Source organism: Ischnura elegans, chromosome 9 (assembly GCF_921293095.1).
Source record: "Ischnura elegans chromosome 9, ioIscEleg1.1, whole genome shotgun sequence".
In the NCBI taxonomy this organism is placed as follows: domain Eukaryota; kingdom Metazoa; phylum Arthropoda; class Insecta; order Odonata; family Coenagrionidae; genus Ischnura; species Ischnura elegans.
The window spans coordinates 37,570,645-37,642,733 of record NC_060254.1 but is presented as its reverse complement, the minus strand read 5'-3'; the positions used below and the strand labels follow the sequence as shown (position 1 = coordinate 37,642,733).

The 72,089-nt window shown below is 37.5% G+C and overlaps 2 protein-coding genes across 2 annotated transcripts; both read right to left on the bottom strand.

The window, feature by feature from the left end:
- Positions 1 to 14,820: 14,820 nt before the first annotated feature.
- Positions 14,821 to 29,761, bottom strand: LOC124165946 (chitinase 4-like). The gene is made up of 2 exons (XM_046543490.1): positions 29,676 to 29,761; positions 14,821 to 15,584 (listed from the first exon to the last, which is right to left on the bottom strand). Exon 2 carries the CDS (start codon positions 15,545 to 15,547, stop codon positions 14,975 to 14,977), a length of 573 nt encoding a protein of 190 aa, XP_046399446.1. The 5' UTR covers positions 15,548 to 15,584; positions 29,676 to 29,761; the 3' UTR covers positions 14,821 to 14,974.
- Positions 29,762 to 39,092: 9,331 nt separating this feature from the next.
- LOC124165825 (endochitinase At2g43610-like) lies at positions 39,093 to 45,068 on the bottom strand. Its single transcript, XM_046543352.1, has 2 exons — positions 45,004 to 45,068; positions 39,093 to 39,862 (listed from the first exon to the last, which is right to left on the bottom strand). Exon 2 carries the CDS (start codon positions 39,832 to 39,834, stop codon positions 39,250 to 39,252), a length of 585 nt encoding a protein of 194 aa, XP_046399308.1. The 5' UTR covers positions 39,835 to 39,862; positions 45,004 to 45,068; the 3' UTR covers positions 39,093 to 39,249.
- Between the last annotated feature and the right edge of the window lie 27,021 nt (positions 45,069 to 72,089).

Sequence of the window (72,089 nt, the reverse complement as noted above, 5' to 3'; positions counted from 1 at the left end):
ACGTTAAATGACCACAGCATTATTTCCATTTACTTCACACTGAAAATAGATATCCTTATTATAGGAATACAGATGGTGCGAAGGTACGAAGTACCCTCTACGGTTTTTCCTGGAGATTCCAAATTTTCATATGGCACATGTTTCAAGGCCGAAATCCGATTTGGAAAATTCGCCCATCACGACAATCTAAAATCGGAATCGTTTATTACTCGGAATTGTTTCGACATATGAAAATTCCAAGATAGCCAAAAAATTGACCGAAAAATCCACCACCAAATAAATCAAGGAATTTGTCGTACGATTATTGCAAGTTGGTCAAAAAAATTCCTAAAGTTAGCCCATAAGAAGAGCATTGGAAAAGTTAAAAAATAACAAAAAATACTAAATATCAATTGGTCGCTATGACAACCGTACCAAAAAATCAACCAAAAAATCTAGTTTATGTCCATTGAATATCATGTTCCTAAGGCGTTTAAAAGTACAAAATAAAAGCGAAAAATTTTTAGTCCCATAAGGCTCCCATGTTAATTCAAGTCGATATATCTCGAAAACTAATCGATTTTTTCAAGTTTTCAGATTTTTCCTCCCGATGAATTTTTTTTAAATTTTACCTCCCATAACCCAAATATCCACACCTATCACAGTTTGGGCTGTGAATTTTAATGAAAATGTGGTTTTGCAGCTTTATATATGCGCAGCATAGCTAACGAGTCGATTGGGTGCTTGAATTCTTCAAGCGGGTAATTAGGAGGGTGGGAACATTGTTGTGTCACGTGTTGTCGAGTATTGTGTCCATAAGTGTTTAAAATATTCAAAAATTTCCCTGCCGGTTTTTGAAAGGGTAAGACTTTTAATTGTTTATTTTTTAAATTATTTGTTATTTTCAATATGATTTCATTTGACGGATAGTTCATTATTTGAATAGGCTAAGTTTAGCACTGAGACATAATTGGAATAAGGTTTTTAAAATTTCAAGACAGTGATGATTTTGTGGTTATTTTTCAACTCTTTAAAGTCCAAAAGCGTTGTGATAAGCGAAACTTGAAAATGAAACGCAGATTCCTTAGATAAATATATAAAGATGTACCACTCGCAAAACATATGTCCATAATGCAGTGTGTAAAATACTAAATTGTAACGATTCCCCAAATTTCTCTGGTACTAAAAAATAGTTATTCTCAAGATATTCCAATTTGAAAAAAATAGCTTTGGTATATTTGCTATCATTATCGTATCGAATTATCAAGTATACTGACACGTGTATTGAAAATTCGCAATCCTGTTCCAGGCTTCGATCATCAACCCTAAAATTCCTGGTCAACTATGTACGTGGATAGAAAATCCTGTATGTAATAACGATTCGATATATTTTAAGAAAAAGATATTCAATATATATAGATCGTGAGACTACACGCAAAGCATATTTCCATTGGGCATTGTGAGGAAGACCAAGATGTACCCATTCACCAAATTTCATTGGTCCAACGTAAATACTAATCATGTTATGCCAATTCGCGTATTTGCTACAATTATCGAATCGATCTTTCGATAAAACTGCTATCTGCACTGTAATATCCGCAATGCCGTAGATTTTAATTCCAGTTAATAAAAATCTTCTCTATATTTCCTGGTCAACTATGTCCTTGGATGTAAAATCCTATATGTTATAGCAATTCGACATATTTTAAGAAAAAGTAGATTCGATATATATCGAACGTGAGACTAAACGCAAACAATATTTCAATTGGGCATTGTGAGGAATCCCAAGATGTACCCATTCATAAAATGTCATTGGTGCAACGTATATACTAATCAAAATATGCTAATTTCAGCATTTGCTATAACTATCGAATCGAAGTTTCGATTATACAGACATCTGCACTGTAAAATCCGCAACGATATTGATTTTATTTCCACGCTATGGTCATCTTCTATATAATTGCTGGTCAACAATGCCCGTGGGTGTTAGATCCTAAATGTTATAATTATTCGATATAATTTGTGAAAAAGCAGATTCGATATGTATCGAAGGTGAGACTACATGCAAAACATATTTCCATTGGGCAATGTGAGGAATACCAAGATGTACCCATTCACCAATTTTCATTGGTCCAACGTATATACTAATCCAGTTATGCCAATTTGCGTATTTGCTACAATAATCGATTCGATCTTTCGATTATACTGACATCTGCAATGTAAAATCCGCAATGACATTTTTTAAATATCCAGTCTATGGTCATCTACTATATAATTCCTGGTCAAGAATGCCCATGGGTGTAAAATCCTAAATGTCATAGCTATTCGATATAATTTGTGAAAAAGCAGATTCGATATGTATCGAATGTGAGACTACATGCAAAACATATTTCCATTGGGCAATGTGAGGAATACCAAGATGTATCCATTCACCAATTTTCATTGGTCCAACGTATATACTAATCCAGTTATGCCAATTTGCGTATTTGCTAAAATAATCGATTCGATCTTTCGATTATACTGACATCTGTAATGTAAAATCCGCAATGACATTTTTTTTATATCCAGTCTATGGTCATCTACTATATAATTCCTGGTCAAGAATGCCCATGGGTGTAAAATCCTATATGTTATAGCTATTCGATATAAATTGTGAAAAAGCAGATTCGATATATATCGAATGTGAGACTACATGCAAAACATATTTTCATTGGGAATTGTGAGGAATAAAAAGATGTACCCATTCACCAAATTTCATTGGTCAAACGGAAACACTATTGAAGTTATGCCAATTAACGTATTTGCTAGAATAATCGAATCGATTCTTCGATCATACTGACATCTGTACTTTAAAAATCCGCATTGCTTTTGGTTTAACTTACAGTCTATGGGTATCTACTATATAATTCCTGGTCACCTATGTCCTTGGATGTAAAATCCTATGTGTTATAGCAATTCGATATATTTTAATAAAAATTATATTCGATATATATCGAGCGTGAGACTACATAATAAACAAATTTCCATTGGGCATTGTGAGGAATACAAAGATGTACCCATTCACAAAATTTCATTGGTCAAACGGAAATACTATTGAAGTTATGCCAATTAACATATTTGCTATAATAATCGAATCGATTTTTCGATCATACTGACATCTGTACTGTAAAATCCGCAATGCTATTGGTTTAATTTCTGGTCTATGGGTATCTACTATATATTTCCTGGTCTACTATGTCCTTAGATGTAAAATCCTATATGCTATAGCATTCGATATATTTTAAGAAAAAGTAGATTCGATATATATCGAGCGTGAGACTATATACAAAACATGTTTCCATTGCACATTGTGAGGAATTCCATGATGTACCAATTCACTAAATGTCATTGGTCCAACGTATACACTTATCATCTTATGCCAATTTGCGCATTTGCTATAAAAATCGAATCGTACATTCGACTATACTGCCACCTGTATTGAAAAATTCGCATCCTATTGATAACCCCTCCATTCTATGGCCATTCCCTTATCCCTCTCTTCTCTACTATCCCCGCTTTCAAAATTTCGCCTATGTTCTTATATTGGTGACGTATATAGGGCGATGCGTGTATTTCTTATGGGGACCTAATACAAAAAGATATAAATTCATATTGATATATCTTCGTTAGGAAACAATACTAATCTAAATAATTTATGTGTACGCATAATTCATTTCTTCCCTTACATATTTTTATAATTTTTATCCCCGTAACTATGTAAATAGGTCTGAAAAATGGCTCAATCGAATGCAACCTTTTATCGATCATAACTTCGACTGTAATCGCTCGATTCGCTTGATTTAACTTTTGTCGAAGAAAAGACATTAACAGTAGTATTATATATGACTTTCACATTCATGCCTTGATTTACAAAAAAGTTATTAGCGTTTAAAGCGTAACCAAGGAGATTGGTAACGATATAACTCGCACATGAATCGATCGATCGGAATGGTCATCATTGCAAAAGTTGACCATTTTATTAATATTATTACTCTGAAAATTTCATTTCTCTAGCTTAAACGGTTGCTAAGATATTCAAGATTGCATGCTCCGCAAAAAAATGGCGACAATGATTTTTCGCGTGCAGGACATTTTTCGGAATTTAATTATGAATTAACCAAGAGGGTTACGGCGAAAGTAAGCTCAAACGTGAGGGTACGGAGTACCCTCTAACGGTTTTTCCAGAAGAGTCCAAATATTCACATGGCACATGTCTCAAGGCTGAAATCCGAGTTTGAAAATTCGCCCATCACGACAATGTTAAATCGAAATCGTTTATTCCTCGGAATTGTTTCGACGTACGAAAATTTTATGATAGCCAAAAAATTAACCAAAGAATTCTCTAACTTTTTGGCAAAGGAATTTGTCGTGCGATTATTGCAAGTTGGTCAAAAAAATTCCCAAAGTTTTCCCATAAGAAAAGCATTGAGAGCATTCAAACAGTAATAAAAAATACTAAATATCAATTCGTCGCTATGGCAACCACACCAAAAAATCGACCAAAAAATCTTATCCATGTCCATTGAATATCATGTTCCTCGGACGTTTAAAAGTACAAAATCAAAGCGAAAAAGTCGTAGTCCCATAAGGCTCCCATGTTAATCCAAGTCGATATATCTCGAAAACTAATCGACTTTTTCAAGTTTTCAGATTTTTCCTTCCGATGAATATTTTTTTACTTTTACGTCCAATATTCCATATACCCATAAATATCACAGTTTGGGCTACTAATTTGTGTCAATCACACAATCAATGAATTACTTTCCCACTTTATATATGCGCAGCATACGCAATATGCGCAGCATACGCAATATGCGCAGCATACGCAACTAGCCGGACATTCTAGAAAATAGATAGCGAGAAGTCCAATAGTTGTGAACGTCGCGCTTATTTAGGTCGTTGTTATGGGGGAAGGTTACTAGCTTTCCGCGGTGCCTTGGTACAATAATTCTCAGCAAATTTTTGTTTCGTAACTAAATATTGTTTTCCTTCAGAACGACGGGGTTCTTAGTTCAAATTCCGGCTGAAAATTTTGAATACCACCATGTTAAATCCCCGAATACTTCAGAGGTCTGATTTGAATGAATGTTTATTATGCTCTAGAATAACCTAAAAGAGCAAAAAAAGGAAATTGCATATCATGTTCTGCTCGGAAAACAAATATAATTTTCACAAAATACTCCAAATGATTTATACAAAATATATTTCTTTCAGTTTTAAAGAAATCATAGCGAGACTTCACAATAAAAAATGTTTTGACGACAGCACAACAAAATATTCACTATCTATAATAAAAAATATAAGTTTTATGAAATCGCAACGAACACTAATATGAATTGAAAGTGTTGATAACAACAAAAAAGAAAAATAGTCAACAAAATTAAATACATATCTTCAAATAACAGTGCAGTATTTCTTCAAAGTGTTGAAGGGATTGTATGATTTGATATTTAGCAGTAGCAAATTGCAGATTCCGGGAGCAGTAAGTTGAAAACAGATCAATATATATTCGAACAAGGCTATTCGGGCTTCCAGCCGGGTGGTCTGCCTCTATTCTGCTAACGATATTCTACAATTATAATAAATACTAGCTGACCCGGCGAACTTCGTACCGCCTAACAATCAATGAACTTACAGTTTACTTACACCATTTATAAATCAAGAGCGGCTGTATCGTTTTTAATCATGTTTAATTTATTATAATAAAATAAGGATACAAATTCAATAAAACTACGTAAATGAGTACCAAAATTGCTTGTCAGAAAGACATTTTCTTTATTGAATCTACATAGGGTGAATCGGAGCACGTTTACGCGAATTTTTTTCAACAAATTTTCTTACGTTTTAGCTTAAGAAATTTTGGGCATTGTGGTTTAATAAAGCAGTTCATGAAATAAAAATTATACGCATTCAGTTGTTAGCTATTTGCGTTATTAGCTGTAAAAAAATGTTTTTAGGTCCAAGTCTGTTGCATACACTTGCCCCATTCAGGGGTGAGGTTGACACAACCCCAGACCGACGCTTGACTGATGCTCAAAATCGTGCAAGAAAAGCCCCTATGAAGCAGCATTCGCATTAAATGACTTAAGGCGCGCCAGTTTTAGTATCTCTGTTTGGAAAAAATGCACTGCGTAAACGTACTGCATGCGTAAACGCACCACGGTGAGCCCTACACATTCGGGTTTAATGTCTTGCGTCAAGCACCTTCTGAGAAACAACAGTTTTTGTTTTGTTATCAGGCGCAAGATGAAGCTAAATAAATATAGCGAAGCAAAGCAGTGACGCAGCGAGGGGAGGTTTTGGGGGATAAACCTCCCCCCCCCCCAAGAGCTTAGAGAATTTTTTTATGAAAGATTTTGTTATTAATATTAGGGGGACGGATGACTAACAAACAAAACATATTTAACTATTCACACAGCCACAAAACCCACTATTTTGAACCATTTATCTTAAAAAATGTCTGGGGGAAGTGCCCCCACACTTCCCGCTTACCTTATCGAGTTTTCTATACCCTACAGACCCGTGGTATTAGCTGCGCCCAAAACCCCCTATCCTAGCTACGCACTTGAAGCGAAGGAAGAAATACTGAGGATGGTTTATCGACTCGTGAACATAGCACGCTAAATTGACCATGAGAAAATCATGGGTTTTCATTAGCACATGAGCGCAAACAACACAAAAACTGAAAGAATGACCATGCGATTTTTTAATCGTTATAACGAATGCAACACGAATTGTAAATTGAATACGTTTAAGCTCAAAAGGGCATATGAGTTGAGATCATGGAATCTACGGAATGAGGACTTCCTAACCTTTGAATTTTCTTTTGAGTAAAGTTGCGTGAATCACATTCATCACCAATTTTTTTAATGATCAAACACGTTCCGTTGGATAGTTATGGTTGGTTTAGGCTTCGAAAGATCATGAGCACAGGAACTACATTTTTCTGTAAATCGTGCCTTGGTAAGCCAGGTACGTCCAAGGACTTAAAAGTTGGTGATTTCGTCTTCGTTTGTTACACATTTAAAAGATTCGAATCCATGCAGAGTACGAACTATTTGAATTTACCTCGTTTTAGTCATCCACATCTTCGTTCTTCCTCGCTAAATCAACAATCTGATTCTTTTGGTGATCAATCATATTCTGGAACTCTTTGTTGATTAGCTCACCTTCCGCTACTCGATTCCTCGACAGGAACACGTACATTACCGTTTGTCAACAATTGCTTGGAGATTTGTTTACAAACACGGTAGTGAAGTGTCAACTCGAGCTGGGCCACGGCTGGGCTTACAATCAGATCGAATTAAATTTAAAAAATGTAATTTCAATTTAATTAATATTTTGAATATATTTAGTAATTAAAATGTTATATTGTTACTAAATTCAGTTATTAAAGTGGTAAAAACAAAACAAATTATTTAATTTGTAGTTTTGACCGACTTATCAATGGTCACAATTCAACCCTTGAGCCAAATTTGAATCGGCTGGTCAACAATGGGCCTCAACCGTCCGTTGGCTAGCTCGCTATAAATATCCGGCGTAGACCAAGCTCGGCATTCAGTCTAGTGATGGGGAAAAACTTTCCGTAATCGATTAATCGTATCATATGATAAAATTCAAGCATAATCGATTCAGGGAAAAAATCGGGCCGAAATAATCGATTACGCAGAGAATCGGTGAATAATCGAATGCTTAGCCAGCGCACGATTCTTGAGACGATTATGCACCGATTATTATCATACGATGATGGGGCGATTCTTTGGGCAAAATAATCGTGTGCTGAAGGTTAGGCGCACCCGATTCTTTTGTCCATTATCGTCAACAATGACGCTGCGATTCTGTGGGTGAAGAGAACCCACCCACCCACAGAATCGCAATAATGGACAAAAGAATCGGGAGCGCCTAATCTGCAGCACACGATTATTTTGCCCAAAGAATCGCCCCATAATCGTATGATGATAATCGGTGCATAATCGTCTCAAGAATCGTGCGCTGGCTAAGTATTCGATTATTCACCGATTCTCTGCGTAAGCTAGGAAGATTGTTATTCTGTCCTGAATCGCTACCGTGCGCTACCGATTATTTGAGTGTGAAGCGATTCTTTTTGTGGCGTGGTAGAATAATCGTCTCGTAGGAACGCTAAAGACCTAAAGATATCGGCGCGCACCGTCTCATTTGTATTGAGTGAAAAATAAAATGCAAAGAATCGGCTTTATTGTCGTATTTTGAGATTGTGCGGATGCTGTAATGGTGGTATTTTGAAGGTGGGTGTCATGATGCGTGTCAAATAATTTAGTTGGTTTTTTAACTTGTAATATTAAGTTATTTTATCCCTGACATTCTTAGATCCGGATGATGAGTGGTAGCAATGCCTTCTTAAGCTTACGAAGGCATTAAGCTTAAGAACTTCTTAAACTTAAGAAGGCATTGGCGGTAGTAATAAAGTAGCTAAGTTTTTGTCTTGTTCTTGACGGTGATATCGTCAATAGGTTTTTCGTGCCATTATAGTACATGACTAGGAGATTGTTTTTCTTTACTCTCACTCAAATTTTTGTGGAAGTACTTCCACAAGTGACTCTTTACTGATGCCATATCACTTTCGTTTCTGAGCTTACACCGAACAAAGGATTTTAGTGACTTATGGGTGAATCGGCTTCAGATGAGGTGTCTGGGCTCTTCCACTTACGAGGTGTTATACATTTATTTACGATTGATTATTAGGTAAGAGTTGCCCAATTAGCTTTATTACTTATTGGCGGTGAAAAAAATTGTTCGCCCTTGACCAATTAGGCCCTATATTCCATATGATCATGTAGTTACTCAACGCGGCCATATTTTTTTTTCGCTAATTTTTCATGATTTCTTCCTTCAACAATAGATATTTTCTCCCATCAAAAATTTAGAATTTGTTTTATTGCTTATGATTGTTTTCAAATTTTTCAATCACCAATTACGATATAAGGATAGATTGTCATCAAAAGTATATGCTCGCTCTCGTTTCTCGCGAGTGAGAACGCTTCTTATTCCCGCCGATTATATTCAAATAATCGATTATGCAAAATAATCGGATGTCCATAATCGATTCAATAATCGCAATAATCGAAAGCAAATAATCGATTATTACGTATAATCGATTATTTTTGCCCATCTCTAATTCAGTCTCAGCCCTGAAGACGATGAGTGAGGTACTCATTGAAACGTTGGCCTCAAAAAGCCTGACCCGGTGCTTAACCCGAGAAGATTTTATTCATTTATCAATTGTTGTGTTACTATAACTCCTAAAAGCATGTCCATAGGAAAGAGATGAATTTTTTTTGTGAAATTATCCTTTTTTTAATAGCCTATATGTTAACCCCGCCTAAGACGAATCCAAAGAACCAAATCTCATTGAAATCGGTCCAGCCGTTCTCGAGTTATAAGTGTTCTAACTAACACGATTTTCGACTTTCTGTTATATATATATAGATAATAAGCTGGCAAACTTCATTCACTCACCATAAGCCCTGAGGATGAAACCCGACTCGTGTTCCGAAGCGTCGGCAGAATGGAGAGAGCAGGGGCGCAGCTAGGACTGGGGGAGGTTTAGGTGCATAGGCGGATCCAGGGGGGCACGTGCCCCCCCCAGACCCTCAAAAATATGCAAGATTTTTAATACGGTCCCATTATCATTGCGTTCGTTTTGTATTACGAGGTATCCTTGTGCCCCACCCAGAACAAAATCCTGGATACGGCCTTGCTTGTGCCCCTCCCAGAAAAAAATCCTGGATCCGCCCCTGTTTAGGTGCAACTAGTACCGGGGTGTGTGGGAGTATGGTATACTCACCAGGATAAACGGTAGGTGCGAGATAAATAAATTGCGGAATTTTAAGATAAATGGTTCAAAATGGTGAGTTTTACGGCTTTCTGATGAGTATTTTATTAATCATTACACCAATCTATTAGTAATATCAATCCAATTGAATTAAATGGATTAAACTGTAAAAAATCTCTTAGCTCTGTGGGGTGTTTTATCCCCCAAAAACCTCCCTTCGCTGCGTCACTGGGAGAGAGATCACCCGGCTGGAAGCCCGAATAGCCTTTTTTGAGTTCATGAACTACCTATTGTACAACTCATAAACACTCTACACGCTATAGTAATATATACTCCACAGTACACAGTACCAAATAACTTTGTGAAATTCCCGGTTTCACGCCCACTAGCGGGTGACTCCGTAAAGTCGTGTCTAGTTCGCGCCTATTTCCTGAAATAGAGTCTATAGTTAACGCCATAGCGTTGGACATTTTATTTTGCTGCTTGAGTGTGTTTCTTAGAGCACAAAAATGCTGCCTGTGCCAATGTGTGTCCAGCAGAATCAGTGGCGCCGACTCCATGGGGCCTGAGGGGGCCCGAGCCCCCTCAAAGATTCGTTTGGGGGGGCGGAGCCCCCTCAATAATTCAAGAAAATAATTAAGTAATATAATGCTTTGTGAAATCACAAAAATATATTGGTGATTTTTATTTCCCATGTTTGACAATAGTTACCTCTTAAAATAAATTCAACAACGTGTGCTGAAACAAATAATTATAAGGTTAAGCAGGTTAACCCATTATAACCCAATGTTGCTTCAAAGCAACGTCAAAAATGTATAAATTTTCAGCTCTATTTAGGAAATATCTAAACTACGTATTATTTTGGGGTGTAAATTTTGATGACGAAATATTTATCTGCCTCGACAATTATGATCGAGTGCAAAATTTTCATCTATTCCGAATAAAAAATCTTGAAATTTAATTTCTACCTTAAGCAGCTCTGGGTTATAAACGGTTAACTGAATCAAGTGGTGTGAATCATGGTAGTGTTTCGGTGCTGCGACACACTTTGAATTTAACCTCTTCTCGGGGCAAGACATCCGATATGGGCCCCCCAATATTTTTTATAAGTCGGCGCCCCTGAGCAGAATACACCATTTTTGTGCTCAGGCGTACTCACGCCCGCGCTACGTATTCTGTTTGGGTTAGATCCGTCACTCGCAGACGCTTGACTTGAGATGGTGCAGTGCGTCTATGTGTGTGTGCCTTGTGCCATCAGATAGTAGCAAAAGAAAAAGTGGCGGCTCCCTTTCTGGATCCATTTATGCAAATTCTTATACTCGCCCATTGTCCTCCTCTTCTGATAAATTGGGTTCACCATACAGGACCTTTTCCTACCAGCTGCTATCTCACTTTACTTACTTTTTCCGCATTCGCCATGAAATACCAAAAAAAAGTTAAAAGGCAAGCAAATTTGTAACCAAATTAGTATTTTAATAGGGTGGTTTCCTATTATTTTTTTATTGCCTAAATCGAAAGATTATTACTCCTGAAGTAGGTACGTATTTCACGCTTTTAGATTTTTAAATGACGATATCTATTTTTCGCGATTAAATGAAAAGTGAAAATTTTCAAGCGCGCGAAAACGCGACGCTTAAGTATGAATGTCGGGAAGTCTCTCCGCGTGAAGTATTTCTGGTTCCCCCTCCCGCCCTGCGAGGTGACCTTGAGGCGAGGCTTAGCGCTGATACGACGCAGGCTGCTAGCGGCTAGCCTAGTACCCTGCTGGCTGGTAGCGCTTGGCTTAAATAAGGATTATTAATAACTTATCAAACGAGGAAAACTTACCGACCTTAGACAGTTTTAATAAGTGATTATTAAGACATGTTTCCCTGAGCTCTGCGCCTCATGCATGCAATGGTAACCTCAGACGACGTATAACTCCTATCTTCTCGTATAGAAACTAGGTCCCTGTGACGTCACGTGGAGTGGCATCGCATGGGCGCCAATCTGGCCCTTTTCAAATGAGGATAAAAATGGACCATTGCCATTCGTCTAAACCGGTTTTTCTAAAACAAAATAATTTGTATATTATGAATACACTAGTGGTGGGTAACGAATCGCAATCAATGCCTTTCGTTTTCTTTGATGAAGGAAACCACCCTATTGCGCCAAACTCGTTTAATAATCACTTAAATTTCTGGTTCCATTGATCCAATAATTCCGTAAAAATGTAGAATTGGACGTTGAAATGTAATGGAGAATATTTTCAGAATTTTATTTTGTCATATGTCTGCCATCTATTATTTTAATGAAATCTTTTAAAATATATGAATTATTTTGTATTTTCGAAGAGTAAGTTAAAAAATATGCATGATTCGCTCAGGAACCAAGGTTGGATTCATGTTTATAGACCTATCAGCAGTATTATGAGGTAAGTATTGTCAAAAAGGTATCCTCGAAATCCATATTTACTGATAACATTGTTTTTCAATCATTAGCAAACTCACGTTGGTCCGTAACGAATACACGTCCACTGGGACTACCAGTTTTCTTGCAACGGACTAGCCCTACGCTTGTAGCTGGTCATCGTGTGTGCCGCTTCTTGCCTCTCGAGTACGCGTGAACGCAAAGGCGCTAGGAAACACTTCCAATCAGCCTAATAGCAAATAAAGTACATTGTGACGCAGGTGTACCCTAAGGAAGATGGCTGCAAGTCATCGATCGGGTATAATACAGGCCGAAGAGTATTTGAAATTCAAAATATCGCTCTAAATGTAATTGAAATGCAAAATACAAAATACCATCGAGAAGGACATTTGAAAAGCAAACTACAAAATAGTATTTTAAATATCTTTGAAAATAATAAATACATTTTCATGGAAACTATGAGATCTTAAAAAAGTATAACCTGCATTTGCACGTAATAGATAGTTGAAAACATGAAGAAAACGATTTTAACGAAAACGAAATTACCTCTGAAGCATAATGTTACGGAAGTGTTATCAGAGCTACTCCATAAGTATTTTACGAATGTATTTTTTATTTTAGAACGGAAAAATACAAAAAAATAGACGGAGTGTTGCGCTTGAAGTTTTCTCCACGCAGCAGAGATTCAAGTTGGGATCGGGCAGTCTGTGAATATTCTGTACCACCGCTGGGATTTGAACCCGAGCCCACGAGTAGCCAACACTCTAGCCAACACACTTACTCGGTCCCCCAAATCCATTGGCTCTAGAGTATTACTTATTAGTAAGTCTCCATGAAATATTTCATTTGGTGATTGTCACCCTTCGTAAGATTCCCGTGATGGAATATTTTTCCAATCTTCTAGTGAAAAAAGCTCTGTGAATAGAAGTGATTCCATCGTTTCATTTATTAATTCTCTATGAATATGATTACTAATGGGTTTGAAGAGTGGAACAATTCCTTTCGTAAAGAAATTCGAAGTCATTAAAGCCAAGGCCATACATGTGAAAGGTTCTGACAACCATCGTTGGGCCCTCTGCCGACAACGACAATTTTCGAGGAGGCTCGGGCCCCCTCAGGCCTCATGGAGTCGGCGCCACTGCGGACTATCATTGCTCCATACTTTTTAATCAGTTTTCTATGTAAAGAGGAGGCCACAAATGAGAGATGAATTGCCTCATTTTATAATAACCAATGCGGAGATTTTCAAAACATTTTAGTGTCCTACACCTTAGCTATTTTCTTCAGAAGTACATTCTATGCTAGTAGACGATACATTGCGTGAATAGGTGTACAATCGAAAGCATAAAGTCATTCGTTCTAACGCTAAAAGAAATTAGACCGTATCCTTGGCGAGTAATATGCGTTCACGCACATGCAAGCATCTTCCGCTTCAGGAATCAATATGGCCGCCGGATGAGGTGGTCAGAAATTTACACATATATGGCCTTGATTAAAGCCTCTCATTAGCTCCATAATTCAACAAAGTAGAGCCTCTTATTGTAGAAGTTGAAGCCGCGTAAATGTTCGCGTAAAAGCATCGTTAAGATACTTCGGTCTCAGCGTGGCGTTGCGGACTCCCTCTCCCTGTTAATGTTGCTCTGATTGTGAGTCCACGAGGAGTCAGCCGCTGCCGGACTGCCTTGGAGCCCTCGGAACGGCAGTTGTGACGTCAGACCCACCCGAATTGACCACGCCCCATTTGAAACAGTGTTTCGCGCTTTTGGAATTTCGACTATTTCGAGAATTATTATCTCGGGAACGTCTAGTTATCTAGCCCTTGGGTTTTTTTTGCGTTGTGCAAGATTCGTCGTCCTCTATCTTCTCTATTTAAAAAATGTGCAGGTTCTCCATTCAAGTAAAATAAATAGAAGTCGTTTGTGATATAGGAATCGTCATTCTTGAAATGAAAATATACAACCCTGGTAACTTTTCACTGGAAAATTATTTATTGGCACGGCGCGTTTCGACGCTGAGGCGTCAATCTGAAGTACAAGTACCAATAAATAATTTTCCAGTGAAAAGTTACCAGGGTTGTGTATTTTCATTTCAACATGGATTTTCACAGAGTAAAAGCCGAATCGCCTGATTTAATCAGAAACGCTAGCATATCGATTAAGTTTAAAGTATAGCAGACTGTCTGCAGCAAATATGGGATAGCCTCGCTTAACATCTTCCTTATCAGCATTTGTCTCGAGCTTGGAATCATACCGTCCTACGTCAAAATTACAACCAAGAGCACGTCGGCAGCGGGAAAACTTGCCATCCAGTCGGCGAAAAGACTGTGGGTGAAGAGGGAACTGCAATTATAGTATTCCAAGAGAGATAGCATCGCACAATACAAATTCCAGCTACAATCAGAACTATGCCATGTACTACATTGGATTGAATGGACTTGCTTCGACGACCTCTGTGTACTTTAGAATGACGCCTCAGCGTCGAAGCGCGTCGTATCAATACATATTTTTCCAGTGAAAAGTTACCAGGGTTGTGTACATATTTTCACTTCAACGTGGTTTTTCACAAAGTAAAAGCCGAATCGATTGATTTCATTGTCATTCTTATTTATTAAGTGGTTACATGGGATGGGTAGGTAAGGCAGATGTTGATGAGTGCTGTGGTTCATTTTAGAATACAATTGGGTCATCTGGTACATTATTCAATACATGGCAATAAATTATATCAGTTGTAACAGCCTCACTCCCTTGCCTTGTTTTGGACTCCCAAGACGTCTGCCACCTTGAGATAATATTGATATCTTGAATTGTAACCAGCACTGCTCTCAAGTGCCCCATTTATGGCCTTAGTTGTCTTTCCAAAGCAGTCAATCATATTAGTCACAGACCCCACTTCACGTCTGACCCGCTCAGTCCAATACCAAACGCTGACCCTCATGGCCAAATATGTCTCATTGGCTACTCGTTCCGGATTCCTCAGGAGTTCATCTCCCATACCGAGGTCCCTCGAGGCATCCCTGTAGTTTGCAGCCCAGGTTAACTGTATGTAGCCTCGGCCGTGGTAGACTTTTCCAGGTTGTGAACAGTCCCCGCGTACAGAGTATTCTCGGTGATCGCGTATACCAGCGAACTTTTCTTCCTCCGTATGTTGGAATCCGCCGCTCTCGTGGATTAGATGAGCCAGGAACATCGCCAGTTCGTCGAGGGAAAAGGAACTCGTTTGACTGTTAAAATAATCGTACACCTCAGAACTGGGAGCTGTGAAACCGCAACTTTCAATTGCATTGTTGAACTGTCCTCTAGTGATACCCATTTTGATGTCAGCTCTAATGTTTTGATAGCAGTAGTACCTATTAGGAGAGATAAAGAAAGGTAATCAAGAAGAGAGTTATGACAAGTAATAATACAAAAAATAAACGCAAAATGGTGGTTTCCTATTATTTTTTTATTGCCTAAATCGAAGGATTATTACTCTTGGAGTACGTATTTCACGCTTTTAGATTTTTAAATGACGATATCTATTTTTCGCGATTAAATGAAAAGTGAAAATTTTCAAGAGCGCGAAAACGCGACGGCTAAGTATAAATGCTGGCAAAACATTCATTTGTGACGTCATTCTGGTTCTGGCTGCCGCCTTGTGAGGCCACCTTCGTGCGAGGTCATGTGTGCCGCTGCGATGCAGGCTGCTAGCAGGTAGCGCTTGGCTAAATTAAGGATTATTGATACCCTATCAAACGAAGGAAACTTTCCGACCATAGGTAATTTTAATACGTGATTATTAAGAGAAGTTTCCCTGATCTCTGTGCCTCATGCATGCATTGGTAATCTCAGACGATATAAAACTCCTGACTGAGAATTACCTTCCTTTATACCAATGAACTCAACTGGGAATAATTTTAGAGCACCTAGAAACGTTGATACTGGGTTCTAAAAGCTCGTGTTCAGCATTCTTTCGGGCTGCATCCGCGTCCGTTGTCGAAGAACCACAGCAGTTTCGCCAGCTCTCCTGCCAGCGTCCTCAGGTGAAGGATGAAGTGAAGCTTTTAGTCCTCTCTTATATAGTCAATTTTTGGCGCCAAATCGGTGGATTTCTTTCGGCCAATCAGGGAACGTCCTCGTATTTGCGTCGAATATACCTTTTCCACGCGCTGTGCAAAGGATAGCTATCCTCCCTGTTAAAGTTCGCTGGTCTTTTGACTATCTCAATGGCCTCTCTTTTATTCTTGGGAAGTACTTGTCTTCTCTCGCAATTATTTTGGCGTCGTCAAATAAAATTGAATGTCCGGATTCACTCCAGGCGTGCTCCGCGATGGCAGAGGCTTTGAACTGCTTGTTTCTGGTCGCTCTTCGGTGTTCGCTCATACGGGTGTTCAGCGCTCTGCATGTTTCACCAATGTACCTTCAGCCTGGCAGACTGGTGTCTCTTCCGCGCGACGGTGGCGGAGAGAACTAAAAACATCGAAAATAATAATGACTTGGACGCAATGGCCACAACGCTAGAGCAGGCGATCATAACTGCCATGGAGGTTGCAATCCCTCGAAAGCCAAAAAGACCGGCGGAAGATATAAAACTAAACAATAATATAAAAAATCTCACTAAAGAAAGAAATAATACCAGAAGAATATATAAAAATATTGGTACGGCATATCTGAAAAATAAAATAAAAACACTAAATAAAGAGATTAAAAGAGAAATTGTTCAATTAAGGAAAGAAAGATGGGCAGATCTTCTCTTCCAATTGAATAAAAGTGACGGGTCGATCTGGAAAGTAGTAAAATCAATGAGACGAACTCCGCAGAGGGACCCAGTAATTATAATAAACGACACAGAAATTTACAATTCTAAAGAGAAAGCGGACATAATGGCTGGAAACTTAGAAAAAATATTCTCCACCAATAAAGCGTGCCCATCCACGCCGGAAATAAATATAAATCCTCATGACTGGTTAATTGACGAAAATAATATACCAAAAATAACTGTCGATGAAGTCAAAATAATAATAAAGAACCTTCCAAATAGAAAGGCAACTGGGGAAGACAATATACCAAACGAGGTAATAAAACAAATACCCATCGAAACAATGAAATATGTAGCCGAAATGGCCAATTTTTCAATAAAAACGGGGCATTTCCCAAGTAAATGGAAAACTGCAGTCGTGAAATGTATACCTAAGAAACAAAAGAAGACATTACTCCCTGAGGAGACCTCTTTCACTTCTATCCAACCTGGGAAAACTGTTAGAACGGATAATTGTACCGCACATACGTGATTACGTGGAGACAAATAATATTCTCCCACCAGAACAATTTGGATTTAGAAGCTCTCACTCCACCACCCAACAAATCCATCGCGTGACGGAGTATATTACTGACGGTTTTAACAGAAAAGAAATAACCATAGGAGTATTTTTGGATATATCCAAGGCTTTTGACAAAGTCTGGCACGACGGTTTACTTCTCAAAATGGAACGGAACAGTTTTCCAGGTTGGATTTTAAAATGGACACACTCTTACCTCAGAGATAGACAATTTAAAGTCAAATGGCGTAATGAAACTAGTGATTTAAAAACCTTGACGGCAGGGGTCCCCCAAGGGTCAATATATGGACCGCTACTTTTTAACATTTTTACTTCCGACTTCCCGAGAGATGCGGAGGACTGGCGCACGAAGATAGCATTATACGCTGACGACGCGGCTATACTCACGAGGAGTAGGGACGCTGAGTTAGCCGCTGAACTGGTACAAGACCAACTTGACAAAGCTCACGCTTGGTATGAGAAGTGGCGAATTAAGATAAACGCGGACAAAACACAGACGATAGTTTTTCACAATAGAAAGGACGCTCCGCGGTGCCCAATCCTCCGCATTCGTCAACAAGGGATTAAGTATACTGACAAGGCCAAGTACCTTGGGGTGACCCTGGACAATAAACTTGGATTTAGTGAACATATTGACAACATAAAAACAAAGGCACTTATAGCAAAAGCCGGCTTAGCACCTATAATTCATAACAACTCGACGCCGCCTGAGGTAAGAGTATAAATTTATAATACGTACATAAGATCTATAATGACTTACGCAGCACCGGCGTGGATCGGACTAATCAATAAAACAAATAGGAGAAAAATGGGTGTCACCGAAAGGAAATGTTTACGGGCCATATTGAAGACAAGATGGGGAGTAAATAATGACAATGAAACAATATATAAACTGGCGAACACAAAAACAATAGAAGAAATATTACAGGAACAAATAACTACATATTATGAAAAACTAAGTCAAAACGAGCATGAAATAATAAGTGACCTATCTATTCCCAAATCAAGCACTTGGGATAGATACAAAAGATCAGAGCATTGCCAAAAAACTTAGGCGAGGGAAAGCCTAACATTAGGAAATAAAAATAAGATAGTTCATTGCGAAAAATCGACAATTAGTCGATAAAACGCAAATAAATGCTGATTTCAGCAACGACACACGCGGCACTTCATCCTTCACCTGAGGACGCTGGCAGGAGAGCTGGCGAAACTGTTGTGGTTTTTCAACAACGGACGCGGATGCAGCCCGAAAGAATGCTGAACTCAAGTAATCACCGCGGAAACCTGCGTACGAACATTTCTAAAAGCTCGTGTTTGTTTTATAAAATGATTTTGTACGATACAAAGATGATGAATTCTTACTCTTATGATACATTCTTGGTACGAAAATTTTCAATTGGATGGAGTGAATAAAAGGATTTGATCACAGATTTTGGGTATTCAATATATACGATAATCATTAATAGTATTTAATCGTAGTAGTTAATTTTCTTCTTTGTGGGTATTAAAATGTTTCACGGGGAATAGCAAAAAACTATATTATACCTATGGATAAATAAATTTTAAATGATTATAAGCATTTAAGTTTTAATGCCATGAGGTCTGCATGGTAAGGAATTGTCAGTTATGTGATGTGTTCAAATGAATGCATAAATCAGATATTTCTCATCTGAGGAAAAGCTAACTCGGGTCCGGATTTAATTACCACTTTAAAGACGTTTCAAGATAAAAAATATTCCAAAAATTTTACGATAAGTGTTATCCAGGTAATGCAGAATTCCAGAAGTAACCATTTCTCTATTCTTTTAAGTAGAGTAACTGCTCTGAATTTGAAAAAATTCAGTGCGTCGTTGATTAATGCTGGAGTGAAATTTTATTGAACGCATCACCAGTAAAAAAAAATCTTTAAACAAGTAAGTGTTACTTGAGCTGAAGTAAATACCGAATTTATGGATGGGAATCGTAAAAATCTTGACGAGGAATTGCAAAAATTCAGCCTAGTGACTAACTGTTAAAAAAAGTAAAGCATATAAAAATAAATTTCATTTTAGCCGTCTTTTATGCCTTTTAATCCTCATGAAAAAACTGCTGACATTCATTTGGACCCAGTCACAGAATATTAAATTAAAGCCTCCGATTATGTATTGATTTAAGTTCTACCTAATCAAAATCGAGAATAATGTGAACAATTAGCCTATATTTTCATATTAGACACTATGAAACTCACAACACCGGCAGAGCATTTCTTAAAAAAAAAACACCTCATTGATGCTTTCACCAAAGATTGTGCATTATACTGGTTGAATGTCTTGGCATTAAATGTCGTGAAATTGTTCTTCCTGGGCTAGATTTCAATCTCACAATAGAAAAAATGTCATTCAAACTTCTAGTATCAAAGATTAGAAATATTGCTTATGAGAAATAGCGAAGGGATTGATAATGAAAGCATTTCTAAAATTTAATTTGGGACTAAAAAAAACAATGGCAGAACTGTGAAAAATAATATACACCGAGAGAAAAACCGCCAATATGATGAATTATGTTTCAAACGTAAGAGGTGAAAGCGAAGTTTACTAATGTCGGCAATGTTGAGCTTCAAAATGATTTAGAGAATAGAAAAACAAATGCTTTCCAGTCTTTTTATAGCCTTTCATTGAATTATTTTTAGGAATATATGTTTAAATTATTCGTTTACTAAAATGATGGTTATTCACATGAGTCTAAAGGATCTTTGAAAAGACCAGATAGGTGGCGAAAGCATTGAGTCATATTTTATGCGGAAATAAATTGTGAAAATTATTATCTTTAAAATTTAGCTTCAGTGTATCTAACGATCAAGTCGTGCTTAAAAAATCTTCAGCCCAATATTTCAGTTTAGCCTTGTTACCTGAGGTAATAAAAGGCATTATTAGTACTTATATTGGCCAAGATATGCTTTCTTTTGGAAAAAAACTTAGAGAACATTAGAATGTGTACAAATGGCATGATTTTTGTTTCCGCGAAGCGAAATTGAGGAGGCTATTTTGACGTGGTAATTCATCTATCATAGGTCTCTGCAAAATCTGAGACCTGAAGTGTAAATCTTTTGTTAAATTACGGTTGAGTGACCCAAAATGTTTTTGAATCACCATCTGCCTCATTTCCTTCCGCAGCTTTGATTACTCACTTGTCGCTGTGGTATCTTTAAATCTTTCGAAGGAAAAGGAAAGGGAATGGAGCAGATAAAATTAGCCCATCGCGTGTTTCAAACTTTTTTCCTCTTCATGTACCATTGTCGAACAACAGAGGAAAAAGCCTAATGCCCCTAAATTTATTCGTGAAAAAGAACAGTGTTCTAATGGAGTTTGCAATTTATTTTTTAAAAAGTCCGCCAAGGATTTGTTGTTTTCCCTACGGGGAATGCTGATTAAGTCCACAGGATCCGGGAAACGGTGTATATCAAATTTTCAAGTCTGTGCACGTAATTGAAACCCAAGCCAGCCGCCAAAGTAAGTACATGCCCTCTGGAACTGTTCCTGAAAAATGTAAACCCTGACTAGTTCAGTTATTGAAGCAGAAAATATGCCGCAAATACACGATGAAATAACTTTAAAATTCGCAAACAGCGGATTAAATCAGCGGATTAAATTTAAATAAAATTTAAACCCTGACTAGTTCAGTTATTGAAGCCGATCAATTATTCGTTTACTAAAATGGTGGTTATTCACATGAGTCTAAAGGATCTTTGAAAAGACCAGATAGGTGGCGAAAGCATTGAGTCATATTTTATGTGGAAATAAATTGTGAAAATTATTATCTTTAAAATTTAGCTTCAGTGTATCTAACGATCAAGTCGTGCTTAAAAAATCTTCAGCCCAATATTTCAGTTTAGCCTTGTTACCTGAGGTAATAAAAGGCATTATTAGTACTTATATTGGCCAAGATATGCTTTCTTTTGGAAAAAAACTTAGAGAACATTAGAATGTGTACAAATGGCATGATTTTTGTTTCCGCGAAGCGAAATTGAGGTGGCTATTTTGACGTGGTAATTCATCTATCATAGGTCTCTGCAAAATCTGAGACCTGAAGTGTAAATCTTTTGTTTAATTACGGTTGAGTGACCCAAAATGTTTTTGAATCACCATCTGCCTCATTTCCTTCCGCAGCTTTGATTACTCACTTGTCGCTGTGGTATCTTTAAATCTTCCGAGGAAAAAGAAAGGAAATGGAGCAGATAAAATTAGCCCATCGCGTGTTTCAAACTTTTTTCCTCTTCATGTGCCATTGTCGAACAAAAGAGGAAAAAGCCTAATGCCCCTAAATTTATTCGTGAAAAAGAACAGTGTTCTAATGGAGTTTGCAGTTTATTTTTTGAAAAGTTGCCGCCAAGGATTTGATGTTTTCCCTACGGAAATGCTGATTTAGTCCACAGGATCCGGGAAACGGTGTATATCGAATTTTCAAGTCTGTGCACGTAATTGAAACCCAAGCCAGCCGCCAAAGTAAGTACCTGCCCTCTGGAACTGGTCCTGAAAAATGGAAACCCTGACTAGTTCAGTTATTGAAGCCGAATATATGCTGCAAATACACGATGAAATAACTTTAAAATTCGCAAAAAGCGGATTAAATCAGCGGATTAAATTTAAATAAAATTTAAACCCTGACTAGTTCAGTTATTGAAGCCGATCAATTATTCGTTTACTAAAATGGTGGTTATTCACATGAGTCTATAGGATCTTTGAAAAGACCAGATAGGTGGCGAAAGCATTGAGTCATATTTTATGTGGAAATAAATTGTGAAAATTATTATCTTTAAAATTTAGCTTCAGTGTATCTAACGATCAAGTCGTGCTTAAAAAATCTTCAGCCCAATATTTCAGTTTAGCCTTGTTACCTGAGGTAATAAAAGGCATTATTAGTACTTATATTGGCCAAGATATGCTTTCTTTTGGAAAAAAACTTAGAGAACATTAGAATGTGTACAAATGGCATGATTTTTGTTTCCGCGAAGCGAAATTGAGGAGGCTATTTTGACGTGGTAATTCATCTATCATAGGTCTCTGCAAAATCTGAGACCTGAAGTGTAAATCTTTTGTTAAATTACGGTTGAGTGACCCAAAATGTTTTTGAATCACCATCTGCCTCATTTCCTTCCGCAGCTTTGATTACTCACTTGTCGCTGTGGTATCTTTAAATCTTTCGAAGGAAAAGGAAAGGGAATGGAGCAGATAAAATTAGCCCATCGCGTGTTTCAAACTTTTTTCCTCTTCATGTGTCATTGTCGAACGACAGAAGGAAAAGCCTTATGCCCCTAAATTTATTCGTGAAAAAGAACAGTGTTCTAATGGAGTTTGCAGTTTATTTTTTGAAAAGTTGCCGCCAAGGATTTGATGTTTTCCCTACGGAAATGCTGATTTAGTCCACAGGATCCGGGAAACGGTGTATATCGAATTTTCAAGTCTGTGCACGTAATTGAAACCCAAGCCAGCCGCCAAAGTAAGTACCTGCCCTCTGGAACTGGTCCTGAAAAATGGAAACCCTGACTAGTTCAGTTATTGAAGCCGAATATATGCTGCAAATACACGATGAAATAACTTTAAAATTCGCAAAAAGCGGATTAAATCAGCGGATTAAATTTAAATAAAATTTAAACCCTGACTAGTTCAGTTATTGAAGCCGATCAATTATTCGTTTACTAAAATGGTGGTTATTCACATGAGTCTAAAGGATCTTTGAAAAGACCAGATAGGTGGCGAAAGCATTGAGTCATATTTTATGCGGAAATAAATTGTGAAAATTATTATTTTTAAAATTTAGCTTCAGTGTATCTAACGATCAAGTCGTGCTTAAAAAATCTTCAGCCCAATATTTCAGTTTAGCCTTGAAACCTGAGGTAATAAAAGGCATTATTAGTACTTATATTGGCCAAGATATGCTTTCTTTTGGAAAAAAACTTAGAGAACATTAGAATGTGTACAAATGGCATGATTTTTGTTTCCGCGAAGCGAAATTGAGGAGGCTATTTTGACGTGGTAATTCATCTATCATAGGTCTCTGCAAAATCTGAGACCTGAAGTGTAAATCTTTTGTTAAATTACGGTTGAGTGACCCAAAATGTTTTTGAATCACCATCTGCCTCATTTCCTTCCGCAGCTTTGATTACTCACTTGTCGCTGTGGTATCTTTAAATCTTTCGAAGGAAAAGGAAAGGGAATGGAGCAGATAAAATTAGCCCATCGCGTGTTTCAAACTTTTTTCCTCTTCATGTGCCATTGTCGAACGACAGAAGGAAAAGCCTAATGCCCCTAAATTTATTCGTGAAAAAGAACAGTGTTCTAATGGAGTTTGCAATTTATTTTTTAAAAAGTCCGCCAAGGATTTGTTGTTTTCCCTACGGGGAATGCTGATTAAGACCACAGGATCCGGGAAACGGTGTATATCAAATTTTCAAGTCTGTGCACGTAATTGAAACCCAAGCCAGCCGCCAAAGTAAGTACATGCCCTCTGGAACTGTTCCTGAAAAATGTAAACCCTGACTAGTTCAGTTATTGAAGCAGAAAATATGCCGCAAATACACGATGAAATAACTTTAAAATTCGCAAAAAGCGGATTAAATCAGCGGATTAAATTTAAATAAAATTTAAACCCTGACTAGTTCAGTTATTGAAGCCGATCAATTATTCGTTTACTAAAATGGTGGTTATTCACATGAGTCTAAAGGATCTTTGAAAAGACCAGATAGGTGGCGAAAGCATTGAGTCATATTTTATGTGGAAATAAATTGTGAAAATTATTATCTTTAAAATTTAGCTTCAGTGTATCTAACGATCAAGTCGTGCTTAAAAAATCTTCAGCCCAATATTTCAGTTTAGCCTTGTTACCTGAGGTAATAAAAGGCATTATTAGTACTTATATTGGCCAAGATATGCTTTCTTTTGGAAAAAAACTTAGAGAACATTAGAATGTGTACAAATGGCATGATTTTTGTTTCCGCGAAGCGAAATTGAGGTGGCTATTTTGACGTGGTAATTCATCTATCATAGGTCTCTGCAAAATCTGAGACCTGAAGTGTAAATCTTTTGTTTAATTACGGTTGAGTGACCCAAAATGTTTTTGAATCACCATCTGCCTCATTTCCTTCCGCAGCTTTGATTACTCACTTGTCGCTGTGGTATCTTTAAATCTTCCGAGGAAAAAGAAAGGAAATGGAGCAGATAAAATTAGCCCATCGCGTGTTTCAAACTTTTTTCCTCTTCATGTGCCATTGTCGAACAACAGAGGAAAAAGCCTAATGCCCCTAAATTTATTCGTGAAAAAGAACAGTGTTCTAATGGAGTTTGCAGTTTATTTTTTGAAAAGTTGCCGCCAAGGATTTGATGTTTTCCCTACGGAAATGCTGATTTAGTCCACAGGATCCGGGAAACGGTGTATATCGAATTTTCAAGTCTGTGCACGTAATTGAAACCCAAGCCAGCCGCCAAAGTAAGTACCTACCTGCCCTCTGGAACTGGTCCTGAAAAATGGAAACCCTGACTAGTTCAGTTATTGAAGCCGAATATATGCTGCAAATACACGATGAAATAACTTTAAAATTCGCAAAAAGCGGATTAAATCAGCGGATTAAATTTAAATAAAATTTAAACCCTGACTAGTTCAGTTATTGAAGCCGATCAATTATTCGTTTACTAAAATGGTGGTTATTCACATGAGTCTAAAGGATCTTTGAAAAGACCAGATAGGTGGCGAAAGCATTGAGTCATATTTTATGTGGAAATAAATTGTGAAAATTATTATCTTTAAAATTTAGCTTCAGTGTATCTAACGATCAAGTCGTGCTTAAAAAATCTTCAGCCCAATATTTCAGTTTAGCCTTGAAACCTGAGGTAATAAAAGGCATTATTAGTACTTATATTGGCCAAGATATGCTTTCTTTTGGAAAAAAACTTAGAGAACATTAGAATGTGTACAAATGGCATGATTTTTGTTTCCGCGAAGCGAAATTGAGGAGGCTATTTTGACGTGGTAATTCATCTATCATAGGTCTCTGCAAAATCTGAGACCTGAAGTGTAAATCTTTTGTTAAATTACGGTTGAGTGACCCAAAATGTTTTTGAATCACCATCTGCCTCATTTCCTTCCGCAGCTTTGATTACTCACTTGTCGCTGTGGTATCTTTAAATCTTCCGAAGGAAAAGGAAAGGGAATGGAGCAGATAAAATTAGCCCATCGCGTGTTTCAAACTTTTTTCCTCTTCATGTGCCATTGTCGAACGACAGAAGGAAAAGCCTTATGCCCCTAAATTTATTCGTGAAAAAGAACAGTGTTCTAATGGAGTTTGCAATTTATTTTTTAAAAAGTCCGCCAAGGATTTGTTGTTTTCCCTACGGGGAATGCTGATTAAGACCACAGGATCCGGGAAACGGTGTATATCAAATTTTCAAGTCTGTGCACGTAATTGAAACCCAAGCCAGCCGCCGAAGTAAGTACATGCCCTCTGGAACTGTTCCTGAAAAATGTAAACCCTGACTAGTTCAGTTATTGAAGCAGAAAATATGCCGTAAATACACGATGAAATAACTTTAAAATTCGCAAACAGCGGATTAAATCAGCGGATTAAATTTAAATAAAATTTAAACCCTGACTAGTTCAGTTATTGAAGCCGATCAATTATTCGTTTACTAAAATGGTGGTTATTCACATGAGTCTAAAGGATCTTTGAAAAGACCAGATAGGTGGCGAAAGCATTGAGTCATATTTTATGCGGAAATAAATTGTGAAAATTATTATCTTTAAAATTTAGCTTCAGTGTATCTAACGATCAAGTCGTGCTTAAAAAATCTTCAGCCCAATATTTCAGTTTAGCCTTGAAACCTGAGGTAATAAAAGGCATTATTAGTACTTATATTGGCCAAGATATGCTTTCTTTTGGAAAAAAACTTAGAGAACATTAGAATGTGTACAAATGGCATGATTTTTGTTTCCGCGAAGCGAAATTGAGGAGGCTATTTTGACGTGGTAATTCATCTATCATAGGTCTCTGCAAAATCTGAGACCTGAAGTGTAAATCTTTTGTTTAATTACGGTTGAGTGACCCAAAATGTTTTTGAATCACCATCTGCCTCATTTTCTTCCGCAGCTTTGATTACTCACTTGTCGCTGTGGTATCTTTAAATCTTTCGAAGGAAAAGGAAAGGGAATGGAGCAGATAAAATTAGCCCATCGCGTGTTTCAAACTTTTTTCCTCTTCATGTGCCATTGTCGAACGACAGAAGGAAAAGCCTAATGCCCCTAAATTTATTCGTGAAAAAGAACAGTGTTCTAATGGAGTTTGCAATTTATTTTTTAAAAAGTCCGCCAAGGATTTGTTGTTTTCCCTACGGGGAATGCTGATTAAGACCACAGGATCCGGGAAACGGTGTATATCAAATTTTCAAGTCTGTGCACGTAATTGAAACCCAAGCCAGCCGCCAAAGTAAGTACATGCCCTCTAGAACTGTTCCTGAAAAATGTAAACCCTGACTAGTTCAGTTATTGAAGCAGAAAATATGCCGCAAATACACGATGAAATAACTTTAAAATTCGCAAAAAGCGGATTAAATCAGCGGATTAAATTTAAATAAAATTTAAACCCTGACTAGTTCAGTTATTGAAGCCGATCAATTATTCGTTTACTAAAATGGTGGTTATTCACATGAGTCTAAAGGATCTTTGAAAAGACCAGATAGGTGGCGAAAGCATTGAGTCATATTTTATGTGGAAATAAATTGTGAAAATTATTATCTTTAAAATTTAGCTTCAGTGTATCTAACGATCAAGTCGTGCTTAAAAAATCTTCAGCCCAATATTTCAGTTTAGCCTTGTTACCTGAGGTAATAAAAGGCATTATTAGTACTTATATTGGCCAAGATATGCTTTCTTTTGGAAAAAATCTTAGAGAACATTAGAATGTGTACAAATGGCATGATATTTGTTTCCGCGAAGCAAAATTGAGGAGGCTATTTTGACGTGGTAATTCATCTATCATAGGTGTCTGCAAAATCTGAGACCTGAAGTGTAAATCTTTTGTTTAATTACGGTTGAGTGACACAAAATGTTTTTGAATCTCCATTCGCCTCATTTCCTTCCGCAGCTTTGATTACTCACTTGTCGCTGTGGTATCTTTAAATCTTCCGAGGAAAAAGAAAGGAAATGGAGCAGATAAAATTAGCCCATCGCGTGTTTCAAACTTTTTTCCTCTTCATGTACCATTGTCGAACAACAGAGGAAAAAGCCTAATGCCCCTACATTTATTCGTGAAAAAGAACAGTGTTCTAATGGAGTTTGCAGTTTATTTTTTGAAAAGTTGCCGCCAAGGATTTGATGTTTTCCCTACGGAAATGCTGATTTAGTCCACAGGATCCGGGAAACGGTGTATATCGAATTTTCAAGTCTGTGCACGTAATTGAAACCCGAGCCAGCCGCCAAAGTAAGTACCTGCCCTCTGGAACTGGTCCTGAAAAATGTAAACCCTGACTAGTTCAGTTATTGAAGCCGAATATATGCTGCAAATACACGATGAAATAACTTTAAAATTTTCAAACAGCGGATTAAATCAGCGGATTAAATTTAAATAAAATTTAAACCCTGACTAGTTCAGTTATTGAAGCCGATCAATTATTCGTTTACTAAAATGGTGGTTATTCACATGAGTCTAAAGGATCTTTGAAAAGACCAGATAGGTGGCGAAAGCATTGAGTCATATTTTATGCGGAAATAAATTGTGAAAATTATTATCTTTAAAATTTAGCTTCAGTGTATCTAACGATCAAGTCGTGCTTAAAAAATCTTCAGCCCAATATTTCAGTTTAGCCTTGTTACCTGAGGTAATAAAAGGCATTATTAGTACTTATATTGGCCAAGATATTCTTTCTTTTGGAAAAAAACTTAGAGAACATTAGAATGTGTACAAATGGCATGATATTTGTTTCCGCGAAGCGAAATTGAGGTGGCTATTTTGACGTGGTAATTCATCTATCATAGGTGTCTGCAAAATCTGAGACCTGAAGTGTAAATCTTTTGTTTAATTACGGTTGAGTGACCCAAAATGTTTTTGAATCACCATCTGCCTCATTTCCTTCCGCAGCTTTGATTACTCACTTGTCGCTGTGGTATCTTCCGAAGGAAAAGGAAAGGAAATGGAGCAGATAAAATTAGCCCATCGCGTGTTTCAAACTTTTTTCCTCTTCATGTACCATTGTCGAACAACAGAAGAAAAAGCCTAATGCCCCTAAATTTATTCGTGAAAAAGAACAGTGTTCTAAAGGAGTTTGCAATTTATTTTTTGAAAAGTTGCCGCCAAGGATTTGATGTTTTCCCTACGGGGAATGCTGATTTAGTCACAGGATCCGGGAAACGGTGTATATCGAATTTTCAAGTCTGTGCACGTAATTGAAACCCAAGCCAGCCGCCAAAGTAAGTACCTGCCCTCTGGAACTGTTCCTGAAAAATTTTAATCCTGTCTAGTTCCGTTATTGAAGCCGAAAATATGCTGCAAATACACGATGAAATAACTTTAAAATTTTCAAACAGCGGATTAAATCAGCGGATTAAATTTAAATAAAATTTAAACCCTGACTAGTTCAATTATTGAAGCCGAAAATATGCTGCAAATATACGATGAAATAACTTTAAAATTCGCAAACAGCGAATGAAATCTCTAAAGCAAATTAATGTAAATGACTGCAAATAAATAAAGGAATAACTTTAATATTCGGAATCAGGGAATTAAAACAAGGATATTCAAATTACGGCAAATACATATAAAAATAACTTCAAAATTCGGAATCAGCGGTTAAATCACGGATAGTTATATTACTGCAAATACATAAAGAAATAACTTGAAATTCGGAATCAGCGGATCACAAAAAGTGCTCTCATATAAAATGCTATCGCAAAAATAACTCCGCTTAGTATTGGCAGGATCATAATCGATGGAAATCATCTGTTATATTTCGAATTTTTTCGCGAAAATAATTCCGCACAATATTAACCAGAGTTTTTTTTTCGATTTGGGACCATTTTGCGCCAGCCCCTATTATCCAGTGGACCAAAATAATTGGAATATCCGTATTGTTAAATCACTCCTTATCGCTGGATGTCACTTACCTCAATTTTTATGTGGAGACTCACGTACTGGACCTCGCCTCGACGATATCTTCGCTTCTCTCTCGCCCTCCCGCGGCTTATAAGCGTGGCGCGGCGTCTCGACCGGATACTCAGCGGTCCTCCCACCCTCCCCCTCCCCTAGCATTCTCCTCTAAAAGGCCCCATGGAGTCGGCGCCACTGCGGGGGTTGAGTTAAAATGAGTAGCGTGGTTTTAACCGGACGAAATCCGTCCGCGCCCGGCACAATGTCAGCTGTGTGTATCTTGCTAAGGTATAAGAAACGCCATGCTGCCAAGTGCAATTCAAGCCATTGCTGTGTACCAGATTAGAAAAAACGGAAGAAAAGTGCCCTTCAAAGGAGGTTTTGGATGCACCCTAATGTGGGAGGAAGAACCTTAAAAGCTGCTTTAGTCACCAAATTTACCGAACTACGCGCTGATGTATTCTTTTTTCAATTATTTTCTCAGTGTCAATTAGACTAATCTAATCGCGTAATCGCGGCGGCGCCTCTTTCCTTGTTCCTTCTCATCCAATAGTATTCATTATATCCATTATAGTGTTCCCTTGTCCATTCCCCGGGTGATCGGGCGAATCAGCACTATTGCTTGGTCCCGTCCCCGGTGCATTGTGCAGTGCAGGGGAGACCTGTTGTTTCCTTTCTGGAGATTATTTTCTATCACTATTACATCCATTATCCAGATTTAAAAGTGAATGTGTCCATATCGCATTTACACGCTTGCCGCGTCGACGTACTCTCTGCCGCCGCCGGCCAGATCCGGAGTCGACCGCACGCAAAAAAGATGCAAAATTCGGGGTTGCAAGTTGGTGTAGCAATTTTTCTTTAGATTCACAATGTAGAAGCTTCATAAAAAGACATGGCAATAGTCACATGGCGGAAGTATCTACTTTTTCTCTATACGTTTACTTAAAAACTGAATTTGCTGAAAACAGGCACCACCATTTTGTTATATATATCTAAGATCAATGATGAAACTAACCATCTTAAAACCCCGTATATGGAAAAAAGAAGTATTTATTAAGATGGTATAACAGTTTTGTCAATAAAACTTTTCATAAAACCACGAGGATACAGTTGGTACTTTTCAGAAAAAATCGAGGGTGGTCGCTTTACGCTAAATTTGTTCAACCTTGACCTCAATTATATTGTAACGTGAAAGCAAAGTAAAGAATTAATGTGGCAAGTTATGCACAATTTATTCGAGAAAACGCATGCGACGTTTCAACTTCCTAGCTCAAAAAAATCGTTCTAGAGGTCTTGGCCAGCTTTTTTTTCGATTTTAGCCCACTGTGCGTCGTTTCCTCGTTAGCATTTGTTATGTCACGTCATACAACTTCTGTTGTTGGACATCCTGACGGATAGGCACCCCTGTTCGTAGAAAGGTAAAACATAACTCGGAGGTTTCTACACTTACCTATTAATCCTATCGGTGCCAGCCTTTTTGCTGGAGTATAAGTCCATTAGTCGCTTTTGGTCTACACACGTACGGGCACGAATAGCGATCAATGCTTTGGAGAAAGGTATGAGCTGATCCCGTGCGCTTTATACGGAAAACGTTTTTTTCCCTATGTTTGCAGTTTAACGTGCCTAAAAATCCTGCTGTGTGACCATGAATTCCAATTTCAAAGTTTCCCACTTCTCTGGGTACTATAATTCCAGCGACGCCAGGTGGCCTACTAGTAAATAAATAAAAGTCGCATTCACTTCAACTTGGAGAATTATGTACCTTTTGATTCACGAGCGAGATAGAATTTGAGGAAATACGATTGTCGACCTACTAACCTCTCTATGATAACCTAGGTTGCGCTATTATTCAGGTGCGCTATTCTTTATACAGAAGCTTGAAGAGTACACCATTTTTTTGCGATGGCGTTAATATTGGATCACAAATACTCTTCTTAGTATTCTGTCATCTTCCATTTAAGTGAGTCTATCTCACATCTCATATTGTTGTCCTTAAAACCTGTTTTAAGATTTACGATCGTGTGAGCTATCTTCAGTTGAATTCAATCTCATCCTCCGTATAGGACGATCGGTTTCAGGTGTTTTCTCCTTGGTCAACTTCAGCCGACGCTTACCTTTTGATTTTTACCGTCTCTGTGTTTGAAAAATTAATTTTTATACCTCTAAAGGGGTCGCTCAGGTGAATTTACATATTCTGTCCATTTTTTCGGTGCACTTGTCCCCACATTCGTCGGCTTACGTACTTCTTAGCTTTTTATATAACTATTCTCAGATTTTTGTTGTGTTCGACAGAAATGTCTGACGTGTTATCCGGAAATAATGCATTTTTAATATGTATTTTCAATATCTTTCGCTGCTCCTTACTTACGAATCCATATGCTGCTTCGAGCTATACCATTACTGTAGCTTTAACAAAAGACTAGTTCTGCAAATTTTTAATTTTTTTCGGACCTTTTCGTTTTTATCTCCCACTCGCATATTTGGCTATGAAATCAACACAGGCAAAACAGCGTGATTATTTATTATCATAGAGCATTATTTATTAATCCTGATTTAATTTTACCTATATTGGTTGTCACCGTGTTTCATTTTCTCCAAACCTTATCCTCGTACAGACGTGTGAGTTCATTGGCCTTCTTTGTGATTTCCCAATTTAAAAAAAATCATATTCTTGAAAGAAGTTTTTCTTTCGCTTACAAATTTCAAGAATTTGACGTTGGAATTTGGACGCGAAAGCGAAACACCTATTTCAGTATTCAATTCGGTGTACTCTTCGGAACTAAATCGGAATATTAGTAAAATTTGACATTGCAACATTATCAAGTGTGTTTTTGTAACGACGAAACGCGTAGTGTCATAATAAAACTCTGTGGAAATATTGCAATATCTAATTTTACTAATATTAAGAACTTCCACCATATCGTACCAACATGATACAAGACTACATCGGAACTTTATGACCGTCTTACATGAATGGGACTTATCGTTCTTCCTCTTTTGCCGAAGTCGCTGAGTTCGAAAATTGCTCCCAACGGTCGCCTCCCGGCATATTTTTTTATGTTGCACTCTTGTGTCGTATGGGTAAAAATATGAAAAAAAGAAATGAAGAACGAAATGCGACGCGCGAAGTGGTGTGTGTGTGTGTGTATAAGCGCGTGAAGCGTCAACGTGACGGAATGGAAGATTTACTCGGCCTCACCCCTCCACCCTTTCCTCGTCGTAAAAATGCTTGTCTTTGCCTCGCCCCTCTCCTCTTTATTTTCGCCACATCTCTATCTCTCTCATCCCTCGCCTTTTTCAAGCAATGGAGAAGGCATGAAGCACTTGTTGCGCTTAAGACGTGCGAGGAAAAGCGAGCCAGATTTCAGCGTTGAATGAAAAGAAGGAAAAAACGAATAAGTCGGCTCACTACCTTGGCGCTGTAGACCATCACTTATTTCTCCGTCGGCCGCCTCGAACGTAAACATGTTCCAGGAGAATTTCTTGTACCATTCTCTGAATTCTTCTGCAGAACTATATCAGCTAATTGGCGCATACTGATTTGAAATCGGCTTGAGTTGCTTCTTGCCCGCGTCGATTTCATCTCCGAAGTTTACTTCTCACTTTTCCATTTTATATGATGTCCAGGGTGTCCATGTGAACTAACAAAACACTCTGGCAAAGCGCATGAAAAAAATGAATACGACTCTGCGCAACCCAAATTTTATCTCTTTTCAAGGGCACAACTCCGCGCGGAGTTTCTAAAGTTTACCCATTGTCATCTATCCCCAAGTACTTGACTCTCTCTTACAAGATCGATCTTCGAATGAATTTTCGGAATTGTGTTATCTCCCCGATCCTCTTCATTCATGCCTCTGAGCGTTCTAACAACAGGTCCAGCGATTAGGCACGTACAGGGCTGGTATAAATATAGGCCGAGGAGTATTTGAAACACAAAATACCGCTCAAAATTTATTTGAAATTCAAAATACAAAAATAACTTTGACTTAGGCATTTGAAAAGCAAACTAAAAAATAGTATTTTAAATACCTTTTAAAATGCATAATACTTTCGAGGCAGTGGAAAGAAGGTTCCCTATCAAAAATTCTAATGCCGTTTTTCTAATGATGTAAATATTCTACACATTTTTCGTGATAAAATTGTTTCTAAACTGAAATTTATAAATTAAATATTTCCAAGCTTATTAAATTGGAAAATTAAAAAAAAAATATTCATAGTAACAAATAGATCCAAAGTCATGTCTTTTTGCGAGTAGGGTTAAATATTCTACAGTTTGATTTCCATTCGTATAAATATTATAATCAAGAACAATAGACACAATTATTGAGTTCGTGAATCAGTTTCTTCAGCTTTTCTTCTCAAATTACACTGCTGTGATATAACAAATGTAAATACTAATAATGAAAAACACTTTGTTGCTTCCACAAATTTCACAATTTCTATTTATTATAACCGGTTTCGGCTATTACACCATTTTCAAATACATGCAATATATGGTGGGGGGATGTATATATATAGTGGTTGTTAACGTGGGGGTGGGGGAAACAAGGTTTGGTTTCAAGCTGGGATTGGTAAATCGTGGAAAAGAATAGGGGGGGAAACAGTTTGTCAGGTGGGTTGTTGGGGTGGAGGATTTGGCAGGGTGATGAGTAATAAGGGGGATGGGTTGGGAAAGGTTATGTCGTTAACAAGGTTTCCATTTATGACTATTTTTCGAAATTCCAAGGCATCCATCGTTCTTCCTTTAATAGTACAATGCAGTATTTCGGGGTCGAAATTACTTCCGTGTCCCATTTCCAGGAGGTGCCGGGCGAAAGCTGACGTATCGTCCTTGTTTTTCCAACATGTCCTGTGTTCCTTCACCCTGGTGATGAAGTCTCGTCCCGTTTGGCCGATGTAGCATGAATCACAATCATTACATTTTAAATTATAAATGCCAGATTTTAATTTTGGTTCCATAACATCTTTAGCATTATTTAACAGTCTACCCAAGGTGTTATTATTATAAAAAGCAACTTTGTATTTGTTTTTGGGGATAGCTTGGGATACAGCATTAGAAAAAGGGCCTATAAAAGGTATTTTACACCATTTAGTTGAAGTTCTGGGTTCGACGGGTAGCAAGGAACTTGACGTGGTGTGAGCAATATGTTTTAATTTCCTATTTAAAATTCTTGTGATCAAAGATTGCTCATATCCGTTATTATGAGCAATTTGTCGTATGGTGTTTAATTCTTCTTTAAAATCAGTTTCCCGAAGGGGAATGTTAAGTAGGCAATGAACCATGGCGTGAAAGGATGCGTGTTCATGGGAGTGGGGATGGCAGGAACTGTTGGGTATAATGGCATCAGTATGGGTGGGTTTTCTGTAAATGGAAAACCTGTGCCTGTTATTCTCAATGGAGATGGTCAAATCTAGAAAATTTAAAGTTTGTCCACCAACTTCTGTGGTTAACGTGATTTTTTGGTGGACACCATTTATTAAGGATGAAAATCGGCCAAGTTGTCGCTTGCTGCCCGTCCACAAACAAATTATATCATCAGCATGTCTATACCAATAAAAAACATTCTTAAGTAAAACGTCCTTAGAGTTAAAAAGTTTTCTTTCCCAGCTGTCCATAAATATGTCAGCAAGAAGAGGTGAAAGCGGACAGCCCATGGCCAATCCTTCATTCATACGATATAATTTAAGGTTAAATGAAAAATAATTTTGGCTTGTGCAGAGTTGCATTGAGCTTAAGAGTTCGGTGGTGGCTTCCGAATTATCTAAGAATTTTTCCGCCTCTGTGAGAGCTTCGTTAACGGGAACACATGTAAAAAGGTTAGAAACATCAAAAGAAACCATTATAGAATTGCTCGGAAGAATCATGGAGTCTAAAGTTCGTGAAAGCTCAAATGAGTTTTTGATTCCGAATTTCGGGGTGTATGATGACATGCTGCGGAAAAGGGAGTTCAACTTGTATGCTAGTTTGTGCGTTGGCGATGAGACGTGTGATATTACATGTCTGATGGGGTAATTGATCTTATGTATACATAGCCTTACAGCCTACGTTTCGATGACCTTCTCGGCCATTGCCATCAGGGCGAACAGAAGAACGCCTCAACGAATGTGTACATAAACTCAGTACCAACCAGGTCCATCATTCGCCCTGATGACGATGGCAGAGAAGGCCTTCGAAACGTTGGCAGCAATAGCCGTGGCACGGTTGATTTCCTCGGAAGACCAGCAATATTAGCCGGGAAATACTTCATATTTTTTATCGAAAGTCCTTGTATTAATATTATTAACGTCGAAATAAATTATACATTTTAATTATCATTAACATTTAATTATTACGGAGGCTTCCGCGGTGAGTTGATTGGTGATGGTTTTCCGGGTTCATTCTGCGTTGACTCATATTTTGCGGACAAATCATTAACATTTTTATTAAGTCCCACAAATTTGCTCTCGTTAAAAAGTTGCCTTGGTGGTTCAGTTGGTAGAACACTTTGCCTGTATTCAGGAGATCCAGTTTCGAAGGCCGGTCAACGCATATGATTTTTCCTCTGAAGGAATTTTGGCTCCTTGATTTAAGAAAAGAATTATTTATATTCATGATTTTTGAGTAATTTAGCGGTACTGTAAAGTGCTCGCTATATTTTCTCGTAAATGAGATATAGCCTCAGAAAGAATGAGATTCAGCGATAAAGCCTCGACCTGCGAGAACTAAGACTTAAAGCACTTGTTTTTATTCATGTTAGTGACGTGACAAAATCACGTCATCATTATGGTTTGAAGTTAGGTCGTCATACTGATTAGAGAGAACGGAAGTCTGACTGTGTGCATAGTGCGGCAGGGGTAACAGATATAGCCAGTGACTAAGCGTTATGATGGCACGAAGTTGTCGCTGTAATCGGCGCGGCGGTAAATCATTCCACACGGTGACATCACATGCGTGTTTCATTGTTATGACGGGTTCACGCACATCTTTGGGAGTCAGATAGTTCCACGGTGCGATGAAGAGGATGCGTCACTACCGCAATACGGGTCGCATTTTACCTTCTTTCGCTACTCATTTAAAGCTTACACTTGGAACTGGTGAAATTTGAACGTGGCTATCAATAGGTAAATGTCTATGAGTCTTTTCATTATTGAGTATTTTATTATGCATATCGATGGCTAAGTTCTATGTAGAGGGGAAAATAGTCCCTGCTCTAATTGCAGGCTCGGATTCTTGCAATTTCAACAAATTTTTTCAATGCTAACCTGCGGAATGATTTGCCCCGTGTATAACGGCCTTTATCTATATTCGAAAAGACGATTCAATTATCACCACTTCTGCCATTTTCCCGAGTTAAATAGGAAATTTATGCTTAACAGTATGGTTATAAACAATAATTACGATTAATCTGAGTGTGATGGGCATAGTTAATGATAATATTTATTCTTAATCAGTAATATTAGAAGCTGATCAACAATCGTTGCTCTCAACAATCAAATCAAATATCCTCCTGGAATACATAGATGCAAATGGCAGAAAGCAGTTATTCATGTTTTTGACCCTGTTCCACCAATTTTAAAAACCTGAAAAAAATTAAGATAATACTTTAAGATAGAGGTAAAAACATATATTTTTTCGGCGTGTCTATTGTTTCCTAAAATTTTAAATATAATTTTGAAAATTTCAAACTTATGTAAGAGTTAAGTTTACGGTCTAGAAAATTTGAAAAAAAATCAGGATGGTAGACCACAGTAGTATACACAATTTAAAATCAAGAAAACGATTTTACAAAAATAAAAACTGGAGATGTTTTAAAAAAACTAAAAATCGTGTTTCAATTGTTTCTGAGTTCATTTTCCATTGTTGAGGCCTTAAACTTTGGGAAAACACATAATTTTGGATGCACTTAAAGTGCATATTTTTTATTTCTCAAAATATCGGGGGGCACTTTTTACCATCTTAACCGGCTAGACCCTTTAGTTCAAAACAAAAGTTATGAGCAAATTTTCCTTCTGAAGAAAAATAAGGTTAGTATAAGTTATGGAACTAAAATAAAAATCATTAATTTTTCTAGCAAATAATCATAAAAAACTAATAAAATGCTGTCATAATTTCCTAAAAATTTTGGTTTCTTCAACATTTTCTGTGAAAAAATTTTACAAACTGAACGACCACAGATTTGCGACAGAGGAGGCGACCGAGAGCTGAAGCTATTTGCGCCATGAGAGAAGGGTATGGTAGGAAGGGTGGAGAGAAATCCGGCGTCGGCATTAGCCTACTCTTAACGAAAGACGCCAAGGGGACCACGGCTTAACGTCCCATCCGACGGACGGAGTGTTGCGTTTGAATTGTTCTCCACGCAACATTCTTAAAATTTTACTTATTAGTAAGCCACCATGAAATATTTCATTTGGTGATTCTCACCCTTCGTAAAATTCCCGGCCGGAATATTTTTCCAACATTCTAGTGAAAAAAGCTCTGTGAATAGAAGTGATTTCATCGTTTCATTTATTAATTTTGCATGAATTTGATTACTAATGGGTTTGAAGGGTGTAAAAATTCCTTTCATAAAGAAATTAGACGTCGTTAAAGCCTCTCATTAGCTCCATAATTCAACGAAGTAGAAACTCCTGTTGCAGAAGTTGAAGTAGCGTACATGTTCGCGTAGAGGCATCGCTAAGATACTTCGCTCTCAGCGTGCCTTTGCGGACTCCTTTCCTCTGATTGTGAGTCTACGAGGAGTCAGCCGCTGCGGGACTGCCTTGGAGCCTTCGGAACGGCAGTTGTGACGTCAGAACCACCCGCATTGACCACGTCCCCTTTAAAAGACAGTTTTTCGCGCCTTTGGAATTTCGAAAATTTCGAGAATTATTATCTCGGGAATGGCTAGTTATCAAGCCATTGGTTTTTTTGCGTTGTGCAAGGTTCGTCGCCCTCTATTTTCTCTATTTTTTTCAAAAAAAAGTACAGGTTCCCCGTTAAAGGAAAATAAATAGAAATCGTTTGTGATATAGGAATCGTCATTCTTAAAATGAAAATACTCAACACTAGTAACTTTTCACTGGAAAATTATTTATTGGTACGACGCGTTTCGACGCTGAGGCGTCATTCTCGAGTATTTCTCAAGTTTACTTGCAAGTAATTTACAACCAGGGAGCACAACGACAGCGGACAAACTTGCCATCCAGTCGGTTAGAACACTGTGGGTGAAGAGGGAACTGCAATTATGGTATTTCAAGAGGGATAGCATCGCACAATACAAACCCCAGCTACAATTAGAACTATGTCATGTGCTGCATTGGATTGAATGGACTTGGTTCTACGACTTCTGCGTACTTGAGAATGACGCCTCAGCGTCGAAACGCGTCGTACCAATAAATAATTTTCCAGTGAAAAGTTACCAGGGTTGTGAATTTTCATTTCAACATGGATTTTCACAAAGTAAAAGCCGAATCGATTGATTTCTTTGTCATTCTTATTTATTAAGTGATTACATGGGATGGGGTAGGTAAGGCAGATGTTAATGAGTGCTGTCGTTCATTCTAGAATACAATTGGGTCATCTGGTACATTATTCGATAGATGAGAATAAATGAACAATTGGTATGAATGATATCAGTTGTAACAGCCTCGCTCGCTTGCCTTGTTTTGGACTCCCAAGGCATCTGCCACCTTGAGATAATATTGATATCTCTTGGCAGCTACTGAATTGTAACCACCACTGCACTCAATCGCCCCATTTATTGCCTTAGTTGTCTTTCCAAAGCAGTCATAGCGACCCCCCAGTTGAGGCCTGACCCGCTCAGTCCAATACCAAACGCTGACCCTCATGGCCAACTTTGTCTCATTGGCTACTCGTTCCGGATTCCTCAGGAGTTCATCTCCCATACCAAGGTCCCTCGAGGCATCCCTGTAGTTTGCAGCCCAGGTTAGCTGTATGTAACCTCGGCCGTGGTAGTCTTTTCCAGGTAGTGAGCAGTGGTCCCTGTATTGTCCGTGGTTGCGTCTACCAGCATATGCAATTTCTTCCTTGTATCGGAATCCAGCGCTCTCGTGGATTAGTTGAGCCAGGAACATCGCCAGTTCGTTGAGGGAGAAAGAACTTGTTTGACTGTTGAAATACTCGTACACCTCAGAACTGGGAGCTGAGAAACCGCAATCTTCAATTGCCTGGTTGAACTGTCTTCTAGTGATACCCATTTTGATGCCTGCTCCTATAATTTTTTATCTGAAATAGGGGAAAAGAATGTATGGAGTTACATACAAGGCCTGAGAATGACGCAGTGCGTTGAAACTATGGTGGTGATCTAATAAATATTTTATGTGGAATAACATAGTTTAATTTTCATTCAATATGAATAAATTCCATAAATTAACGCCTCAAACTATAAACTGCTTTTCTGTACTTTTTAGGACTTTTCACTAAATTATTATTAGTAATATATGCTTCAATAGTTTATTTACTTTAATGGTGATTATTCACATGAGTGTTAAGGATCTTTGAAAAGAGCAGATAAGTGGCAGAAGCATTGAGTCAGATTTAATACGGAAATAAATAGTAAAAATTATTATTTTTAGAAATTAGCTTCAGTTAATCTAATGATCAAGTCATACTCAGAAATTTTCAACCCAACATTACAGTGTATTTCTGTTACCTGAGGTAACAAGAGGTAATATTAGAAATTAAATGGGCCCAGACATGCTTTCTTTTGGAAAAACTGTGAGAACATTAGAATGTGTACAAATGGCATGATTTTTGTTTCTGCGAAGCAAAATTGAGGTGGCTATTTTGACGTGAAAATTCATCCATCATAGGTCTCAGCAAAGTCGGATACCTGAAGTGTAAATCTTTTGTTTAATTACGGTTGAGTGACCGTAAATGTTTTTGAATTGCCATCTGCTTCGTTTCCCTCGGCGGTTGTGATTACTCAGTTGGCGTTGTGGAGTCTTTAAATCTTCCGAAGAAAAAGAAAAGGAAATGGAGCAGTAAAAATTAGCCCACCGCGTGTTACTAACTTTTTTCGTCTTCCTGAGTCATTGTCGAACACCAGAAAAATAAGCCAAATGCACCTTAATTTCTTCGTGAAGGAAGAACGGTGTTCTAATAGAGCTTGCATTAAAAAAAAGTCGTAGTCAACGATTTGATGTTTCCCCTACGGGGAATGCTGATGTAGTGTATAGGATCCGGGAAATGGTGTGTATCTACGTTTTAAATCTGTGTATGTAAATGAAAACCAAGCCAGCCACCAAAGTCACTGCCCTCTCGAACTCTTCCTGACAAATTTAATCCCTGACTAGTTCAGTTATTGAGGCCGAAAGTAAGCCGTGTCATCCGAATCCGTTGATAATAAAACAATTGATCATATTTTGAATTTTTACATATACCATTTTTTTACCTTGAGAATGAGCCAACGGACAGTAGTGATAAATTATTGTTATAAGTATATGGATAAATAAGGGCTAAATGGAAATTAAATTACTGCAAATAGGCGAGACTAGGGAAGACTGGGACAAATTTTGGAATACAATTTGTTTGTGTAAATATTAGCGGCCCAATTCATTTTTTTTGCAATCCTTAGTTGCCTTAACCCTTCTGAATGCCATAGAAATATTCTCGAGAAATTATAATTGGTGAGTACCGTGGAACTTAACATTTTATGATCATATGACATTTATCCCAGTACTCCCTCGTGCCGGGAGGGATGGGATTTTTAAGTGGGAGTCATGGGACACTTATGTAAATGTGCAAAAACGGTATGAAAAAATAAACGATTGATTCAAAATACGTGAAAAATAGATATTGTAGTTATTTCCGATCATATTTATACGATTTATGGTAGTTGTAGTAAGTTTAAACAAGGATTTCACTCTTTCAGTGCCTTTAAATTAAATTGGATAATCAGACTCAGAAAAATATCATTTTTCTCTATGAAACTAATGTCTTCTTGCTGAGAAGAAAATTTTTAAATTGGCTCCCCTTTTTCGCATGAATTATTCGCATACATTCAGTGGCGGCTTGCCCATAAGGACTCTCGGACGCCGCCCCTCCCAAATATTTGAAAAATTAAAAAAAATAAATATCCATTTATTTGTAATTATATCTACATCTAATTAATCAGAGTGTTTTTTCGGTTGCATACATCGAAAGTGTAGGAAAAACAAGAAAAGAAATAGCGCGAGAAGTTCATATTTGTAGCCGTGGGGCGCTGGCCAGAACGTCCCAATCCATCCCCATGCAGTTATATGGAGAGTGGTAGTGGTGGGGGCCGCTGGTGCTATGACGCGTCTAACGTTGTGTCTTATGGAAGTCTTGGGACGTCGCGTCGTCCGAGAATGCGCAGAGCGACAAGTGAGTTGACATCGCTGCGCCGCCCGGCGGGCGTATAATCTGGCGTCTACTTGGTGCTGCCACAGAAAAGGGACCCAGGGAATCAGAATCGCCACTGTACTGGGTGTAGTTAAACGATTTTAATTTTTAATTACTGGTAGGTATTGCTACAGAAAATAAATTATCTCATTATGCTTGCGTTTTTGGGTGTTTGAATTCCGGAACACATAATATCCAACCAGTTGAAGGCCGTATTGACGTAGGAAAACTATTCTCGAGTATTTGCCACTGTTCTGTTATGATTACGAATTTCAAGAACCTTGGGGAAATTAATATTATAATATTTAGGCCTTAACAATGTATTCATATCTTCCCGATGATTCGAAATGCGGAACCTATTTTCAGATAAATTCATCAAAAGACCTGCAGTACTGGGAAAAATCAGTTAGCATTCTCCACTGATTTATAATTTAAGAAATAGGTGCGTGCGTGATAGGGTGAAGGATTGAACATGATTTAACCCGTAAAACGTGTCTTTTAATAGAGTCATTCAATGAATGTCAAGAAGTGCCGCGTACAATGCACCTTTTGTGTGTAGGTTCATCATTTTTCTAGCCGTCCTTGTTGTGTTAGTTCATGTTCACCTAATTCATCAGCGGCAGAGCGGTAGCTGTCTGACGGAAAATGTCCACTTGGGTCTGATTTAAGTGGCTTCGAAGAGTTCATATCAGTGCGGAGATCCTTACAGCTCCCATCTGTGGCTCAGAGTCGTCTTCTTTTACGATCTAGAATTTCTATATTATTATATCATGGCAATGATTTCGAAGTCATGGTTATTTCAAATGCGACCCGTTGGCGTCTCGTGTGTTTACCACATATGAATCTTAGACTCAAGGAGATGGTCCGTGACGTCCTTTGTTTGCTTGAATGCCTTTGCTGACCTTAAATTCGTCCCTCAGCTGAATCAGCATTAGTGGACCACGACTTCTATCTCCCTTGAGTCGTCCTTATAGTAACGGCAAGACTCTTGGAAAGAACGGAGTGAAATGAGTTCAGACATCATTTTCGAGGAGTTAACTGTGCGTAATTGCCGATTAAGAAGTTTCTTAGTGCTGTGTGTACATTCAAGAAGACAATTTTAATTAATCAACAGTGCTCGTTTTACTTTTAGGGAAATATAGGGAAAAATTGTCCCAATTCTGTGTCCAGGTACCTTGTTCTTTTTGGTCGTATTTTTCGTCGGCCTATTTTGTGTCGTCGCTTGTTTATTATAGACTAGTACCCTTGCCATGTGTTCAATCGGAAAGAAATTGTTGTCCGGCGCTGATTTCAACGAACGTGTAATTGATCACTTTGCTGGACAAAAGGAAAGAAGGATGGACCTCTGCAATATAACTAAAGGAATGTGAGCATTTCAGATTTTGTTAAAAATGTGTGAGATATGTTTAATTATTGATTTTAAATCATATTGTATTCAAGAAGCAACGCGAACACCGCAATCAAAGTTTACATCTGCCATAGCAAAGCGCGTGCCTTCTAGAAGAGTTTGTTGCCTAGTGGAAGTCATTGACACTCCCCTCCCTTCTCAGGTGTTCCAAGTGTCATTGCTACCTAAATCATTGCAAATATTGTATAGATTTGATAAATAACGCATTATGATTGCAAAACGAACAACAGAAGTGTATTGCAGGCATATCCGCACGAAGAATGTAGGCCCTAAAACCTAAAGTTACGTATTTTCGTTTGTATTTGCAAAATATCGCAGCAAATATATTTTTATTCTTCAAGATCATTGATCAGTATAATCTAGAGTCCGGACTAAGCCGATCCCTATGACCGAGAGTCTACTGCATTAAGTATTTATTAATCAAGTTTTATTAGTAAAACTAGGTATTTTTGTTGAAAAAAACGGAACATATGGCATCACAAAATTTAATTCCTAGATTGCTGTAAAAACTCAATAAAATACACGAAATATTAAAAACTTATGACCCCCGGGCGGAGTGCGCCCCCCCCCACCATTTGACTCGCGAGTCGCCACTGCATACATTATATCCATCGCCATACTCATTAATACAGCCTTTACTACACCCCTGTGTATTACAGAAGAGAAAAACAATTTCACAAATGAGATTACTATGGAAAAATTACCGAGTGACTGTCCTAGGAAGCCAATGCTTTCAGTGCATTTCTTAATAATGCACATTTTGATGAATTCTTTACTCTTGCTATCTCTCTCACATTTTTGCCTTCATGACGAACCACTTTCACAGCTTCCAGAATTGTACTATTTGGCTCTGGTGCCACATCTGGATTTTGTCACTGGTACCATTCCGGATCACTTATGAGGCATACTTACACCTAATACTAAAATTATAATAACTTATAAAATAAAAATGAAAAAAATACGCAGGAGTGAGACACTGTCCCATTCATCCCACAAATATGATGTCCCAGACCTCCCATATGGGCCGTTTTGTATTTCGCATGCATTATTAAGCTTTAAAAAGCAACTAAATGTCATTTAAATTACCAGTTACACACTCAAAGGATATGCATTTTCATCAGTGCTTCCGGCGAGAGGTCATAATTAAAATAATAGAAATTTAAAGTAAAAGCATCGCACGAAAGTTACCAAAAATTGGTGTGGAAACCAATATCTTTCCCTTAACTCACATTCAGAGAAGTGAGCCAGGAGTCATTTTAGGAGAAAATGCAGCTACTGCTTCTCATACACGTGAGAAAAGCAAGAGCTAAAACAGCTTAAATTAGGAGAGGAAAATTTGAACTGACCCATACGTCCCACTGTTCCATTCCTCCCTTGTTTCCCCTGCATAAAATATAACTTTAAATTACGGAATCATCGGATCATTAACTATGGAAATCAACTATAATATCGAATATTTTCGAAAAAAAAAAAATAATTCCGCGCAATATTAGCCAGAGTTTTTTCGATTTTGGCTGCCCCTATTATCCATAGGACCAAATAATCGGAATATCCCGTATTGTTAAATCACTTATCATCGCTGGATGTCACTTACCTCAATTTTTATGTGTCGCCTCACGTCCTGCACCTCGACTCGACGATATCTTCGCTTCTCCCTCGTCCTCCCGCGGCTTATAAGCACGGCGTGATACGACGTCACCAGATACGCAACGATCCTCCCACCCTCCTCCCCCCCTAGAATTCTCTTCTGCTCCCGTTTGCGAATCGCGAAAAGAGGCGGCATTCCCCGAAAGGATGAGTCAGAATTTTTAGGACCCATAACTCCTTTCTCGTAACCATAGAGTTATCATGCTCGTGAAGTTTTCAGTCTGCATGGAAGAGTACCTAGCTCTTCCCGATAAGTTTTTCTCATGCTATTTTTCTGAACTGCAATATCCATTAATGTTTTTTTAACGACTCATTTTTAATTAATGATCTTTTTCCTAATGTATCTTTTTGTAATTTTATTTTTCTAAAACATTAACGCTTCTAACACCTATATTAAGAGTCGGAATAATGATTTTGTTCAGGGGGTCAGAGATCAGTTTATTATGTATCAATGCTAGATGACCAGGCGAACGTTTTGCCATATAAATTACTTCTATTAAATATTTTGGCGGTGAAATAAAAAATAACTGACTTATTGTGTGAGGGGATGTGGTGTTTGACCCAATGAGGAATAGCGCTGTGAGCGATGACGACCTGTGAAAATGACAAAGCACCAAACATTCATTTTTTGAATGTACCTATTCTTCGTTTATTATCTTAATCAATAAATTACATCCCAATAAAAATTATGATAATTAAAATATTAACATTATCGGTTCCTAAGTGCAATGCAGTCTACGATATTTTATTGAGTCCAGCAAGACCAGTCCAAGTCCATCTTTAACTAACACAAGCAAACTGGATGGTTAACCCACGCAAGAGTATGGCACGTCCATGAGAAATAAACGGTGGACCCAAATCTAAGCCGCAAACAGACATCCTTTGGCCTTGAGACTTATGGACTGTCTTTACGAATTCCAATAGGGTGTCCAGCAAGGCCAGTCCAAGTCCGTCTTTAGCTAACACAAGCAAATTCCAATATATACAGGCTCGGAAATATGAGCTTTGTCAGGGGGGCAGAGATCAGTTATATATCAGTATATTTACATTGTTATTTAATATTTCAAATTAAATTAGTTAACAGAAAATTTAATTACTTAACAATAAGATTAATAAAACTTTTTATTAGCAGAAGTACGGTGTGTAATTTCAACTGCCGTATTTTATTATTCAGTTATGTAATGAAAAATGCAAATACACCGGGGTTTCAGGAATGCCGACTTACAAAAAATATTGGGGCCCAAACCGGGGATCTTGCCCCGGGAAATTTTATAAGTAGTGAGTTTTAAGATTTTTAAGCATTTTAGAAGAGTCATATGATCAACATTAGAACCCTCATAACTCGAATCTCGGTATCGGGGCACTCCGGGGAAAATCCACAAGCCTGGCATATTTTTTCCTCACATCATAACGAATTTTTGAGGGTGCTCGGGCCCCCTCAGGCCCCATGGAGTCGGCGCCACTGCGGGGGTTTCAAAATGAGTAGCGTGGTTTTAACCGGACGAAATCCGTCCGCACCCGGCACAATGTCAGCGGTGTGTAGCTTGCTAAGGTATAAGAACGTCATGCTGCCAAGTGCAATTCAAGCCATTGCTGTATACCAGGTCAGAAAAAACTAACTAAAATGCCCTTCGAAGGAGGTTTTGGGTGCACCCTATTGTGGCACGAAGTACATTAAAAGCTGCTTTAGTGACCAAATTTACCGAACTACGCGCTGATGTATTCTTTTTTCAATTATTTTCTGAGTGTCTATTAGACAAAATTAATCTTGTAATCGCGGCGGCGCCTCTTTCCTTGTTCCTTCCCATCCAATAGTGTTCATTATATCCATTATAGTGTTCTCTTGTCCATTCCCCGGGTGATCGGGCGAATCAGTTCGATTGCTGGGTCCCGGCCCCGATGCGATGTGCGGTGCAGGGGAGCCCTGTTGTTTCCTTTCTGGCGATTATTTTCTATCACTATTGTATCCATTATCCAGATATAAAAGTGAATGTGGCCGCCGCCGGCCAGAACCGGAGTCGATCGCACGCTCGAAAAAACGATGCAAAATTCGGGGTTGCAAGTTGGTGTACAATTTTGTCTTTAGATTCACAATGTAGAAGCTTCATAAAACGACGTGGCATTAGTCACATGGCGGAGGTATCAATTTTTTCTCTACGTTTACTTCAAAAACATTTGCTGAAACAGGCACCGCCATTTTGTTATATATCTAAGATTAATGATGAAACTAACAATCTTAAAACCCTGTAAATGGAAAAAAGAAGTATTTATTAAGATGGTATAACAGTTTTGTCAATAAAATTATTCATAAAACTACTGCACGAGGATACATTTGGTATCTTTTCAGAAAAAATCGAGGGTGGTCGCTTTACGCTAAATTTGTTCAACTTTGACCTCAATTATACTATATTTGATAGCGTTGGAATAAATTGGAAAGAAATCTGAAAGAGTCGGATTTTGTGGCATTATTGAATCCCATTGTATGACCCCAATTTAACAACGTGCCTACTGACATTTTATTGTTGCTATTATAATTGGAATGAATAATTAAGTATGGTTTGATAGTAGGTACCACCGCTGGTCAATAATCCTAAGATTGGTTAGACGCAGCTCCCCACTCAGTTCTCTACTTTTACTCGGCACTTACTCAGATCTACTACTAGCTACACAACATACCCACTTACCCATACCCAATGTTAGAAGTAAGGAAACAATGTATCAGAACTTAAATTTGTAGTATGCTTCCCAACGGAAGTGAGGTATGGACAATGAAAGCTGCTGAAAAATAAAGGTTGGAGGCATACGAAATGTGTTGCTACGGAATGATGATGAGGATCAAATGGATCGACAGAGTTAGTAGCAAGGATGACAAGTAAAACGAAACGAAAATGTTTCGTTTCGTCCCGGAGGGAAACGAAAATACGAGGCCTAGGTTTAGTTTCGTTCCCGCACGAAATTATAATCACCAAAGAGTTTAGTTTCGACACAGGACGAAACTTCACTCCCTGGAACGAAACTAAATTAATCGAAACTCCGCTGCTCATAGTTAAGTATCAACCCCAGAAGTTGAGTGGAGGGGGAGAAGGGGGAATCGTTTCGACCAATTACGTTTGACGTACGTGTGAAGAGGTTAAAACTTTAAGCTTAAAAATCGAATATCCAGTTTGCGTTCACCGTTCTCCTGTTAGTGGTAAAAATATGAGTGTCCCATGCATCTAATGGCGGTAGGCCGAGCCTCTACTTCATTCAACCATATTTCGTTCTCGGTGTATGGGTGGAAGCTAAATCACTTGAAGGTGAAGCACGTGGTCCCTTCGGTGTGAAACATTATCTGTGATTCGTTTCGTCCCAGAATTTTAGTTAAGTTTTGATCCGAAGTAGTTTTTACTCCGATTTAGTTTCGACCCTGAGTTTAGCTCCCCGGTTTAAATCAATTTCGTTTCGTTTCTATATTTCGCTCCCGGGAACGAAACTATTGAAATTTTACTGGTTTTAACTTTCGTTTAGTTTCGATTGCCATCACTGATTGGTAATGGGGAAGTTCTAAAAAGAGTAGGAGAGGAGAAGCCTCGTGAAAACCTTGATAAGAAGACGGAACAACCTTATAATCCATCTCCATGGGCATACTCAGCGAGGAGCAGGGGAGGGGCAGCTGCCTCCCCCCTAGAAGCAAAAATCGCGAAAGTCTTTAAGAAAAATCATCACTGAATTGAAAACTATTCAACAAATTTTCTTTAAACCCACGAAATATTGATATATATTTGTATCAATTATGTAACTAAAATAAAACTATTTTTTCGAGGAAATAATCTCATAAACTATAAAAGCGCTGTTATGATTTTCTTAAAATGTTGGTTTCATTCACCTTTTCCATGGTAAAATGTCACAACTTGCCTTGCCCCCCCTCCTAGACCATGGCTTGCTCCCCCCAGTTATGATCCTGGGTACGCCCTTGGCAACATCTTGATGCATGATAGTCTGATGAAGGCAATCGTAGAAGGAAAAGTAGATGCTCGGAATGGAAAAGGACGCCTTTGAATGAAGTATATGGAACCGGTAAAGAAGGATGTGAAAAAGAAGAAATACGTCTATGTGAAAAGATTAGCTAAGAGGAGAATTGAGTGGAGAGTGCGTCAAACCAATCCTTGGATTTTTGACCAGTGCTGATACCTACTGTCCTACCATATTCCTATTTAATAGCAACAATAACATTCTCAGCTGAGCGACATGTTTGCTGTCTTTGACTTTCGCTTTTTTCTCAAAATACCTGCAAGTGCTCTATCATTGCGGCAAATTTTAAAAATACGTGGGGTGGACTCACGAGAATTTAAGTTGGTTGGATCAAAGGCTCTTCGGGTTCAGTTTAGCCGTGGAAAAGTAGTTCTGCGAAACATCGCTATCTCTGTAAGTGATGAGTGAAAGAATTGGCCGCTCGCCTGATCGTTCGGTATCAACGGCTTCTCGGAAGAGACTGCACATCGCATAGTTCAAGCACTCGAGAGGGGAGAGAATGAATTGTCGGAATTGTGTTATCTACCTGCTCCTCTTCATTCATGCCACTGAGCGTTCTAACAACGGGTGCAGCGATGCGTGCGATCAGGCACGTACAATGTACATGGCTGGTAAAAATTCAGGCCGAGGAGTATTTAAAAACACAAAATACCGCTCAAAATGTATTTGAAATGCAAAATACAAAAAAAAAACTTTGACTTGGGCATTTGAAAATCAAACTAAAAAATAGTATTTTAAATACCTTTTAAAATACATAATACTTTCGAGGCAGTGGACAGAAGGTTCCCTATCAAAAATTCTAATGCCGTTTTTCTAATTATGTAAATATTCTACACATTTTTCGTGATAAAATTATTTCTAAACTGAAATTTATAAATTAAATATTTCCAAACTTATTAAATTGGAAAATTAAAAAAAAAAATCGTATTAACAAATCAATCCAAAGTTATGTCTTTTTGCGAGTAGGGTTAAATATTCTACAGTTTATTTCCATTCTTATAAATATTATAATCAAGAACAATAGAGACAATTATTGCGTTCGTGAATCGGTTTCTTCAGCTTTTCTTCTCAAATTACACTGCTGTGATATAACAAATGTAAATACATAACTAGTAGCTCAAATATAGGCAGGGCTGGTCAAAATACAGGTCGAAGAGTATTTGAAATGCAAAATACAAATTACCTTTGACCTGGGTATTTGAAAAACAAACTACAAAATAGTATTTTAAATACCTCTTATAATAGTAAATAAATTTTTATGGAGACTAAGAGATCTTTAAAAAATATAACCTGCCTTGTCACGATGTGAAAAATTGCAAACATGAAGAAAACGAAGTAATCCTTGAAGCATAATGTTACAGATGTGTTATCAGAGCTACTTCATAAGTATTTTAGAAATGTATATTTTATTTAGACTGGGAAAATAGCAAAAATCTTTATTTGAAATATAAAATAGAAGATACATTAAGGTCGTATATTTGGAATACAGAATACAAATTATAAATGTATTTCAAGCACGTATTTTAAAACAATACTATTAGAAATACTGCCCAGCCTTGGTCTTGACCCTTGTGACCCCGCTAAAATCCGCTTGTGAATAAGATAAAAATTGAGTGCCAATTTAAATTTTGAAAATAATCTCGCCAAAGTTTCACATGCGGTAATAGGTAGCTGTTCTTTATAAAACTATTAGAAGATATCCAAATATGTAAGTACACCACCATGAAAGGTGTTATTACGGTGTTATTTTTGCGACAATTTCAACGCACTGATTTCAGTACTTACGATAATTAATGTATTTTACCCATAATTCGCTGGTGAAGCAATCGTATTGGGTGTATTTTCAGGGTTGACTTCGTGGAAGTGATTATTAATAGAAGAGACCGATAACCTTTTTATGGAAAGGAAGTCTCCTCGGGAAAGCAGCCTGGTCATGGTAGCCTTACTGCCAACGTTTCGATGGCCTTCTATGCCATTGTCATCAGGGCGAACAGAAGAACGCCTCAACGAATGTGTACATAAACTCAGCACCAACCAGGTCCATCATTCGCCCTGATGACGATGGCAGAGAAGGCCTTCGAAACGTTGGCAGCAATAGCCGTGGCACGGTTGATTTCCTCGGAAGACCAGCAATATTAGCCGGGAAATCCTTCATATTTTTTATGGAAAGTCCTTGTATTAATATTATTAACGTCAAAATAAATTAAACATTTTAATTATTACTAACATTTAATTATTACGGAGGCTTCCGCGGTGAGTTGATTGGTGGTTGTTTTTCGGGTTCATTCCGCGTTGACTCATATTTTGCGCACAAATCATTAACATTTGTATTAAATCCCACAAAATTGCTCTGGATAAAAAGTTGCCTTGGTGGTTCAGTTGGTAGAACACCTTGCCTGTATTCAGGAGATTCAGTTTCGAAGGCCGGTCAACGCATATGATTTTTCCTCTGAAGGAATTTTGCCTCCTTGATTTAAGAAAAGAATTATATATATATGATTTTTGAGCAATTTAGCGGTACTGAAAAGTGCTCGCTATAGCCTCATAAATGAAATATAGCCTCAGAAAGAAGGGGATTCAGCGATAAAGCCTCGACCAGCGAGAACTAAGACGTAAAGCACTTGTTTTTATTCATGTTAGTGACGTGACAAAATCATGTCATCATTATGGTTTGAAGTTAGGTCGTCATACTAATAAGAGAGAACGGAAGTCTGTGTGTATAGTGCGGCAGGAGTAACAGATATAGCCAGTGACTCAGCATTATGATGGCACGAAGTTTTCGCTGTAATCGGCGCGGCCGGCGCGGCGGCGTGGCGGTCAATCACTCTACACGGTGACGTCACATGCGCCTCGTGTTTCGTTTCATTGTTATGACGGGTATCTTCTTCACGCACATCTGTGGGAAGATAATTCCACGGTGCGATGAAGAAGATGCGTCACTACCGCATTATGGGTCGTATTTTACCTTCTTTCGCTACTCATTTAAAGGTTACACTTGGAAGTGGTGAAATTTAAGCGTGGCTATCATTAGGTCTATGAGTATTTTCTTTATTGAGGTAGCATTTTATTATGCATATCGATGGCTAGTTCTATTTGGCCGGTCTGAGTTAATGCTGCTAATACTGTTAATAAAAAATAAAATCAAGCAAGAAACAAATGTGTGCACCTTTTCAATTTTTTGTATCTTTGGTTTTTAATTTTAATCGAAACTATATACAATTAAAAAAAAATTATCGTTTTTTTGGCTCTCCTGAAAAGTTGCTATTTTTGAGACGCGTGTTGTTAGAACTCAGTCATCGGTATCTCAAATGGATATACATATAGATTTAAAAAATTAGATTCAACGTGGCCTGTTTGTATAAATTTTTGAACCAATGGTCATTTACTTTAAACTTTAGGCAATTAACTAGCGCATAAGATAATAGATGGAAGGAATTGGACAACTTACTTATTCATCCATCCCAGAAAAATATCGCAGCTCTCAATGTGAAAGTACTTTTAAATCAAAGCAGTTTTAGAAAGCAGTAAATGAAATCACTGTACCTAACTTAACGCTTAGCTGGGCTTCCAGGATCGCTGAGGTTGGGTTACAGTAATGAAGAGTACACAAAATCCTTATCTTTTGATAATACCGTAAAGACCTGGTTACACGATACATTAACACATACGAGTTAATGTCTAAATGTATCAACGCGTGAATGAACACAAAAATGTACCGTGTAACCACTCAACTTTCGCGAACGCATGAATAGAAAATAGAACATGTTCTAATTTGGTTCATGCATTCGTACATGTTCCGTTCCGGTCCACCGAAATCGGTCATGCATTCACAAATCTCGCACGTGTTAATGTACCGTGTAAACAGGCCTTAAATCACAAACTTGGATGATGAACGGTGAAAGAGTACCGTTGTATGTTGATCTCGGATATTATAGCATCAATGTTTATGTGTAAGATGTAAACAAATTATATTTAAAGGAAGAAAAAAATATGAAAGGAATATTGAGCTACCGCAGTATGGAGAAAACAGCTCTTTGGATATATCAAAGTCAGGGTCTCATTTATAAAATTGTTGCAAAAATTAATTTTTTCATATGGTTTCCCTACTTGCTGAGAAGAAGGAAAATTTTAGCTTTATCCTTTCAGTTTAGCTGAGAAATTTAATTGGCATCATCCTCCAATAACTCATAAATTGCCTGCAAAAATAGAGCGTAAATAAAGATGGATGAGTCAAGACACTGCAACTGTCACATCTGTCTAAATCAACTGTTTCCAAAACTATTTCAAACGATATAGAAGTCCTTAAATATTCTATTTGATGTAAAAATCCCGAAGCAGTGCTTCATTTAGAAAATGTTATGTACCGAAACGCGATCCCACACATTTTTTTCTATATACGGTTTTCAAATATTTACTCTCCGCCCATAAAATTTCCGATTTTTTTAGAACTTGTAATGAAAATTATATATAGACGAATCATGTTTTAACAAATATGAAAAAGAATGATATTTTTAAATCTTTTTATTTATATACGCTAATCAAAAATAAATATGACTAGAATCAAATTCAGTTGCAGCGGCACAGCGCCGGAGTAAAATTAAGAATTTTCCTCGGAAGGTGCCGTAACACCGTTCTCTTGTGTTACGGCCACGAATATTAAATGTGGACTCTAAATGTATTGTCACCCACCGCGCATTTAAATGGGTTTACAAAAGTCGCCACTCGCGTCGCTGACGGACAAAGTGATTCGAGTTTCACGGGGAAATAAGGTATAATAGGGTAGTTTCTTTCATCAAAGAAACGAAAGACATTGATTGAGATTCGTTACCCACCACTAGTGTATTCATAATATACAAATTATTTGGTTTTAGAAATCCCACTTTAGACGAATATTAATGGTCAATTTTAACGTCATTTGAAAAAGGCCAGATTGACGGCCATGCGATGCCACTCCACGTGACGTCAGAGGGACCTAGATTCTATACGAGTAGTCGGGAGTTTTACATCCTCTGAGGTTATCAATTCATGCATGAGGCACAGATCTCAGGGAAACACCTCTTAATAATCACCTATTAAATTTGCTAAGGTCGGAAAGTTTTCTTCGTTTGATAGGGTATTAATAATCCTTATTTAAGCCAAGCGCTACCTGCTAGCAGGGTACTCTGCTACCTGCGAGCAGCCCGCATCGTAGCGGCGCTCAAAGCCTCGCCCCAAGGTTATCTCACACGGCGGCAGCTGGAACCAAATGACGTCACACGAGCTTTTCCCAGCATTCATACCTAGCCGTCGCGTTTGCGCGGGCTTGAAAATTTTCACTTTTCATTAATCGCGAAAAATAGATATCGTCATTTAAAAATCTAAGAGCGTGAAATAGGTACTCGAGGAGTAATAATCTTTCTATAAATATCTAGGCAATAAAAAAAATAATAGGAAATCACCCTATTTGGATGTCCACAGAAATTTACATTCATGATGATGTGATTTATCGAATTCGTAACTCTTCAATGCTATTCCTCGTAATTACAAGGACCATGCTGCAAAATATTGGGAAAAAGTAGATCGCATTGCACTCATCGCCGCGCCGCGGACAGTTTTGGATGCCGATTAATATGCGACCGAAGTGGTAATGGAAATCAGATATTAATGAGATGTAATTGGGCCTACTCTATGCAGTCCCTTTCGTTCCGGCAGAAATCAGTGCCTGATCTCGGAGAGACAACCTCACCAGAAGTGTTACAGAAGTGTTTTCAAAGCTGCTTGAAAAACATTTTACATCAGATCTAGGAGAAACTGTGTTACACCTAGGCCGACGACTGAAATTTATTGGCAGTCATACCAATACTTGGGGCCAAAATCATTTAGTATGTTGCCAAGCAATGTGGCAAACAAGGAAAAAAGATGGGGATTAACATCCGCTGTCAAAAAATGCCTTATGCGGTATGAGGAAGTAGAGTTTCTGTTAAGAACGGTGGCATAAAAAACGTTTTCAATAAAAGGTATAATGTATGCTAGTAATTCTTATGCGTCTGTGTAAGAAAGTTAGTTCTCCATGTGTAAATTTTTGGAATATCAAAAGTGAATGCAATCGGTGAGAAAACAAATAACTGAAAACAACGAAATAAATTTATTTTTCATGTATGTTTGCAGCAGACCTCCACAAAAAGTGTATGATGGCAGCCCCAAAACTATTCCATTAGGGGTACCTATATATTCCACATTTATTAAAGTGTTTTTTGATGTAATGTATTTGAATGTAAGTGGTATAAAGTTATATTATTATATAATTTTACAAATGTTTTTTTTTAAATTTTAGAATGGGAAAATACCTAAAATCTGTTTTGAAACACAAAATACAAGATAAATTCAGGTTGTGTAACTTAAATAATTAATACAAATTACAAATGTATTTCAATTATGTATTTTAAAATACTTGTATTTAAAATACTACCCAGCCCGGGTGTTCAATAACATTCAAGAAAATTTGATTGAATAACAAATTGGAAGAGTATATTATCTGTAACGTAAGCTCAGTGATACTTCAGTTACCGGTCATTATTACAACAAACGCATATTTCAGCTTGTGTTTTCTGAAGTTTATTGAGCCTGAATAGTGTCTATGAAAAATTACATATCTCTTGCCTCTGGAGTATTACTTATTAGAAAGTCACTATATGAAATATTTTTCCCCATGATTATATTGTTTGGTGATCGGTTACCGTTCGTAAAATTCCCGTGCAACAATATTTTTCCAAACCTTCCCGTGAAAAATGCTCCGTGAATGGAATTTATTTCTCGTGTATTCGATTTTCATCATTTTCCTAACATTTCATGCAATGGGACTGCATACAGGAGACCCAATTCCATCCCTTAGTTGGCTGATTTCTGTTGCCACTTCAGTCGCATTCTAATCGGTTTTCAAAAATGTCCGCGGCGCGGTGATGAGTGCAATGCGATCCAATTTTCTCCAATATATTGGATTATAATGTTTGCCAATGCAAGGTAGCATTGAAAAGTTATGAATTTGATAAATCACATCATCCTGAACGTAATTTTCAGTTTACTTTCCTAATTATATCTTGTTTCCCCGTGAATTTCGGGTCGTTTTGTCCGTCAGACACGAATGTTGCGACTTTTGTGAACCAATTTAAACGCGCGGTGAGTGAGAACATATTTAAAGGCCACCGTGAGGATCCTCAGTTGTAATATTCGTGATTTCATGTCTTTACATTCATTGCTACCTTCTTCTTCTTCTTCTTTATCCTCTTGGCCTTCTTTTCTCCTGTCTTGGATGCTGCTGATAAGTTACCTATACGGTTAAGCATATCAAAGACCTGAATGAACTTCTAACTTCAATGGTGGAAATATCATCTGCATTCAAGGGGCTGGCTGGTTGAGTTTCCCAGGCTCATTTGATTTTTCTCATGTTTTACATGACACCATAACATGGGCTACCTTTTGTCTGGCTTCTACCCTTCGACCTATCAGGCACGGTTTGTCTTAGTGGGTGTAATTGAAAATTACACTTGCCAGTATAGCTCTATGGTCATTAGAATATGCAAAAGTACCTATTTTTCCTTAAACAGTCTTACTCGGTGGTTAACTTGAGAAAAATTTGAAAATATTATAAATCTATGGGTGAGTGGGCTTTATTTCTCGTTTATTCGATTCGATAGACTATATCATCTCGGTCGTCAATTACTGTTCGTAGCCCTACCATTAGCGTGTTCACGAATATTACAAAAGAGGACCCTTAAGTCGGCCTCAAAATGTGTTGTTCAATCCACCGTGCATTTAAATGTTTACAAAAGTCGCCACTCGTGTCGCTGACGAACAAATTGATCCGAGTTTCACGGGAAAGTAAGGTATAATAAGCGATTTTAACCGAAATATATATACATGATGATGCGATCTATCAAACTTATGAAAGCTCAATGCTATTCCTCACAATTATAAGCATAGTACTGCAAAATATTTGAAAAAAGTGGATCGCATTGCACTCGTCACCGCGCCGCAGACATTTTTGAAAGCCGATTAAAATGCGATCGAAGTGGCAACAGGAATCAGCCTCTTGTGGGATGGAATTGGGTCTCCTTTATGCAGTCTCCTTAGCGTGCTTGAAAGTAAAATTCGTATCGCCATCTTCCGTCGGAGTCGCGGGTGGCGACTATTTTTAGCCCATTTCAATGTGCGGTTGCCGACAGCACAATTATCGGCGAACTTGAGTATCCCCTATTGTATCCGTGGGTATGGGACCCGAGTCCGTGCTATGGGAGATAGGGCGCGCGCCATCAGCCGCAGAATGATCAGCTGTTAACTCCAATCTGGTTGGATCAGCTGATCGTGTCGCTAGCGCCGCCAGCGGAAATTCAGCAACTACGTGCGGCGGGAGTCCGAAAGGCGCTGCCGGCATGGGCAAAGTTTTAGGGGGAGTCAGGGGGACTTACCCCCAACTTAAACGAAAATTTGTCCGAAAAAAGTACGAGACATGTACATTCATGTACACTGAAATAAATGTCAAAGTAAAAATAAACGTTGATCTTATTGTTAGTAGGTACTTCAACTGCTTTTCTCAGAGGGTAATTTAAACAAATATCCTGGGAACACTTAGGAGCTATGTATGAAAAAAGTGCGGAACCTGTAAATTCAAGTAAAATGAAAACAATAACATCAAAGTTTAAGTAAATTTTGGTATTAGATGGTCCTTACTGCTGTTTGCAGTACTAATTTAAACAAATTTTCCAGGAACACTTACGGTCTATGCATGGCAAAAGTACAAAATCTGTACATTCAAGTGCAATGAAAAAAATCAAATTTTAAATACATATTGATCTAAGACAGTATCTACATAAAATGCTGTTTTCAGAGGCTAATTTGAACAAATTTTCCATATAAACTTAGGCACTATGGAATACCCCCCTGGGTTTCACTGGGATATTTCAACATAAAACTCTGAAGTTGGAAAGAAGACTTCCGCATAGTGGTGTTGATGATTGGCTGCTTTTTGAAGAAGCAAACTGCAACGTTTACGAAACATGTCGTCGCCTGAGATGAACAGATGCGGGAGAGAACCTGAAAGCAGCCAATAATAAAACTCTGAAATACGTCCATGGCTTCAGGAAAAAACACACGGTAATTTGAAATTGCTATTTTTAGCCTTTAATTCGAAGAAATCAATTATAAGCGTTCCAACGGTGGTAGCAAGCGGAACTCAGGTTGCCTCTGTACACCTGGGAAAAAATCTGTAAACACGTACGAGCAACCTTGGGTGTACTTATCTTAATTAGTTTGCCTTAAATTTGATGCATTTGTGTTTGATTATGGCTCATCGTCGTTTTTAAAACGTAAATACTTTACAATATGTGGATACTTCGGTTATATGCGGACTAGTATATATAGATGTAAGGGTATAATTCGCAATGTATGGGGTGTTGCACGCATCCAGGCGCAACAAGCCGTCGCACTGTGGAGCCAAACAGTGGCGCCGACTCCATGGGGCCTGAGGGGGCCCGAGCCCCCTCAAAGTTTCGTTTGGGGGGGCGCAGCCCCCTCAATAATTCAAGGTAATAATTAAATTATATTATGCTTTGTGAAATCACAAAAATATATTGGTGTTTTTTATTTCCCATGTTTGACGATAGTTACCTTTTAAAATACATTCAACAATGTGTTATAACAATAATTATAAGGTAGTAAGCAGGTTAACTGAAAACAAGTGATGTGAATTATGATAGTGTTACGGTGCTGATACATGCTTTGAGTTTATCCTCTTTCCGGGGCAAGACCCCGATATGGGCCCCCCCAATATTTTTTATAAGTCGGCGCCCCTGGAGCCAAACCCCACTTTAAACGGGCAAAAGTCCAACACTTTTGCTATAAACCCTAAAATATTCATATATATAATTTTTGAGGCTGCTGTAATGAAATCCGTATTGAATTTTCAATATTTTTTGTTTTATTGATTTTTTTTCAAATTTTATTATTTTTACAATTTTAACAGTTATTTAATTAGTTATAAAAATAGATTAGATATGAAAATTCGAACTAACGAAGTTAAAAATTTCACGTCAACATTTCTTGTCCTCAGAAAAAATCTGATATAAAATTCACAAAATTATTTTAGCAAATATCTTTGAAAAAGCTTTCATGCTGCATAGAAAAATAAAGGTTTGCTCTGAAGTTTGCATGTACCATTTTCCAATGCACATAGAAATAAAATACTGCATTGAATAGACATTTTTAACTGTCAAAAATAAGATAATATCAAATATGGTGTATTGTGCGTAGAAAGTAACACAGTACTGAATTGGCATTCCGGATATGAATAAGTATGCTTCAGTTGAGCGCAAATAACATTTTCAAACACTTCATGCACAACAGGGGTGGGGCCTTGGGAATGGTCTCTCTGAATTTCAAAAATCTCTGCCCTTGTGTAGAAAACTTCACCACTTTTACCTAAGAGAATACATAATACATATAGCTCGCAATTTCATTTATTACAAAATAATAATATCTTAATTTACACTGTTTGATTTATAGTTTACCCGTTGCCATGCGGCCATAGGAGCCGGATGAATTCCCTTTCAGCTTGTCTTATATAGCTATTATTTTATCACAAAATTCCTTTTTCAACTCGATGGCTGTTAATTTATTTCAAATTTTTAACTCATTTTTTAATAAATATTACATCTAAAAATATCAATATGATTCCCTCCAATTATATAACTTTTCTCTAATTATATAAAACTTCTCATGGTGAAAAATCAACGAATTTCCATTCATGATAATTAATTGTTTAACGGTTATTTTCTTCAAAATGTAAATACATATTACAAGCACATTTGTATTTTCCATGATTATTCCAATCGATTGAAAATTTAAAATAATAAAATCAATGGGACCAGTCTACTGTAATCATAGTTTGAAATCAACCATCCATTTAGGTGTCTGCGGCTATGGCACCAGTGCTTCTCTCATCTCTCACTGTGACACTTAATTCTACTTGCAGGTGCATACTTACCAGCCGGTGAAATTTTCATTTATTTATTAATTCCTGAATCACCGAAAACAGCACTATTGGCCTTTTACATTGCTTTGTTTTTAACTTAAAAATCAAACGTACACAAACGTCCATTCCTTGGATAGGGGCAATCTACCCAGGTGTGGCTCAAACTCATATACCTCTTGTGTGGCAGGCAAGGACTTGACCCTACCACCAACAAGGCCTGCAAAGGCACTTGAAAAATTACAAAGTTCAATTGGCATTGGCAGATTCTATATTTGTGGAACTGATAATTCTATAATAATGTTTCACCATAAGTCAGCCATATATGAAGATCAGTTTGTTGCAGCTCTCCATTTAGTTTTTCTATTAGTTAATCTTTTAACTTCTCCATAATTCTTCTGTTTTTTGTAATCCTACTTCTTTTCATAATTTTTATGTTGCATATCTTTAATCACCTTCTCCACGTATTTCATCCGAGGCCATTCTTTCCTTCCTGTTAATTTTTAATAATTGTTGTCATCGAAACAAGGTGTCTTATGATGTCGCCTATTAAGTTTCTTCTACCCAACGTTTTTCAAAAGAATTATCTCCATAGGCAGATTTAGGGGGCACCTGCCCGCCCAGATACTTAAAAAATAGACAAGATTTTTAATGTGGTTATTTTTACGCTTGTTTTGTTTTCTGAATTACGGAGCCTCATTCATTTAATTTCATGTTTATAACTTCCTTTAATTAAATAAAGAGAATATTTTGTGCAGTAATTGTTGTATGTTGTTTTTTATGTCAAATGTGAGAAGACCACTTGCCTGCTAGGCCCTTGTGCCCTCCTCCCCAAGAAAAAAATCCAGGATCCACCCTGGATTCTCTCTGCTCCAAAACGTAGAGCTTCCACATTAATCACATGATCTATCTATTTGATCTGCATCATTCTTGTGTGAAACTGCATTTTGAATGCTTCCAATCTTGACTTCTCAGCTGCCCAAGCAGTAGATGGTATCCATTTGATATCTAAATAAGGCAGATCTATCCAAAACAGGTTGTTATTACATGATGAATATATTGACTAGGTTGCATAGATATTCTTTTTGTAACATCCACAATGAGTGGTAAAAATAATGTTGAATAAATATCCAAGTTGTAATAGTCGTGATATTAAAAAATTGTTGTCCCAAAAGGTATCCATAGGTAGCATCAGGAGGCGAATCCAGGATTTTTTTCTGATTGGGCACGGGGGTCTTCTTGTATTTGAGATTAAAAACAAAATACAACTATTATTGTAGAAAATATTCTCTCCATTTTGATACGATTGTTATTATTATTAAATCAAATGATTAAGGCTCCATAATACAAAAAAAGAACATAGTGACAACTGTATTAAAAATCTTGTCTATTTTTTAAGAATCTGGGGGCGGGGGGAAACGTGCTCCTGTGCCCCCTCCCTAAATCTGCCGATGGGTAGCATATGTTCTTTATAGAATCAAAGAGCACAAATGTTTTGTCTGTAAGTCTGGGGATTACCAAAAACCACAACAAGCACATCCATTATCTACTCATTAGGTGTTGTGAAGATATCTAAGAGATGTTGTAATATGAATCTCCATGTCCACTGTTGGACATCGCTACAATGTTGTTTGGTTGGTCTTTGGATATTTGGCAGATATCTATACAGTGTTAATTGGATTAACATGGATATTGAATAGATGTCAAATGTTAATGCCAACAATGTTGTCTGGATGTTGTTGGGAAACTGATTGCTGCTTGGAAGCTGTTGCAGTCAGTGGAGCATTGAGAATTATACTCCAAAGGTATATCTTAATGAATTACTGACTTACCTAAGCCTTTGTGTAACATTGAGGCCCGCAATGCGGGTCGCACGTTTTAAAGAGTGGGCTCTTGCCCTTGGTGTCGGGAAGCGATTAATCACACACAAATATTTAAAATTTTTTAACACAAAGTTAAATGTAAACATGTAGACATGTAAAATCCCAATTGCCAAACCAATTCAATGAAAAGACAAAGTAAAAATGAATTTGTGCGTCCAGAATAGCCAAAGTCTGGGGAAGGAGAGGAGCCACTGGTGATGACATGGGTGGATAGCGAGGTGCTTAGGTCGCGGGGGCCATACAGCCTGCGCTTCGACTCCAACTGACTGTTACATTGTGACTGACGACTGGCAAGAGAAGAGTGACCAGTGACTGAGTATGAGTTACTGAGTGCTCATAGCATCTCCACCATGGCATTATATATTATGGGAAGTGGAACCAGGATGTTTTCGTCAAAGAGGAAGGGGAAAAGGAAAATTAAGCATTCTTATTAAGCGTTAAAATTAAGTTCTCGAAAGTGAAAACGTACAAATCCCGCAGCATAGTTTGACATAACTGGCTATTCTCAGACGTCACACAACAACACATTTATGCCTATTTTGGAAATGGAAATCTTCCATTTCCGGATCTTTACACTTGTATTTTCTGGTATTTGGAGACACCTCTTTGCTAGGACTTTCTACTGATTATTTCCTGCTTGCTTCATCCATCTCTGGTCACTCGGCTTATATCCTTCATCCACTTAAGTTTACAGTTTCCTAGTTCAATGTTGATCTCAGTCTCTTCTATTTTTCTGCAAACCAATATCTTGGCAGGAATATTTCTCGGGTTTCCCACCGGGTGTCGTATCGGGTTGTAGTTCCCAACGTTTCCATGACTAAGTCCGTCATCGTCATCAGGGGTTAATGTTGAGCCAAGTTTTTTCTCCGGTATTTATACACATGAGGGCCGTTCAAGTGGGCCCTGATTGGTCCTTTCTGAATTGGGGTGATTTATAGTGATTGATCACTGACTTCCACGTATTACTTAACTGGAAGCCTTTGTCTCTGTTTAGGTTCTTTTGGTGAATGTGGATTTGTATGGCCATTTGGTGTCGGGAAGCGATTAATCACACACAAATATTTAAAATTTTTTAACACAAAGTTAAATGTAAACATGTAGACATGTAAAATCCCAATTGCCAAACCAATTCAATGAAAAGACATAAAGTTTGGTGTATGTGGATTTGTATGGCCATACAAATCAACATACACCAAAAGAACCTAAACAGAGACAAAGGCTTCCAGTTAAGTAATACGTGGAAGTCAGTGATCAATCACTATAAATCACCCCAATTCAGAAAGGACCAATCAGGGCCCACTTGAACGGCCCTCATGTGTATAAATACCGGAGAAAAAACTTGGCTCAACATTAACCCCTGATGACGATGACGGACTTAGTCATGGAAACGTTGGGAACTACAACCCGATACGACACCCGGTGGGAAACCCGAGAAATATTCCTGCAGAGCATACGCCGGGAAAAACTCAGATTCTACAATATCTTGGTTTTTTTTACATCGATTTTCACAGCCGAGACCTAGTCTTTTTCATATTTATTTGAATTTTCTTCAGTTCCATCTCTATCTCCTCTATGCCTGCTTTGTCATATGCAAATTGCTGTATGGTGATTTCTTTCACAGTGCATATTCACTCCTACTACATTCTCTTTGATTTCATTGATAACTTTCTCGATGAAATCATTTCAAATACCAGGGTCAGAGAACACTTTTGTGGCACAACTTTCCTTATTCTTGCTTCTTTACAGCCTGCTCTAGATATAATCTCATCTAATTGGTATTTATGTAAAGAGAATGCTGTTTATTTGAATACATTTTGAATACCCTGGTGCATTCCTATCCCTAACTGTGAGTCAATAGTGGTGTAGCTAGTATGGGAAGTTGTGGCAGTGCCTCAGGGCCTTTAAGGTAGAGGGACACTAAACTGACAAATTTTGATATGCACCACATCAGTAATTAAATACTTCAAGGATGAATCAAGTTTTGAGCCAGTTAACATTAAATGATGATGATTATCAAGATGATGTGATGATTGCGGAGATGATGATGATCTTACATCAGCACAGTGGCGGCACGTGCATATACGCATGTTAGCAAGTGCACACCCAAAGATGAATGAATTATAAAAGGAAACTATTCCTTTGCAACGAGAAGGATAAAAATCCCGTCTGCATATGCAAGAAACATGAAGCTCCGAACGCTACAGCTAACTCCTTTTCGAATTCACCTCTCTATAAGTGTGTGATCCCGTGGCATCACGCCGGGCGCATTTTCTGTCTCTGAGATCGCTTGAGGGTGCTCTGGCGGGATGAAGTAAGCGGGGGGGTATGTGCTGTTCAAATGGGTGATGGGAGCAGACTCAAAACGATGCGAGTGCGCACGCGCACATTTTTGGTGAGTGACTTGCAGGTAGTGTAGTGGTGTAGCCGCCACCAACACTACCTGCGCTAAGGAACCTAGAACGTCTACAGAGTCATCTGTATGGCCGTTTTCTACACTACATCCTCATAAGGAGAATGAATTTCACCTACCGTCACCTGTAAAGGTGTGTTTAGAATAATTATTTTCATGCATGCTAATATTATTTCTGTTCATGCAATTTTAAGGGTAGAATATACCAGTGATATGTTTTGCTTGCTATGTATTCTATTACGACGAAATATGATGCTCATGGATTAGTATTAACATAATATAGTTAAATCATCCTATATCTGCTCTTATGCACACCCTAGATAAATTACCACCAGCCGCCACTGCATCAGCATCAACTATTGATCCTTAGATTGCTTTATGCATCTTTCCTCACAGTTCTCCTATAAATAAATATTTTATTATTCATTAATTTCTCCTTCTTACCATCTGAAGATGATGATCTGATCATCATCATCAGATTTTACTCACAGAGTTTTTAAATTCATCTCCCCTCACCATTAATATTTTATTTGGTTGGAAGAAAATTACTTTGCTTTTCTTCAAAACACACACTTTATTGCCGACTAGTTTCGGCACACTGTACCATTTTCAAGACCAGTGACACACATATGATTTTGCCGGGATATATACTCTGTGGTCGGGTGATTGGAGGGGAAGGGGAGGAACCCCTTCCCCTCCAATCTTAGGGACACTACCCTTCCTTCACCCACCATGGAGGAGTTTATTTTTATCATGGCAGGGATCCGGTAGTCTCTGAAAATTCTCTGCCACAGTCGGGATTTGAACCCAAGCCCACGGGGTGGGAAGCCAACATTCTGGCCACTACACCAACCTGATCCCCTCCTTGGTCTTCCTTTCAGGCATCTTCATCTTTTCCACTCTTATCCACATCCACATCTCAAAGACTTGCAGTCTTTTCTCATCAGTAACTCCCATATTTCCACACTATAAAGTGCTACTCTGAATGTATATGATGTATCAGACTCTTCATGAACCTATTCTTTAAACTCTCACATAATGATTCTCTCATCAGCCTCTTTTTGTTCATCAATGCCTCCTTTGCTAATGAAATTAATGTCCTATGCAGAGTTCTGATTTTCACACCTATAATTTCTCATCCCTTAGCCAAATAGGGTGGTTTCCTTTTATTTTTTTATTGCCTAAATCGAAAGATTACTACTCCTGGAGTACCTATTTCACGCTTTTAGATTTTTAAATGACGATATCAATTTTTCGCGATTAAATGAAAAGTGAAAATTTTCAAGTGTGCATAAACGCAACGGCTAAGTATGAATGCTGGGAAAACTCCGTGACCTGTCGTTCTGGTTCCAGCTGCCACAAGTGAGGTGACCTTGGGGCGAGGCTTTGAGCGCTGATACGATGCAGGATGCTAGCTGGTAGCTGAGTACCATGCTAGCTGGTAGCATTTGGCTTAACACTAGAACCGCTGACTTTTTCGTATACCTAGAACCACGGAGGGGGTCATTTTGACTCCTCGTCTTTTCTTGCCATATTTTTAGTATTCTGGGTTTCTTTTGGACACTGCACTATGTGAAATGAATTATCTGAGATTTACAATGAAATTTGAATGATATATGGGCGGTATAAGCGCTAGATAGGCTACACGCCTTGCACAAATAATGCGTTTTTCATATTTTTACTGTATGTTCGGCTGAGGATGGGGGAAAAATGTTAACTTTTTTTAAGAAAAAGAAACCCTTTTATTGGTGCAGAGAAGCATACAGTAATGAAGAATGTAGAATAAATTCGTTTCGTTGGGTAAAAAGAGAAAAACTGAACAAGGTTAGCGTAGAAAAGGTAAGTAAACCACATTGATTACTTTGGTTTTTTTGTACAATTTTCACATTGCGAAACTAATTTCTATCTTTTGGCTTAGAGGATAGACATATTGCTTGCATTGTCGAAGTACATGGACCGCAGACAACTTTCTTACATTCCATACAGAGATAGGATGACTTGTTCTTGCTTTTCGCAGAGCATACCTCAAGTAACTGACATTTGCGTCGATTCTCCAGCTTCGAAGTTTCAGGTCCAAATCTAAATTTGCTTGTAAATTGGGTCCAGCCCTTACAATTTTATTTGTCACCGAAAGCTCCTCCGACAGCTTTCTGAGAAACTCGTGACGTGAAATCTTTTCCCCCGTGCATTCTGAGAAGAGAATGTAAGCATTGATAGCAGCAATATCCAATACGTTGTAAAAAAACATGTACTGGCCAGCGTCGCGTGGCAGCACGAACAGAGTAAAGCCTAGCCATTTGATCAACAGAGTCAACACCAGATTTATTTTTATTATAAACCTCAATAGTTTCAGGAAGTCTTTTCTCAGTTTCCCTCACTGTGATATGGGGATAGATAGTGCTTAGTACAATCACATTTTTCTCCCTTTTACCCTGATAAACTGTGAGAGGCGTCATTGTTTTTCAAAAATACTGTGGACTACCGATGTCCTTTGGCTGCTTATACCTCATGAGGTATTTCCCTTCTCTTCCTATTTACAGTACCCACTAAGCTTGTTTGTTGGGCTTTTAGAGCCCTTGCAAATTTCACAGTAGTAAAATAATTATCAGTAGTGATATTTCTTCCTTTTTTCATGCATGATTCAGACAACTTCAGAACGACATGCTCACCTATGTTTACATCTGGTGCCCGCTCGTCTGATTTATCTAGGTAAGGCATGGCATTACACATAAATTTAGTTTTAGCATCGCAGAGCATCCAGAATTTTATGCCGAATTAGTCAGGCTTGTTGGGCATATATTGTGTAAAAGGGCATCTTGCCTTTGAAGGAAAAAGCTGCTCGTCAACCGTGAGTTCAGGCCCTGGTTTGTACAAAGGGTTGCAGTTCATGATAAAAGAGTCCCAAAGGTGAGAGCAAAGTGCAAATTTGTCAGTATGCAGCCGTTGACTTCTCTCCGTTCTCAAATCAAACCTCAAGTACCGCAATATTTCGCGGAAACGATCGCGACTCATTGTTTGTGAGAAGAAGGGTGGGTCCCATTCTTTGGACCACAAAAAGTCAAGCTCCAAGTTCCTTGCTCCGTACCAACCACGTGCATACAATACTGCAATGAAAGCTTCCAGTTCATCCATAGATACCGGCCAGTCCTTGTCCCCACTTTCTTCACGACGTGCTCGTTCTGTGAAAACCAATACGAGGCGCACTCCCCCTCACCCCCTCGACTCATCCGACTTCTCGCTTCACGCAATATAGCACTGCCGCGCAAACTGATGAATTCGGGTGAATTGCGAAGTAATACATTGTTATTCATGTAATAGAGATGGCAACTACAATGACGCCACACTGGTAGGGGAGACACAGTAGAGGAAGGAAGGAGCCTTGAGTGGGGGTAGCCGAGGAAAGGGGTGTCCCCGGAAATTTTCGCGTAGGTCCATTTCTACGCGGCTCGACTCTCACATTCTTTCAGGCGTCCGCTGGGCGGGATGCCTTTATCTGCGGCCTAATAAGAAACGACAGAGGTGATCCATGCCATTCACACACATTCGACCTTCGAAAATTACGCTTGCGGTGAATTTCTTCTGCGAAAATATGAAGTTCGGGATCGATCACAGAGCAGGAGTCAAAATGACCCCTACCGCGGTTCTAGGTATATTGTTGTCTAGTGTTCACAAAAATAGTCCTATAGCGTCGGAATTTCGCACGATTGCGCCTTTTTACAATTAATTAAAAGTCAGAAAATATCAGGTTTTTGAAAAAAAAATTAAGTGTGAAATATACATGTTGAAAAATCATAAGGGGTCAATTTGACCCCCTCCGCGGTTCTAGTGTTAAATAAGAATTATTAATACCTTATCAAACGAAGAAAACTTTCCGACCTTAGCCAGTTTTAATAGGTGATTATTAAGACTATTATAGGTGATTATCCCTGAGCTGTGTGCCTCATGCATGCATTGGTAATCTCAGAGGATCTTAAACTCCTATCTACTCGTATAGAAACTAGACCCCTGTGACGTCACGTGGAGTGGCATCGCATGGGCGCTAATCTGGCCTTTTTCAAATGAGGATAAAATTGACCGTTAACAGTCGTCTACACTGAGTTTTCTAAAACCAAATAAATTTTATATTATGGGTACAGTAATAGTGGGTAACGAATCGCAATAAATGCCTTTCCTTTTCTTTGATGAAGGAAACTACCCTATTCCTTTGTTTCATTTCCATTCCTTCTTTCATATCTGAAGAATTCTGATCCTCCATCACTACAGGTGTTTTCTATACCCTCTGTCATTTGCATCACATTTTGAAATGCAGTTTGTCGCATGGCATCTCTCAGGCACCATTGTGGAATGGTTAAGCAAAGAGCATAAAAAGTAGAAATGACTGTTTTAACTGCAACAAATCATTCATTGAATACTTAATTTCATGAATGGGCAACAAATTTATGTATAATAATGATGGAGATATTTGTATTGACAAAAGACGGAATATGTACTTTATACATATTTTGACGTTTCTTACAGTTTTTCTTTCATCGAAATTATATCAGCATGTTTAATTTGGACAGTAAATGCAAACATATTTTTCACAGATGGACAGTATGGATTTTGCTAATTATCTAACAAATAATTTTGACTACAGGGGGAATTATTGATTTTATGAATGTTTAATTTGGACAGTAAATGCAAACATATTTTTCACAGATGGACAGTATGGATTTTGCTAATTATCTAACAAATAATTTTGACTACAGGGGGAATTATTGATTTTATGAATGTTTAATTTGGACAGTAAATGCAAACATATTTTTCACAGATGGACAGTATGGATTTTGCTAATTATCTAACAAATAATTTTGACTACAGGGGGAATTATTGATTTTATGAATGTTTAATTTGGACAGTAAATGCAAACATATTTTTCACAGATGGACAGTATGGATTTTGCTAATTATCTAACAAATAATTTTGACTATGGGGGGAATTATTGATTTTATGAATGTTTAATTTGGACAGTAAATGCAAACATATTTTTCACAGATGGACAGTATGGATTTTGCTAATTACCTAACAAATAATTTTGACTACAGGGGGAATTATTGCTTTTATGAATGTTTAATTTGGACAGTAAATGCAAACATATTTTTCACAGGTTGACAGTATGGATTTTGCTAATTATCTAACAAATAATTTTGACTACAGGGGGAATTATTGATTTTATGAATGTTTAATTTGGGCAGTAAATGCAAACATATTTTTCACAGGTTGACAGTATGGATTTTGCTAATTATCTAACAAATAATTTTGACTGCAGGGGGAATTATTGATTTTATGAATGTTTAATTTGGACAGTAAATGCAAACATATTTTTCACAGATGGACAGTATGGATTTTGCTAATTATCTTACAAATAATTTTGACTACAGGGGGAATTATTGATTTTATGAATGTTTAATTTGGACAGTAAATGCAAACATATTTTTCACAGATGGACAGTATGGATTTTGCTAATTATCTAACAAATAATTTTGACTACAGGGGGAATTATTGATTTTATGAATGTTTAATTTGGACAGTAAATGCAAACATATTTTTCACAGGTTGACAGTATGGATTTTGCTAATTATCTAACAAATAATTTTGACTATGGGGGGAATTATTGATTTTATGAATGTTTAATTTGGACAGTAAATGCAAACATATTTTTCACAGATGGACAGTATGGATTTTGCTAATTATCTAACAAATAATTTTGACTACAGGGGGAATTATTGATTTTATGAATGTTTAATTTGGACAGTAAATGCAAACATATTTTTCACAGGTTGACAGTATGGATTTTGCTAATTATCTAACAAATAATTTTGACTATGGGGGGAATTATTGATTTTATGAATGTTTAATTTGGACAGTAAATGCAAACATATTTTTCACAGATGGACAGTATGGATTTTGCTAATTATCTAACAAATAATTTTGACTGCAGGGGGAATTATTGCTTTTATGAATGTTTAATTTGGACAGTAAATGCAAACATATTTTTCACAGGTTGACAGTATGGATTTTGCTAATTATCTAACAAATAATTTTGACTACAGGGGGAATTATTGCTTTTATGAATGTTTAATTTGGACAGTAAATGCAAACATATTTTTCACAGGTTGACAGTATGGATTTTGCTAATTATCTAACAAATATTTTTGACTACAGGGGGAATTATTGATTTTATGAATGTTTAATTTGGGCAGTAAATGCAAACATATTTTTCACAGGTTGACAGTATGGATTTTGCTAATTATCTAACAAATAATTTTGACTGCAGGGGGAATTATTGATTTTATGAATGTTTAATTTGGACAGTAAATGCAAACATATTTTTCACAGGTTGACAGTATGGATTTTGCTAATTATCTAACAAATAATTTTGACTGCAGGGGGAATTATTGATTTTATGAATGTTTAAATTAGACAGTATATGCAAACATATTTTTCACAGATGGACAGTATGGATTTTGCTAATTATCTAACAAATAATTTTTTTACTACAGGGGGAATTATTGATTTTATGAATGTTTAATTTGGACAGTAAATGCAAACATATTTTTCACAGGTTGACAGTATGGATTTTGCTAATTATCTAACAAATAATTTTGACTGCAGGGGGAATTATTGATTTTATGAATGTTTAATTTGGACAGTAAATGCAAACATATTTTTCACAGGTTGACAGTATGGATTTTGCTAATTATCTAACAAATATTTTTGACTGCAGGGGGAATTATTGATTTTATGAATGTTTAATTTGGACAGTAAATGCGAACATATTTTTCACAGATGGACAGTATGGATTTTGCTAATTATCTAACAAATAATTTTGACTACAGGGGGTATTATTGATTTTATGAATGTTTAATTTGGACAGTAAATGCAAACATATTTTTCACAGATGGACACTATGGATTTTGCTAATTATCTAACAAATAATTTTGACTACAGGGGAATTATTCATTTTATGAATGTTTAATTTGGACAGTAAATGCAAACATATTTTTCACAGGTTGACAGTATGGATTTTGCTAATTATCTAACAAATAATTTTGACTACAGGGGGAATTATTGATTTTATGAACATTTTCTATTGATAGAGCATTTAGTTGAAAGTCTCCTATCGGATTGGAATGCTATTATGCGATACATCTGCAAAATTGTTATTTGTATATTTACGGTTAGTGTTATGCATATACCTACATCAATGTAATAAGCCACCATAAAGGTATGTAGCAGAGGGGAAAATGGTGTACTATACGCCAAAGTTCACTCAAATTATGTGAGAACCATGGTAAATTCTTCGCAATAATATGTAGTTTCATTCAGGTGTTAAATTGATAACAATAAAAATTCATAGCAATAAGATGCATTTCCAAAATTTAATGATTTGAATAGTTGTTAGCTTAAATCATAAACATATTTAAAGACTTTGCAACAAATGCTACTAGCATGTAACATATTGTAACTCAAGTTGTCGCGTGGAATCTGCCAGACTCCAAAAAATAACAAAATATCAAAATTTATTCCATAAATGTGACAAAACGTATAATCATATTGGTGATTATTTTAGAATCATAAAATGATGAGATACAAGGAATATGAGTTTCTCAACTATGAAAATACGTTTTAAAATATGCAAAAGTATTTTTCCTTAAACAGCCTTACTTGATGCTCAAATTGAGAAC

Bases quoted from the DNA above. Each gene is read 5' to 3' on its own strand.
- LOC124165946 (XM_046543490.1), bottom strand. From the start codon at position 15,547: ATGGGTATCACTAGAGGACAGTTCAACAATGCAATTGAAAGTTGCGGT.
- LOC124165825 (XM_046543352.1), bottom strand. From the start codon at position 39,834: ATGGGTATCACTAGAAGACAGTTCAACCAGGCAATTGAAGATTGCGGT.